At 48.3% G+C, this 70,170-nt stretch overlaps 5 protein-coding genes and 1 long non-coding RNA gene across 7 annotated transcripts; 2 read left to right on the forward strand and 4 right to left on the reverse strand.

Moving 5' to 3' along the window:
• Positions 1 to 1,413: 1,413 nt before the first annotated feature.
• LOC120673036 (E3 ubiquitin-protein ligase MARCHF1-like) lies at positions 1,414 to 4,074 on the reverse strand. The gene is made up of 6 exons (XM_039953721.1): positions 3,723 to 4,074; positions 3,366 to 3,451; positions 2,873 to 3,019; positions 2,571 to 2,694; positions 1,880 to 2,163; positions 1,414 to 1,786 (listed from the first exon to the last, which is right to left on the reverse strand). Exons 1-6 carry the CDS (start codon positions 3,901 to 3,903, stop codon positions 1,694 to 1,696), a joined length of 915 nt encoding a protein of 304 aa, XP_039809655.1. The 5' UTR covers positions 3,904 to 4,074; the 3' UTR covers positions 1,414 to 1,693.
• A 3,548-nt stretch (positions 4,075 to 7,622) lies between these two features.
• LOC120673041 (thrombospondin type-1 domain-containing protein 4-like) lies at positions 7,623 to 12,340 on the reverse strand. The gene is made up of 6 exons (XM_039953726.1): positions 12,179 to 12,340; positions 11,021 to 11,176; positions 10,634 to 10,801; positions 9,854 to 10,008; positions 9,092 to 9,261; positions 7,623 to 8,282 (listed from the first exon to the last, which is right to left on the reverse strand). The coding sequence occupies exons 1-6, from the start codon at positions 12,270 to 12,272 to the stop codon at positions 8,228 to 8,230; spliced, it is 798 nt and encodes a 265-aa protein (XP_039809660.1). The 5' UTR covers positions 12,273 to 12,340; the 3' UTR covers positions 7,623 to 8,227.
• A 17,780-nt stretch (positions 12,341 to 30,120) lies between these two features.
• On the forward strand, positions 30,121 to 34,612 carry LOC120673044. The gene is made up of 2 exons (XM_039953729.1): positions 30,121 to 30,311; positions 33,247 to 34,612. Exons 1-2 carry the CDS (start codon positions 30,245 to 30,247, stop codon positions 34,296 to 34,298), a joined length of 1,119 nt encoding a protein of 372 aa, XP_039809663.1. The 5' UTR covers positions 30,121 to 30,244; the 3' UTR covers positions 34,299 to 34,612.
• LOC120674853 (GTP-binding nuclear protein Ran-1-like) lies at positions 34,478 to 42,042 on the forward strand. The gene is made up of 8 exons (XM_039955959.1): positions 34,478 to 34,547; positions 34,956 to 35,219; positions 35,434 to 35,490; positions 35,592 to 35,709; positions 35,875 to 35,964; positions 41,540 to 41,719; positions 41,809 to 41,886; positions 41,973 to 42,042. Exons 1-8 carry the CDS (start codon positions 34,478 to 34,480, stop codon positions 42,040 to 42,042), a joined length of 927 nt encoding a protein of 308 aa, XP_039811893.1.
• On the reverse strand, positions 40,129 to 41,304 carry LOC120673060. Of its 2 annotated transcripts, none has more exons than XR_005674489.1 (2): positions 40,789 to 41,304; positions 40,129 to 40,442 (listed from the first exon to the last, which is right to left on the reverse strand). It is a non-coding gene; the product is annotated as an uncharacterized LOC120673060 (long non-coding RNA). The 2 variants fall into 2 exon arrangements; XR_005674488.1 differs by having other exon boundaries at positions 40,129 to 40,509.
• A 1,198-nt stretch (positions 42,043 to 43,240) lies between the features above and the next one.
• Positions 43,241 to 44,612, reverse strand: LOC120674854. Its single transcript, XM_039955960.1, has 2 exons — positions 44,205 to 44,612; positions 43,241 to 44,077 (listed from the first exon to the last, which is right to left on the reverse strand). Exons 1-2 carry the CDS (start codon positions 44,610 to 44,612, stop codon positions 43,241 to 43,243), a joined length of 1,245 nt encoding a protein of 414 aa, XP_039811894.1.
• Positions 44,613 to 70,170: the final 25,558 nt, after the last annotated feature.

Genomic DNA, 70,170 nt, shown 5'->3' on the forward strand with positions numbered 1-70,170 from the left:
TGCTTGGGCTCTAGCGGGGGTAAAAGATTTAGAGTTCTTATTACTGCGAGATTAACTTTTTTCTTTTCCTTCCGGCTAGCTCTCTTTCTTTATCAATGAAATAGGCACAATTTCGTGCCCATTCATTCAAAAAAAAAAACGTAGGTAAGTCGGGAACGAAAAAGAAAATGAAATGAGCGGCAATCATCAGAAAAAGGAGACCGTACGAAGCGTAGCGCACGCAGTAGGATCAGATGGCTAGGCAAAATCAAGACCTGGACACAGTTACACACAAACGTATAACAGAGGTGAGGACGTGAGGTACTGACCGCGGGCGCAGTCCGGCTGAAGGCATATGCGGCAGCACGCGGCGGGCGAGGCCTCGACGTCGTCCTTCCCCGTCGCCTCCGGCAAGGCCCCATCCGCAGCCGCCGCCGGCATTCCTCGATCGATCGGGGCGGGGGCGGGAGGAGGCGGCGGGTGCATGCCTAGCTAGGAGGATCGGCTCGTCGAGCGTGCGGGCCGGCGGTCGGATCGAGGGGATTTTGGGGGACGAAACCGTACCGGAGGAGGGGACGAGGCACGGGGATGGGGATCGGAGTAGCTTAGCTAGCTAGTGAAGTGAACCGGAGGAGGAGTAGGAGATGAATGCAAGGAGTGGCTGCTGGGCGGTGCGTCCTCTTGCTCAAAAGAGGACGTTGCTTCTCGGCGCCGGCCCGGGACTCACTCTCCAAACCCTCAACCGCACACACCGAAATGGCAATGCCGCGGCACATGCAACTGTCCACACGCACACCGGAATGGCAACTGCTGCGCTGGCCTGGCCTTCCACACGCACACGGCACGCTCCGCAGTTGTCCACAGTCCACACCACTAGCTAGACGGATCGAGCTGCTAGCCACTTCACTGTACGTGTACGTGTCGCGCCTCCGCCGCAGCACCGCAAACTGGAACGGCAGCGAGGCACATTATGTTGTAACTTGTTTCAATTTTGAGAAGAATGCAAGGAAAGAAAACAGGGGCAACAACTTCACGGCGAAGTACCGCAGGCAACCTGCTCTGCTGGGATGAGAGGGCTGCTAGCCGGGAAAAGTACGTACGTAGGGCTGAGGCACTCGGGCAGGGGTAAAAAAAGCCAAGAAGATGTATACTTTATTTGCTCCAAAAATTTTCGGCCACCAAAAATCAAGATGGATTACTGGATTGGAGGGCGGCATGCAGTGCAGTGCCACGCTGGCGCCGCGACAACAGTTTACGCCTTGGAGAGGCGTTGGCGTACAGAATCTTTTCCCGTGTCCGACCTTCGAGTGCGGGCTTTTCGAACAGGGGCGTCCTCCGACACGCATGTACATGAAAGAAAACAGTACCTAAATTGATTTGCACTTGTTTGTACACAAATCACGTAGCATTCTCTAAAAAGAATGATGCAGTATCTCGCAGAAAAACGTAGCATTCTCGCATGGAGAAAAAAAAAATGGTGCAGTATTGTCGCAGACAATTACCAGGTTGTATGTACCTATTCCCCCATTTCACTAGAGATCCATGAGATTCCCCTTTTTCAACCGTGGTTCTATTTATACCTCAGTAGTCATTACATGGACTTGCACATCACTGAATATGCTTAGATTTTATCCAGCTACATATACATTATGCTAGTGTAATTGATGCGCCAAAAAGAAGTGATACTTCTGTCCGTCATTTGCACAAGTGGAAGCTACATGAGCTGCAACATCTTCAGACGCTGCTCATGCTCCGGATCCATCTTTGGCGGTGTGTAACCACCTGGAAGGTCCTCCACAACATATTCCTGTGCATCATCAAACAGAGAAATACTTGAGCGGCTAATGAGTAATGATATTCAACTCCCTTTCTCTCTCAGAGTCACTTTAAGCAAACTTGCCTTTGTCAGCTCCTTCTTGGTAAGTATGTGATAGTGCCGCTGCCAAATCCTCTGGATGGCCAGAGTTGCAGCAAGGAAACTATATGCGACTCCAAGGATGACGAATATAATAACAAAGATGACAGCAAAAGCAAAACAGGCTTCAATTGAAGCTGGTAACTCCACTATACCCCACCCATAGCAGCCATTATGGCATCCAGCCAAGCATGGATCGTTGTTGTTGAAAGATGATAGGTGCACTATTAGCCCAAAAAATCCAACCAGTACAAAGAACACCACCACACCTGAACCAAATTTATGGTCATATCAGTAACCTAACTAACTCGTCACAAGGAGATACTAACATCTCTTACATGAACAGATCAGTTAAGAATTGCAATCTGGAAAGTTATCATTGTTTAAATTATGGAGAACAGCAGAATGCAACACCATTATGGTGTGACATATTTTAATTGGACTAAAAAATTCTATTTTCAATGCATAAGGATCTAAGAGAAGAAACTTAAGGCCTTGAGGGATAATGCTCATGAAGCATGATTGCAAAACATAGGCACTGAAGCAAGACTACAAACTGACGCGTGCATACAGTCCATATGATATTTATTAGTATTTATTATTTAGCATTCAAACACCAGTAACCATCTGAATCTTTGTAACAATTGTAAGTGCAGTTCCAGAAGAAAACACATACCAACACTGTAGTAAAAAGGAACCGGATGCTTTGACAGAAACCGTTCCCAATCGTCAGAAAATCTGTTTCTGAAGTTCCCATTTTTATCCAACAAATATGCCATACCACCTATCGCCGCGATGGCCTGAAAAAGTGCAAATGAGATGCACACATCAAATACATGCCCGCTGTAGTAATCGAGGTTCACTAAGCTTTCACCCAACAAAATAATAAATGCAAGCAGTTTGCAGTTAAACTGATGCCAATATGACTATGAATAATAAAGAGCAATTTAGAGTAATCAGAGGGAAAGGTGATCTCACGGCTTGCATAACAAGGAATACAAGTATGACATCTCTGGCAACAAACAACCGGAACTTCATTCTATGACATATGTCATCCTCCAGACATTCCACCCGTAGATGGAATCGCGCCTTGCACGTTGTGCAGTGTGAAAAGGCAGTTCCTTCCTGAGGAGATATGTCAAGATAGCATCATTTAGTGCTACCATGCTTGATCAAACAATTGACAACAGTAACTAGTAACTATCTTGCAGGTTGACTTAGTATAGGCAGTTTACAAAGAATTTTTTTTAAAAAAAAAGCAAAAATAAGCAACCAACAATGTATGTTAGTATATTCAAACTGCTGCCAGTGAGGATTTATTAAGACTTGTCGTTGACCAAAAGAATTTGCTGATAATAAGCTTACTAATAATAATAGTTTGCTCCATGACCTCCTTGCTTAGGAACCTATTTTGCAACAGGCGAATTTGTCAGAAGAAATGCCACGCCAGTACCAAATAAATAGGTGCTACCTTAACAGATCTCCAATGGTCAAGGCAGGAGCGGTGCACAAATTGCTGCGTCCCCTTGCACATACATGGAGATATTAGCTCATCACCTGCATCAAAGCCAAGACAAGCAACATCGATCAGCCACAGAGCCACGGAAGAGCAGGATCACCTTGAACCCTAGGAATACTCCCCTACATTAACACCAAAGTAAACAATCCAAACATCCAATCCAACGCAGGCAGCAGCACCCATTACCCAATGACACGGCAAAGCTACCAACTGAACCAAATGCTGCAGTTGCACGGACCAACGATCCCTTTGCGCACGCCAATAAGAAAGGGTAAGGAACGCCATCAGCCAACTGCGGCGGGGGCTCACCAGGCTCGGACTCGGACTCCAGGCAGATGCGGCAGCAGGCCGCGGTGGCGGCGTCGATCTCCTCGTCCGTTATCTCCGGTGAGCCAACGGTCGCAGGCGAGGGCTCGGACTGAAACGGCGGGTGCGCAAGAAGGGGGGCGGAGGTGGTGGCGGGGAAGCCGCCGCCGGCGTCGCGGAGCATGCTCTGCGGCTCTGGAACCAGGAAACCTCAACCTCGCAGTCGCAGCGGAATTGGGGTCTCGGCGAGGACTGGGGGAGACGGGGAATTGGAGAATCCGGCGTGCCAAGGGTCGGCGATATTTCTTTTCTTTTCTTCTCGAATCTTCGAAATTTCTCGTTTGCTTTGTTGTTTCTTTCTCCTCCTCTTCCCCCAACTCCGAGGTATTTTACCCTTTGCCTTTCCCGCAACCAAATTTTAAAATCTTACGTCTGGATCAAAACGGTATTTTGGTTCAAAACCTTGTCTAGAAAAAGTTCATGATGGATCGTCCTACGAATTTTTCTTTTTGGAACCGAATCTCCATTTTATTAAGCTAGCTATATGCTTGCGAGGGTCACACATTCATTAGTCGAAGCAAACAGAAAATGTAAAGATTAAAAATGTGATTGACCATTATATATTTATATCTTCAAACCAGCACCTCATATATGTTCCAGCATCTTTTCTTTTCTTCTTTTATATGATTTCTCTTGCTCTAATTACGCTCTATTATCTCATCACCATGTTAATCTATACTATAAAGATTGAAAATAATTAAAAAAATTCACCTAAATTGAGTCCATCGTACCTCTCACGCTGGACCCGTATGTCAGAGTCGAGAGGGGTTGAAGGGGGTGGAGACCCATAAAAACTAAATATTAGATGATGTTTCTGTCAAAAAAATATTGTTTTTGTCACCGTGGGTGGTTGTACCCGTCGGCCATACCCACGCTATCCACTCTGTTTTGTGAGCGCACCGGCGGGGCAAGCGGGAGCCGCGAGCGCTAGACGAGTTCGGCGGCAGAAACTGGTGTCCATGTGTTGAGGAGCAATGGCGTTTCTTCCTCGTTTGTTCTACAGGCCCAGCGCCTCCCATGGCAGGGAGCTCGACGCCGCTATCACCATTGCTGCTCGTAGGCAGTGGCGGAGACAGGGGCCGAGCAGGGGCCTGGCCTCTTATGGTTCTCAAATTTACATTGAACATTTAAATTTTGATTAAATTTTTATATAAATTAGCATGATTAACTCTTTTTAATAATAAAAAATAAATTTCTGCCTCCGCGCCCCTGGGCGGACAGCCAGACACCCACGTCGCCGCCGCAACCCGCCGCTAGCCGCCACGCCCTGTACGCCTTGTCCTTGCTTAGGTCGTCGTTGGACTTGCGCCACCCGTGGTCCTTCTGGCGCACCCGTGGTCTTCGATGCCTTCCCCTCCATCTGTTGGGTGGCCGAGTGCCGACCGCGTTCATGATGGAGGCGATGAAGAGGGAGGTCGGAAGGTGATACGGAGGGTGGTCCTCGCTCAACACCACCATCAATGACGGCGAAACCACCTAACAGGAGCTTCAAAGAAGCGCCCTCCACCTGTGACTCGCAATCGCAAGTGATGGTACAGGAAGCCATTGACTTCTATGGACAGCGGAAGCAACTCTGACTCCGACGGTGCCGCTGAAGAGTTTACCGGCCTCCAGTAGCAGGCACGTCCAGCTCTCCGCGATCGAGAAATTGATCCCATGCAAGAACAGATCATGGTCGAAAGCTTTCCAATTTGGGCCACATTGAGGAGGTGATGAACTCATGTGTCGAGAAAAAAACTTCAATTAAAGAGGGGTACACGGGTGATGAATTGCACCCTGCTTATCCTAAGGAGATCGAATCGTCGGAGGATTATGATGATGAATTCTATGATGTAGAGAAGGTTGATCCTAGCCAATAAGTACATGCAGCTGACATTGCTAATGCTGACTCAGATTACAAATAAAAGTGCAGACCATCACTATTATCCTTGGAAGGAAGAATTAGAATTTTAGTCCTTTATGGGCTTGCAATTGCTCTGACGAGAGAGGTACAATTTGCATTTTTTTCTAGGATATAAAATGGATCTATTGTTTTCTATTGGAATAAAAAACCTTGTTTATTTGTGGAGACAGGTATGACAAGCTTTTATTGGAATTGGAGCTTGTCAGGTGAATTGAAAGAGAAGAAAGAAATTGTTATGACAATGAAATGTGGTTATTGAAAACCAACCATTTTCTTCTAAAAAAAATCGAAAGACCAGATAGAGACAGAAGGTATGTAGATTACTATGAATTTTTAAATTCCTCAAGGCAATTGAAGCTGATCATTTTGCTCTATCTATATTAACAGGAAAAACATTCAAAATGAGACTGCAATCATTGAGCATGAGTCCAGAGAGAAATATATGTGAAACTGGGAACCACAGATAATCGCAAAACATCCATCACCTCACCTTTTAATGTTGTTGCATCGGTGATGAAATCGAAATGGAAAGGCTGGCAATAGTAATTAGTCGGTTAATATAATCTCCTAGACCATTTGGAGTATGTTAAACATAATCTATCCGTTGGTTACTGCTAGGTACATCTCTCTACCTTAATGGATGCTTATCATATTGCCTCTCATGCGAATTAATGTCATTAGCTTGTTGGGGGAGCCCTTAAGTTTTCAAGTGCAATCCCATTTGGAATATTGGTATTTTAAGTATAAAAACATGGCCCACCACATAGACAGACCCTTTATAGTTTCCATGTAAAAGCTTGTGGCTGATATTTATGTTCACTTGCATTTACTAGATTTTTGTCGATCAACCACAAGCTTGAAACCCGCAAAAAAAACCACAAGCTTGAAGAAAGTCCAGATGACCTTGCCCACATGCTGATCCAGAACAACAGGTATCACTGTTAGCAAGAAACAAAAATGGCTACTTTTTTATTTTTGAATAAATATAAATATATGTTTAATATTTTTAAACTACGTGCGGCACGCATGTACACTTTGCTAGTCCATTGAAACAATCTCTATCCTGTTAACAGCCAAAATTGGCAAGTATTGAGGTCGACCGGTCGGACCGACCTCAGACTAGAGCAAATTTAGATTTGTATTATGAATCTTAGATTTGTATTATGAATCTTTAGGTAAACTGATTTGGAAAGGATACGTCTTCCTTGACCAATATATATAATAAAGGTTTAGGCCGGTTGGGGGTATTTCCAAACGAATAAGCAAGTACTGCATTATTTTTTTATCCTCAAACTCTAGCCCCTTCCAAACTCTATATTTGTTGTTCTTCCTGCGTCTCGACGGTGTTTGAAGATGTTCTAAGTGGTTTGACCGATCTTAGAGCAACTCTAATTCTGCGAGCTCCGACGGAGTCCCTCCCGAGCTCATTATTCTAGGTCTACACGAAACTCTGCTTGCACCAATATGACCGGTCGGCACCACCAGTCTGACCGATCTGCTTAGGATTTCATCGCTGCTGATCGTTTTGACGATCGTTCGCGCGTTCTAGCGTATTCATGTATGTTAGAGTCGATCCTAAATCACCCTCATTACCCTGTTATTTCGATCAAGATTAGTCGATCACCCTTTGGAAAATGGTACTTTTGCAGTTAACCCCCTTTCACCCACTACCGGACTCTTTGACAGGCTTTCTCGAACGATGCATTAATGGATTTTAAATCAGTGGGATCTTGCTAATTGGGCTGGGCTGGGCCCACAGCCCACCATCACCCTAAACTAAGACACTGTTAATGACTAGAATCACTGGGGCGTCGTTGATTCACTTTCTAATCAAAGAACTTTAGCTGTAACTAGTGAGAAAAGACGTATTTCGTACTGAGAATTCGTTCCCCATCGGCTAGGTTTTGGCATGGGTATGTGACAACTGACAAGATGCTATATGAACACATGGCACATTGGCACACGCCACAGTTTATAACAGCCAATTAGACATCCTTCCTGACAGATCCCCAGCTCCTGGATTCACACCCTTGGCAACTACAGACGTGTGCAAAACTCCCCAGCTGCACCCAGCAGTCTACTTGGCTGAACATGAATCAGCTAGAAGGGATTGACAAACCATTCCTGACGACAAAAACCGCACACCAGGCCGTGTTTAGATCCATAAATTTTACCCCCAAAACTATCACACCGAATATTTGAATATATACATGGAGTACTAAATGAAGTCTATTTCCAATTTTTTTTTTGCACGGATAGGTTGTAAATCGCGAGACGAATCTAATGAGTCTACTTAATTCATGATTTGCAATAGTGATGCTATAGTAATCATTCGCCAATTATGAATTAATCATGAATTAATTAGGCTCATTAGATTCGTCTCGTGATTTACAATCCATCCGTGCAAAAAGTTTTGTAAATAAACTTTATTTAGTACTCAGAAATAGCAAGATTGCGTTCCAAAATTCCGGTTGTCTTGTCTCCCATTCTCGTTATTTTCTACAGTCTGACTGCTCGCAGGCTTACAGGCAGTCTGACTCAACCCTCAAGAATAAGCTTCCATCATGACATATACGAAACCACTGGGCCCAGAGGATCTCCTGTAAACAGCAAAAAAGATGAAGGGAAAGAGTTGTACATGAGTTGAAAACAAGTAGAGCAATTTCTCAACATCCCTAAACTACAAGACACCTACAAATCCAGGAGCATAAGCTCTCACAAGGTTTCATAGTAACTGAAGTAATACCAATCGATGACTCCATATATTAGCAAGTACATAAGTATGTTCTTTGAAATAATTTAATAGTAAATTTTCTTTCAGGAAGTGCGGTCCAGATTATATCAACAATTAATATTCACTTCCCAAAATAACAAAAACATTAGCCATTTGTTAGGGATGTGACCTCCAGTCTTGCCATTTGGCCCTTACAAAAGGCTTTTTTATCTATGTACATCGGAATGCGCTGGCAAGTTCATGAGCTTGAAACGTGCTGCTAAATCTACAGCAGATGAGGGAAGGACTGCGAATCAGAACCTAACCGTGCTCCAGGGAATCTGAATCATAAGCTCTCCGTAGGTCGATTAACCTCCCTATGTGATCAATAGTAAAGATATATTTTCCTCTAATGTTCTATATCAACCTCTTTGTTTTTTCTCTACCCTGATCGGGACAAATAAAAACCCAACAATAGTTCATTTAAGAGTGGCCATTTCAACATTTAATTCCTTGTTGAAACTGAAAATTCATGCAACTGCTATCTTAAATTTGTGCACTATCTAAGATTTATTTATAGGAAATAATCCCTGGGAAGTGATAATTGTAGCAAGATGACCATAAAAAAATAAAAAAATGAAAAGCACAGAGGGAAAAAGGTAAACATTGTAATCCTGTGGAAAGATTTATGCATACCTCCTATAATAAGTGTAGCTGATAAATGCAATGCCACCAATTGCACCAAGACCTAGGACAACAACCAATGCTACCAACCAACCGGACATTCCACTTCTCTTGGGATTCATCGACTGTGTCATCTCAGGATCGCTACAGCTATGCTGATTACATGCTTCCTGTCTTGCAGGCTGTCAAATGAATAAATCAGCATTCAAATGTGAGAAAAAAAATACTAACGCAGCAGAGAACGAAATACGATATCTCTTCAGATTCATGTTCCTCATACAGTCATACTTAATATGCGTAGCACAGCATATAACAAGAGATAATTCTGCACAACATATTCTGCTTGAAGCTCAGGTCAATCCAATGTCAAGATAGTGAAGGTTTCAGATAGCTGCACTTATTCCAAAATATATTTTGTATTAATGCTGAGCAAGCATTTGAAAGTCAATTCGCAAACAATTTAAGCATATACGCCCGACAATGAAAAAAAAAGTCTGTTCTTGCAGATTGCTATGACTAACGCTTACCACAATTTGTACAAATCTAACTAATCTGACATAATCATCCTTGCAATACTATTTTCAGCACCTGTTCTGACATGTGTGATTTTTTTAGATAACTAGACATGATCTTATTATAAAAGTTGGTTTTCAATATCAGTAGACACAGGGTATGCCTTTGTTAATAAATAAACTAAGTAACAAATATGTCTTATTGTTGCAACAAACAATTCCCATTAAGATGCAAACATATAAATTGAATAATTTGAAGTACCATTTCATCTGCAGAACAGCTTGCATCATCCACAGGGTAGTGTTTGATCGTGCTATCATCTAGACTTCCATAACAAGCAACATCACGATATCGAACGCCACCATCGCATGGAGAGGAGCATATCATCCAGGGGCCAGCAACCCAGTGAAAAGTTTCTGCATATATTGAGGGCAAGGAATATTGGAATAGAAAGAGAGAAAGAAAAGAAGGGAATATGGCCTTGGTTAGCAGTTTGAACATGAAACTACTGCAAAGAAAAAGCACAGACTGAATGCAAAAGTGATGAATTGTGCTAACAATTGAACCTTTGAAAACAAATATAAGCATTACATCAGCTAAGACTGTTGAAGTATAGGTGAATTGCCCACCTTTCCCTATCAACTTAAGCTTTTGGGTTGAATTGGTTTGTGCATGTAACTCCATAGAGACAAATTGCAGAATAAATACTTAGAAAGATTATTCCATGCACATGTGCTGTTTAACAAGGTTGCAAACACTTCCTCTGCTTAAGAGCCATGCTGCATTGTACCAGTCCAATAGCACCCAATGTATTTTCAAAATCATGCAGTACAAGATGTAAATATAGTATTTCTTGTTAGATAATAAAGGTACCGGACAGTATAGGCAATTTACACCCCCCCCTCCATCTTAATTAGTAAGAGTTATCTTAATACCAGATATCTTTTAAGTTAGCAAAATGATTCAAGATACATGAGCATGCAGTAAAAGCTGCCAAACTACAATTGAGCCTTGTCCTATGATCTAGCCGTGAAAACATACCTTGTGGTTTTAATTGCATTGTTAAGTTGGCACCACTTTTGCAGTAACCCAGTTTGGTATTCTTGTCCATAATGGTTGGATCAGAGCAATCAGAGCAGCATATAAACTCTTTGCCAAAATCCAGCTTGCTCTTGCAATGTCCACATTTGTTTGTTACCTTTGGGATTCCTGTCCTTCAGAACACACAATTGACAATTGTATCAAAATGCTAGAGTATTTCATTCAAATGGTACAGTAACAATTTAAAAGAATTTGGACTCTGAAACTGTTTATGCTATGAAGTAGGTATTAAAGTCCATATCCCTACATGATTTAAACAACTAGTACAAGATGCAGCAGACTGCTCTAGCCATTCTCAACTGAATGAAGTAAAATCATGGTATGGACCTGGTTTGCAGCAATAGAAATGTGTGTGGAGTGGAAGGCATGGAGGGCTTTTCGACACCATGCAGAGACCATCACAATCGTCTGATTCAGAATCCAAGAAGTGGCGAGCAGCGCATACTCCAAACCATTTGCTTTGGCACCCAGTCCAATAGCACCCTGCAATTTGAATGTGATGCTTTGATGAAATGAGAATATAATTTACTGTGAACTTCACCATGAGCCAAAAGGTAGTATGTTTCCATAACAGGACGAGACCCGAATTTCATTACTAAAGTAACGAAATTACAGAGAGTTCCAACCAGTTTCGGACCGGAAGTTTGAAGCACCGAAAAAAGTACAGCCTGGGGCCAGCACACAGGGCTGGGATCCCGTCCGTAAGCATGAGAAACTAGACTAACAGCCACTGGCTAGTAGCAGAGCATAGCAGAAGCCAAAAGGTCTGTGTTTGTGCGTGGTAATCCATGCCATAAAAATTAATATGAATATAAACTGAGAATATGCACATATGAGAGAATGAGACATGCATGTGACAAGCTTGCTGCAGCATTGGAGTTTCGAAATCTCTTCAAGAAATATTGTTAACATTCTGGATGGCTGATTTCCATTTAGTTTAGACCAATATAGTGCCTTCAGACAGAACTCGCAACAATGCCTTTGCCAATCCGCGATCCAGCATACAGCAGTAATCACTCAAAGTCCTTAAGCATTCAGCATTCAGTTCGAACAATTTTATCAGGCTGGTCTTTAGCATGCATAAATTGAACCAAATCAGAAATCACCACATTTTGTCCTGTCTGAACCTTACTCCAAAAAATTACCACCGGTTGTGTCACTCTAGTGCATCAGAGCCGCATATTAATGCAGATCGAGGAAGTAACCGCTCCCCACAGGGATCGGCTACTCTAAACACCAGATAATTTAAGCAGTTCAGCTACTCTAAATAGGCAAAGCCGGAGGACTCCATCTCGAGCGAAATGCTCTCAGTAGTCACAACTCACAAGGCAAGTCAGCAGTCACAGTTGAACGCGCCAGAGCAGAGGCCGGCGCCAGCCAAATCAAAGAACTACTAATAGCAACCCTAGCTAAGAACGGGCCGGGCCGTCGTTTGCTTTGCTTCTGACAAGCGCGTCGTGACTGGGTTGTTAGTAGGTGCATTACCATGGGAAGGGACGTCGAGGCAGGCCGCGACGGCGAGGAAGGGGAGCAGCAGCGCGCCCAGCCGCGGCAGCGCCGCCGCCGCCGCCGCTGCCATCTCCAGGGGTGGCGCGAGGGGAGGGGGCGTTAAGTGGCGCCGTGCGCGTGCGCGGCGCGGGCCGAGCGGTCGCGTGACGCCGTGACGGGCGTCGGTGCCGCTGCCTGTCGGGCTGTCGGGTCTCGGGAGCACGGGGAAGGTGGCGCCACAGCGCCAGGGCCCACGGCCGTGACGCGCTGACGTTTACGGTCGTTGGATCTAGGACGGACGGCTCGCATTCGCAGTTGAACTGTGGGAGGGTGCGCTGGGTGCTTTCGGATGGGGCGCGCCGTGGGTTTAGCCAAGTGTCCTGTGACAAGTTTCAACAAATCGCACGATCACCTGTATAATCCACGAACGAGCATCCCAAGTTTAAGGTTTTTAAAACCTTCTCTTGTGGCTCTAATCTGGATGAGCATATTTCACCTCGGGACGGTAATAGATCATGACTCTAATACTCTTATTTTTTTAGCTTAAAATTAAATAAGATTAGAGTCCAATTTTTTTAGAGCCGGTCCTTAAATTATGTAAGCTAAAAATTAAAGCACTTTACCACCCCTAATTTCACCATAGCGAGTGAAGCGTCCCCTCATAAGAGAAGACTTAAAAGTGATACAATATCAGTCCCAGGAGGCTGATAACACTTTTATTACATCAGATGGTACATCACCGTACAACTCTAAACGGAAGTGGGCAGTGAAGCACCACTATCGTGAGAATAACAACTAACACCCGCACCACGATATTAACTACGAAGAGGGGGTCATCAGAGTCTTGCATCATTCGGAACTCCCTGCGGGTGACCCTATCCACAGGCAAGGTTGGGTGCAGGACGGAACTTCTACTCAACGTCTTCGGAAACGAAGTCTGGATCTTCCTCTGTAAAAATTAAGAATGGGGTGAATACAAACGTACTCAGCAAGTCCAACCACACCCACGGAGAGGGTATAAACAGAATATAATGCACATGGTAAATTTTTAACTTGCGGAAAATGAATTTTTATGCAGGGGTTCATTTGAAAGAAAGGATTTTCAAAGCAAATTTTCTGGTACCGAGTAACACGTAGTGTTGATCCACACAAAATCCCAGTTTTAAGTTGCTACCGGATTCCTCATCCGCCGTAGCACACGGCACGACTGCTGGACACTTTTCCAAAACAACTCACGCCAACACATCCAATCCCAGAAGAAGCACTAGTTATGTGACCACACCGTAACTCGTCCAGTACCGTGGGCACGGCTATTCGAATAGATTTTAACTCTGCAGAGGTGTGCAACTTTACCCACAAGCGGGGTACCACAGCTCGATCACCGTAGTGTCGGTGCAGATCCCAACAAAGCCATTACCCACCTTAGCTAGACCTGACTAGCCATCACGGGTTCCAACAAGGGCTCATTGACCTATCACAGAGGTTGTAACCGGGGCATAAGTCACACAGAGCTAATCCATTCTCCTTGTTCACCCGTTGCTCTCAGCTCTCCTGATGGCTGTCAGACTAACTAGTGGGGTTTATGCTAAGTCGTTGCCCATACAACGGTCGAGTGGTTTGCACGACTGTGGAGTTAAGTGAGATGACACACCAACTCGGTCCTTAATTGTGACAAGATGGATATCTCCATTCCTTGCTCTGCCACACAGGCACGAGCACACCGTTGGGCAAATCACACAGAAGTGCCATCCATCCAGTCTAAACTTATCTTTCAAAAATTCCACATTTTTCCATTCTCACACACTCATTCATTTTCCTTTTATAAAACAAGTTGTATCGTGTTTAAGGTCCTAAGCACTATAGCAGCGATTAACGTCCAAACAAATCACATTCAGACATTAATCTAGGTGGTCAAGGAATGGTTATAACAAATCAAGGGGTGGCTATCCAACCATGTTTTCAGCAGCCAAAACATATACAATTTTATAAAATAGACCAATAGGTTGTGTTTATAAAAACTAGGACAAAGTATGCATCAAAGGGCGGGATTGAACTTGCCGTCTTCGAAGCCTCCCGGGAAGTCCTGATCAAGGTACTGTCCTTCGGGTTCGGGGTCGCGGAACTGGTCCTCGTTTGCTTGCTTGCAGTACTGCTCGTCGACAGGTTCTCCCTCGTTCACACCGTGATCTACGACGCATACAAACACACAATCAAGAAAATGAAAGTTTCATCGCTGAGCTCGATTCGGAAACAATTAAGATATGGATATAGAAGTAATGTTTTTGGGCGATTTCCTAATGGCATGGCCAAAACTATGCTAGGAATGGCGTGGTAAAGTTTCGGGTCGATCGGAGATCGTTTGGCTCATGAAATGATAGGTTGGAGAGGGATTTAGGGTTAAATAAGGATCCAGGGGCTCCTTTGTAAATTGTCTAGAATAGAAAAGGACTTAGTTGTAATTTCTAGAAATATTTGGGGCATACTAAAAGGTGTGGGATTTATTTAGAATTAAGTTTATATGGTGGAAGGGTTTATTTTGAAAAATAATAAGAGAGAGGGTTTATTTTGCAAAAAGCTAAAGAGTGGGAGGGTTCTTAATTGAATAGAAACATAGGCAGGGGGGTATGGGTAAAATGGCCTGCCCTCTTCCTCCCCCTCGCTGAGAAACAAGGGAGGGGGCGGCGCAACGCCGGCGTCGGCCCTCGTCGGCGGCCTAGGGCACGGCGGCGGCCAGGGTCAGGGGGAAAAGAGAGAGGGGACCACGGGAGATCGAATCCCCCCCTAATTTGGGCGGAGGTGGCCTGTGGAGGTGGCGCCACGGCGGCGGCTAGTGGCGGTTCTGGTGGCGGCGTTGCGGGCGCGGGGAAGGGACCGGCGGCGGCGAGCGTGAGGGAGGGGAGGGGGTCCTACCTTGGCCCTTAGCCCGGGTGGAGAGGAAGCGAGGCGCTTCGGCCACGGGAGCGGGCGGCGGCGGGCAGCAGTGTGCGTGGCGGCGGCGCTGCGAGCTATGGGAGGGGGCACGCTGTGGTGGAGGCGGTTGTGGAGCGGAGCAGCGGCGCGGGGGGTCCCTTTATAGGGCGAGTAAGGCGGTAGAGGGAAGGATCGCGGCGGTGGACGGCGGCGGGCTCGGCGGAGTGCCATTAATGGTGTGGGGGTGACTGCTATGCTTGCTGGGGTCACGGAGCGACGTGAGCACCGAGGGCGCCGGCGTGCACGTGGAGGAGGGGGGCTGTTGCTTCTGGGCTTGTCACCGCGCAGCTCGAGCGACGAGGCGGAGGCGCTGTGCGCGAGCAGTGCGCGTACGGCGGCGCGAGCGGCGAGACGGCCAAGCGACGTGACAAGTCCGGCAGCGGCGAGCGGAACGGCCGCGTGGAGCGCATGCGCGTGTGCGTGGACGGGAGGGTGGCGGTGAGCGGTTTGGCAGCGTGCGACGCGCGGCAGAGTGGCGCGGCGGGCGGCGGGCGGCGCGGCCGCGTGGTGCACGCATGGGCAGCGGACGCGCGCGTGCCGCGCGTGGAGACGGCCGGGAGCGGGGTGCGCGCGTGCGCGTGGGCGGCGCCGTGGCAGGTGCGCGCGCGGGCGTGGCCGGGGCGGCGCAGCGAGCGGGCTGCCCTGCAGCGCGCGGGGGAGGAGAGAGGGAAGGAAGGGAGGAGGAGAAAAGAAAAGAAGGAAAATAGAAAAAGAAAAAAAAGAGAAGGAGAGAGAGAAAGAGAGAAAGGGAGAGAGAGTGAGCGCACGACGGCGGGATTCGCGGTCGGCAACAGCGGCCCGGTCGGTCACGCGTGCCGCGACGTCCGGTCGGACGACGCAATCGGAGCGAAGAGAAAAAGGAGGACGGGACAGCGGTCGGATTCGGGTGTCGGGTCAGGAAAGAGTTCCGGGGAATTAAGGGCTTGGATAGGAAGGATCGAACTTAACGACGAAAAGAATTTTGAAAATTATTTTTAGCATGCGATTTATTTGATAAATTTTTCGGGATGTCACACCGAGCCTACCAACCGAGTTGGGATCAGTTCGTTGCTTATGCTGTGTTTAGTTCGTGAAAATTTTTGGGTTTGGGTACTGTAGCACTTTCGTTGTTATTTTACAATTAATGTCCAATTATAGACTAATTAGATTTAAAAGATTCATCTCGTCATTTACAGTTGAACTATGTAATTAGTTATTTCTTTTAACTGCATTTAATGCTTCATGTATGTGTCCGAAGATTCGATGGGACGAGTACTGCAGAAAAAATTTTGAGAACTAAACAAGACCTTATTTGTATGCACTTTGAAAGTACTTGAGTAAATTGGTTGTCACTGTTCTTGGTATATACTACTATATGCATATGTATGCACGTACGATGTGCCATCTGAAATTTGGAAGGTACCATGGAACCTCGCAATAGCAACGTGGGTACATTCAGATTCAGTGTTGAGCTGACCGCTGACGTCTTTGGCAAGCAGATGTCTTCAGTTCCAGTGTTCTTTTGGAGCACCTGCACTGCGATCCCGGCCTTATTTGGTTGATGCTTGAAAATTAACACTTTGATTGCTAATTACGGTGTCAAATTAAGTCATTTTATAAAATAACTCCAGAACTCCTGCACTAGGAACCCTAAAAATTTAATGAGACATTTGACCACGTAATTATAAAATGGATACTGTAGTATCATTGTAGCCAATCATCAATTAATTACCGTTATTATATTCGTCGCGAAAAGTTACACTCATCCCTGAAAAGGTTTTGAAGATAAACTTCATTCTGAACTCCATGCATGCGAGATTCTTTTTTCGCCTTGCGTGCGTTAGGATTCTAGGATGCAAATCAAACAAGGCCCCGTCTTTTTCTACAGAAGTGGGCTCCATTTCCGCAGCCTTGGTGCGGAACCAAGAAGCTCGACACCTCTATTTAGGGTCTCTTTGGCATAGCTTCAGCTTCACCTCAAATAGCTTCTGAAGCAGTTTTTTTGGTGAAGCAACTTCTCTGATGAACCAAAAGCTCTTCTGGAAAAACGTTTGGCAAACTAGTTTATTCCTATTCTTCATGAATGGATTGAAGATGGCATGACTTATGTGCCCCTGGCTATCTGACTTGTTTGTTCATATGAATCGTATCGTTGCGCTCATTATATACTTGTAGTTCATGTAAATTAAAATAAATAAATAAAAATATTGGTTAACTAATAATCATTGCCATAATATATTATTGTAGTGATTTTTACAAATTCAGTCATAAACCATACAGCGAAACCCCCGGCGCTGCTCAACCAATCCGGCAAAACCCCGCCGGGCCACGCAGCTGCGGACGCCAGGCCGCCGGGCCACATTGGGGTGGGCACGGGCCTGCCGGCCGTCGCACAGCAGTGGGCGTGGTGGAGCCGGCTGCCGCACCGACGGGCCACGCAGCAGCGGGCGCGGTGGAACCTTATTAGGATCGGACCGGACCGACCGGTTGAACTAGAAACTGGAGGCTCCGCCGGTTCGGTCCACGTAAAAGACCGACGGGCCACGCAGCAGCGGGCGCGGTGGAACCGGCCGTCTGGCCGCTCGGCCCAGTTACTAGGACCGGACCGACCGGTTGAACTAGAAACCGAAGGCTCCGCCGGTTCGGTCCACGTAAAAGACCGGCCTGCAAGCGAACCGGGGAATATCCGGTTGAACCGGCGGTTTTTACATAAAACCGGACTGTTTTTTAATTGAACCGAAGAAAAACCGGCCGTGAACCGACCTAGCGATAGAAATGCGAGCGAGAGGGGGCGCCTGCGGGGTGATAAATGCACAAAAGGGGGCGCAGAGGGGATTCGAACCCTGCCTGCATCCTTTCTACCCAAGAAAGTTACCACTGCACAACTTTGTGCCTTGTGTTGTATGCTTAAACTTAATCTATTTGAACCGTTGATTCAACCGGTCAGACCAGTGAACCGAGCACGCTAGCGGTTCGATTGCCGGTCCGGTCCTAATAACTATGCGCTCGGCGGGCGGACGCTGTCCAGCACCGATTCGGAGCCTCCGCCGCCCCCCATCCCTGGATCCATGGTGGATCCACCAGTTTTCCCTACCGGACTAGCCTCTCTGCGCACGGATGCCGTCGACCGCCGGAGCGGATTCATCACCGCCGCCGCTTGTTTCTGCACGAGAGAAAAGAGGTCACGAGCCCCTGTGGTGCGAAGGGAAGGGACGGGAAGGGATAAGACTGTGGCAATTTGGCCATAAATATTGGGAACTTGGAGGGCAAATGGAATATCACTCACGTGGGCTGCGGGAGAAGCTCGTCCAAGCCACGATTTCCTAGCTTCTCCACCGCAATGTATTTTGAAAGGGGCTTCAGGGTGTGCTCCATGGTAGAAGCCGTTCGGATTTTACCCCTTCGGCATAGCTTCACGTGAAGCTGTACACGAAGCTCCACAGAAAGCTATGCCAAAGGGGGCCATATAACCATGAGAGCACACCGCGCAGCCAAGCCAAAGCGAGTCCAACCCGCCGCCCAGGCAACAAATGCGCTCACTTGCCCCCGCTACCGCGCTCCCACGGTGGTGCTGCGTGGGGCAGCGTGAGACGCGATGCAACGAGCGGGCGGCAGGTGGGCTAGGGCCACGTCGCGCAGAGCGCACCGTCACTGAGACGGACACAACAACTATCAGTCAGAAATTCACGCTACGTCTGCTCCCATCTGTAGAATCCCACTCGAGTACCCCTGGTTCTGACGAAGAGATGACAGCACCTGACAGAGGCCCTGGTGCGAAACAGGCCTGCGGAAGAGCGCCTCTGATCGGCTCAGAAGCATCACGACAGCGGAACAAGCACGCCAATTGGGCATTTGATGGGACGAGACGTCCGGATTCAAAGCATCGAGCTTTGCGACGCCCATAAGACTTTACCCTTCCAGCGAGTCTTTGACTCGCCTAGAGGCTCGGGGGCTACACTCAGTGGATGCGCTCGCGCGCACCCACCAGAGTTCAATAAGGACACGGTCGTTTCCAACCGTTCCCGATCGACGATGAAAAGCTAGCCCGTGATGAGGTAACCCTCTGCGCGAATTCTTGATTCACCCACTAGGTGCGCTCGCGCGCACCCAGCGCAGACAGTGCCTTTGGCAAAAGGCACGTATATCCGGCAGGCAGACCCCTTGCGAGATCCAACGTAGGATCCCAACAAGGGCTCGGGGGCTACTGTCAGGTTAACTGATAGTCGCTGCGGTACTGACCGGTCCGACCTACGTGGGTGGGTTCCGTCTCGCCCGACCAAAGAAGGGAACTCCCCGAACTCCCCCACGCCCGACCTACGGGAAGGGACCCCACCTCATCAAGCAACCGGCCGGACGAGGGGACGCACCCGACCTAGGGGAAGGACCTACGTGCGGCGGCAGGAAGGGACCGGCGGCGACGGCGGAGAGCTCGAGCGGCTGGGAGGAACCGGCGTGGCGATGAATAGGACAAGCGGCGGTTAGGAACTGGAGGTGGTGGGGTTCGGTGTATCTAAAAATGTGTGTTTAATAAATTTTAAATTTATATTAATACATGCGCGCTGCACGTGCACTGACTAATAAACTCAAATAGGGATAGTTTTGATAGAAAAACATGCAACTATATGTTAAGCCAAGTCCACGATAAATGTAAGTTCAGCATTCAACAACAAAATAACAGCACATAACAACATTTTCTGTTCCACCCTAAATTATTGAGCGTGTTTGGATCCAAAGGCTAGAGCTATTTTTAGTCTAAAATTGCTCAAAATAGTCCAAAATCCCCAAACATAAAAGTTAGTTTTTAATTATTTGTAAATAGTCTACCTCAAATAGCTCTAGTCCTTGAATCCAAACACGGCCATCGAAAAAAAACATTAGTTGTTGCCCGAAGCCAGAGCGGCGTGCCTGGCCTCCCGGCGGCGACGCCGCTCGTCGACTTCGAGGAGGTGGGTTCGAGCGCAGAGGCCGGAGCAGTATGTCCCGAGATCGCAATGAAGGCGGAGGCCGCAGCGCTTGCACGTGCCGGGTTTAAACCTCAGCAGCGGGAGCAGCTCGTAGTACTGGCCTTGCTCGTCGACGCCAACGTGGACCGGGTCACCGAGAGCCACGTCCATGTGCGGAGTCCACCACTCGGTGCCCGGGCACCGCACACAGTGCTGGCCGTCGTGCCCCTCGACGCGGACGACGGCTTCAGGCAGGCCCTGCCTTCGATGGTCGTGGTGCGAGCAGACGGAGCAGAAGTTGGAATTACTGACCTCGGTTAAAATTTAATTGAGCCAAAAAGTCCAATTTTAATCTAATTATTAACTCCTGTTAGTTGTTTTTGATCGGGAGACCAACTCAATTCATTTAAGGGTCCAGCCCCAAGCCTACAGCACTATATAACCAAGGGAAAACCTCTGATTTTTCCTAAGCGTGATTACTGGCCGTCAAGGTTAGCCTATCTCTAACCTAAACGATCTTCAAGGTGCTGGAAGACTTGGAAGCACGGTGCCCTCGATCTGCATCGACGTCAGATCTACTTATATAACTACGGAGGCAATAATGGAATCGAAAGACTCTGGTCAGTTTAATCTAATTAATTCCGCATTTAAGTAATTAGTAATCATAATTAGACTAAAATAAGATCATGTTTATAGTTAATTAGTTCTATCACAGAAGGCCTTGCCGCAGTAGAGGCAGAAGGCGTCCCTGGCAAGCCGCGACGTGTAGTTCGCCGCGGACATCGCCTCCACCATACACTGCATGATCTTGTGCCCCTGATCGGTGTGCGTGGGGCGGACGGGCTGGCCAGCGGCGTCTAGGCCGATCTTGACGACCATGTTGGTGCCCAAGCACGTGTGGACGTGGTGGTAGAAGCAGCAGTGAGAACAGAAGGCGTGGTTGCATGAGAGGCAGAAATAGTTCCTTCGGCAAGTCTCGGAGAATAGATCCTCGTCTGTTTGTAGGTTCAGCCGTGCGAGGTGCACCATCCCCAAAGGCAGCGCCGGAGCCGGGGACGACATCATTCGCTCGATTGATTAGATTGGTATTTGAATTGACAAGGTGGATTGATGTCTAACCCTATATATATATATAGATGGGGATAGGGGTGAAACGATTAGAAGAAGAGCCGCCTCCGATTCGAACTCCGTTGAAGATGCTCTGGGCCTCCACATCTAGGCCCATTCAAAGCCCAACAAAATACTCCCCAGTCAGCTCCCAGCCTCTAAAAGCCCAGCCCAAGCAAACTTGCGGAGAAGTTTCCAGCAGTTCGGCAACAGCGCTTTTTTCTTTTTTATATTAAAAAAAATCAAAATTTCAAAAATATATGTCTGTTTTGAAAAATATCAAAAATACCCCCAGTCGCCCCCCATAGGGCGACTGGCCCTAAGTGTAATTTTTTTTTCAAATTCGCAACGAGGTCCCTGTGCAAAAAAAAATGCAAGGGGGCCTGTCGCCCCCACCAACGGGCGACAGGGGGCCTGTCGCCCCCCCTCGGGCGACCGCTGGGCCCCGCCCACAGGTGCGGCAGGGAGGGCCTGTCGCCCCCCCCCCCCCCCGCGTGCGACAGGGGGGGCCTGTCGCCCCCCTCGGGCGACCACTGGGCCCCGCCCACAGGTGCGGCAGGGAGGGCCTGTCGCCCCCCCCCCCCCCGCGTGCGACAGGGGGGCCTGTCGCCCCCCCTCGGGTGACCGGGGTACCCACCCCTATATATGCCTCCGACTTCCATTCTCTCCTCATTTGAGCCCGAAAATTTCACCAAAAATCCAGAAAAAAAGAGAGGGGTGAGGAGAAGGGAAGCGGCGAAGCCCTGCCGAATTCAGCACTTGTGATCTGCATGTTAGTACAGCGAAGGTCTGTGGCGTGTAGCGGGGAAGGCGGCATCTAGGTGCGATCGACCGAGCGGCAGCAATGCAGCGCTGTGAGTCTGCATGCACAGAGATGCATCGAGTAGTCATTTCGAGAATCGAATCTAGCCTTTTCAGTGTTAGGTCAGCTAGCCTCTTCACTGTGTTATCATGTAGGCTTTTTAGGTGCATTTACACTCCACACTCCGGGTATCAGACCTTTGTGCGCCTATAAATACTCCGAAGTTTATGAACTCCCAGTAGCACTTAAACACCAAAGCTCATTGTATACCCAATGTCTGGAGGTGTGTCTGGCGGGAAGAATTACTACGGTTTTGGGAAAGGAAAAGGGGGAAGAAAGGGAGACCCCATAATATGGTAGGGGCCTCTTGGACCTGATTCCTTTTCGGAACCAGTGTTTGAGTTTCCGCCACAGCACAAGAGTGAATTTACCAATGAAACTCCTCTTTGACAATACGATAACCGCAGAGAACCGTGGCCAAAATGCAGACATGGTGAGGACTGCTTAGTGCAGATGTGCACCGACGGGATGGATGGCGGTCGGCGTTTCTTTAAATGTCCACACGCATGGGTAATACTCGGTTATTTTATTTCTTTATCTTCAATGAGACACCTTACATGAAATTTGTTTTGTAGTCTTCCGATGCTCTAGAAAACTGTGGTTTTATTAGGTGGGTCGATACTGCACCAATTGATTCTGTTCAGGAGTTCATCGAGTACCTCCAGATAAAGATCTTTGATCTGGAATGCAAGATGAACTATTATGAGGAAGTGAGCGAGGGTAACAAAGACGACGAAGTTGATGATACCAGCAATGCTGCCGGTTCACAGGATGAACCATGCACTATTCCTTACTGCAACTACCCTTGTCACAAGAAGAAGGGCCCTGCGCCTCCGGCACCACCGCCTGCACCACCTGAAATGGGTGGATACTATGGAGAAGGCTCAACGCAGTTTGCTACGTGACATGCTGCATCGTTGTGTTTGTTCTATTTTTTTTTAAATTACCTAAGGCATGTTAGGTTAGTCCGGATTCTGTTTACCGTAGTTTGCAACGTATTCTGCCATGCCACTGCATGTGTGATGTGTGTTTCATTATTGTTGTATTATGATGTAAAATTTGATGGTTCACATTATGTAATGCATTTCTTAGTTCCTATTTCTTATCGTTATATTAATTAAATGTGTGCTTTTTAGTATTCTAGTGACATGAAAAGCTTCGAGGGCCATGTCCGTGCCCAGCAGAGGGCTAAGAGGGTTTGATGCCCTAGGGGTGGTTAGATATATCTGATATTTGTATCTCTGATGTTTATTTGTAATGAGATAGCTGTGGACCGCTTATTTATACACTTCAACGTTCGCCTCTGATCACTCTCGTATTTTCCATTACATACAATATATGGTATGTTTATACTTCGATGCTCCATTACGACTAAGTATGATTCAAACTCGACATTATATACATATCTAGTGAATGAAAGTTATGTACAAGACATACATACAAGCATAATACAACATTAACAATACTAAATGTGAATACATCTTAAACTGATGAACATCATATGTTATAGATCATGTCATGAAATCATCTAGGTCGTCATCCCAGTTGACAGATGGTGGTGCTGCAGGTGGTGTAGTATGGCTCGACGAATCTCTTGCCTTTCCCTTTCTCTCTTTTCTGGATCTACGTTCATGTATAGGGGGAGGAACATCATGTGTTGGAGGCCATGGTTTGGGGGGCATGAAGTCATCCATGTCGTCATCCCAGTTAACACAAGTTTGTGCTGCAGGTGGTGCAACATGACTTGACGAACCTCTTGCCTTTCTCTTTGTCTCTTTTCTGATTCTAGGTTCATGTAAAGGGGGAGGAACATCATGTGTTGAAGGCCATGGTTTGGGGGGCATGAAATCATCCATGTCGTCATCCCAGTTAACACAAGTTGGTGGTTGAGGTGCTGAAGCATGACTCGACGAACCTCCGGGCATCTATTCTTGCGCAGGCCAAGTACTATCACCCGAAGATATTATCCATATCCTTTGTCTAGTTTGCGGCATTAGTCCACCGAAGATACATACCAATTTACGGAAATTTGGTATTGTTTTGTTAATCAACTCCATGTCCTCGAGGTAATCCTAGCATATAATTAAAAAACAATGTTACTGTTTCATAAATATAGATTCGAAATGACGGACGGGATTACAACTGAATGAGAGTTACCTTAATGTGAATCTCATACACCTCTAGCCGCATCCATATCTTACAAAAACTTTGTAAGAATCCAATGATATTAGGATGATTCGCTAGTTCACATACTCTCATGTATATCTTCCGACGTTCTAGCAGGTGTCCCTTTACATCTTGCGTCGTAATACCTCGAAATAATGTGAAATCTTTAAACTTTACTACTTTGGATAACACCATCTCTATCGTACCATCCGCTAACGGATCCAACTTCTTACTGATAACAAGATGGGTCATGATATCAAGTATTATACTAGATTTTTTTTCGGTCCATGAAAATCCTCCACAATTGGAGGTAGTCATTGCCTTATGCTACAATATCAATAAGGTACTTTCATAATTATATTCTAATTCATAATTAATTTAAAAATAAGTCTGTAATAGTACTGAAATTGTAATACTAAACGAGTGTTCTAAAGCACCAAATCTAATTCAGCCAATCCGCTAATTAAATTAAATTGTTATACAATATCAATGGATTCATACGGAAGTTATCGGTGGATCACAAGTACGCAATTCGGCAGAGCTTCGCCGCTTTTCTTCTCCTCACCCCTATCTTTTTTCCTGAATTTTTAGGCTCAAATGACAAAGGAAATGGCGGCGAATGGCGGCCGGGGCTTATATAGGGGGAAGGGACCCTGTCGCCCCCCCAACGGGCGACAGGCCCCTGTCGCCCCTGGGGTGGGCGACAGGCCCTTGTCGCCCGGGGGGGCACAGGCCCCCTTGCAATTTTTTTTCCTAGGAACCTCGTTGCGAATTTGAAAAAAAAATTACACTTAGGTCCTGTCGCCCTATGGGGGCGACAGGGGGGTATTTTTGAAAATTTTCAAAACGGACATATATTTTTGAAATTTTGATTTTTTAAAAATATAAAAAAGAAAAAAGCGCTCGGCAACAAGCCAACAAACAACAACATTCGTTCATCAGCAAGCCCAGTCCTGCGAATTGGCTTGTAGTCACCAGGATTTAAATTCTGGTGCTCGCATCTTTTTCTGATTTTTTTCTAGAATTGCGTTATACTTTAAGTGATAAGGATTTACCGGCGATATGCTTTAAATGGTAAGCGATGTTCCCGTGAACAACAAGGCCGGCGTTAAGCTTTAAGTGGATGGTAAGCGACATATGCTTTAAATGGTAAGCGATGTTCCCGTGGACAACGAGGCCGGCGTTAAGCTTTAAGTGGATGGTAAGCGACGTTCCTGTGGACAACGAGACCGGTGTTATGCTTTAAGTAGTAAACTCGACAATGAGGCGCCAGTGGTATAAACTTTAAGTGGTAAGTGATGTTTCCGTCGACAACGAGACGCCAGTGGTGACTTCGGGAATCTGAAGATTTGTACTGTGTAATTATAAAAAAAATCAGCAAGCCCAGTCCTGCAACATCGAAACCGAAGCACTGCCGCGCTGGCGGCATGTCAGTAATAATCGGTTACATTGGCTTTGTCTGGTTTCCGTGCTAGGAAGTGCTAGAAAACTTTGACCGCTAATTACGGTGTCAAATAAAGTCAGTTTACAAAACCAACTCCAGAACACTGCGCTAGGAACCCTGAAGAACTAATGAGACCCTTGACCGCGTGATTAGAGGATGATTACTGTAGCATTACTGTAGCCAATCGTCGATTAATTATCGACATTAGATTCGTTGCGAAAAGTTATACCTATTCTCGAAAAGATTTTGCAAATAGACTTCGTTTAACACTTCATGCATGCGAGATTCTTTTTTTTAAAAGCGTGCATTCTAGGATTTCTAGAAAACCAAACAAATCCATTGATGTACACGTTACTCCACGGCCGATGAGCGGACGGCTCGTCCGCTGCATCCCGCCACGGTCCCGGCCGCGGCCATATATTCCTTCCGGCGAGCGGTCCTGGCCGGCGAGGCGACTGGTCCTCGCGGCCTCGGCGTTCGAAACCATTAATCGCGAGCGCTTCGCGCGCGCGGTCCAGGCGGGCAGAGACGAGGACGGCCAGGTCCCCCTACAAGGCTCCCCTCCAGCGACGGCAGCGCTCGTACACACGAAACCGCACACGTACGAGCGTCGAGCGGGCGGGTCGGCGTCCACCCGTTCGGCCGTTCTGCGCAAGCAGCTGGGACAGCATCATGAGCGGCGGCGATCATCCCCGCGGACCACCGCCCGCCGCGCCGGATGCCGCGGCAAGTCGGCAACTCGCGGCGCGCGACCGACCGCGCGCAAGGCGACGGGGCGGAGATCCGCGCCCGCGGGCCGTATACCGTCGTCGGCGCGTTCCGATCGTTATCCCCGGAGCGGGAGCGGGAGCGGGCCATGCGTCGAAGGGCCGGGGAAATAATCGGCGGCGAGTGGATGGGGGATGGAAGCCGGCCGACCGCGGCAGGCTGGCCGGGCGGGGCCCGCGTGAGAGGCCGGGCCCCGGGGAGATCGTGCACATGGCGGGCGGGCGCGCACGCGGCTGCACCCTGCACCGCGACGGCGACGGCAGATCGATCGATCTGTCGGTCGGCCCGCCGCGCCAGCCCGGTGCCCGCCCGCGGGCGCTCGTGTCGGTCGCGGCGCGTCGCGCTCAGCCGCTCACCGCCGCCCCGCTCTCGACTTGTGCTGGGTAAGGGGCTCACATGGCCGTGTCGCTCGCCGGCGCAGGCAGGGCCGGGGCCCCGTCTGGCAGCGGAACCGACGACGGGGAGGTGGGGAGGAAGGCCCGGCCAGCGGCGGGACAGCTTTGCCATGCAATGCATCCTCGCGGGGCCCCGCCGGGCACCCGAGCTCTGGGCACAGTCGATGGATAGTTTCGCTTATCCTTTTCCTTGAGCTGTTCGTCTGCTCGTCTTCACCGTGGAAACGGAGCCTGTAGTTTTAGGCAGGCAAAATTACTGGACAGTGGATGGTTATCGACCTTCTGAGATTCAGAAGAATTCAGCAAAGCAGGCGTCACTTGAAAAAATAAATAAAAAAAAAACAGACGTGGCAACTAGCACACGACAGTGGTTTTGCTATCCATTTTCGTTTCATTTTTTATATTTGATTCGAGGATGTGCTAGTTTCTTTTGATAATCATAGAGTGCAGTATGTTTCCCGTCCAAGAGCAGCCGCCCGGTACGGTGCGTGCATGTAGGGGAACAGAACAAGGACGGACCATGCTCAGCCTAAGCTTTGCCCTCTGGACCGACCGTGATCGTATCGCAGTCGCAGCTCTACGCGGCTGCTATCGGTCGAGGTCACATGCCATGTAGCACGAACCTGCAGAGCACAGGGTCCAGCCTATCCGAAAGACAGCAACGACAGTACTCGTGACGACGTCTCGTTTTCACGCTGGACCTCAATGTAAAACCACCAACCTGAACCTATAGTAGAATAGCTGCTCGATGAATGCAAGATTGGTCTACTACGTAGTCTAATTATTGACGTTGAGACTTGAGACAAAAGTTGGCTTGGCGTCCAAATGCATGCCTTGCTACATTTCTACTCTACTAACAAGCACAAATCACGGAGCCGACGACGCTCGAGTCCATCCAAACGGAAGATTTGATTTGAGCCGGATGTACAGCCAGAGCAGACGCACTGCAGGTGATGGGCGTGGATGGCCAGGGTGCATGGGGCGACCTGCGCTCTCTGATGAAACCGTGACCCTGTCCGCGCAGGTCTCGGGAGTTATCCGGAACGAAATTGAACGCCTCTGTTTCACGCGTGCTTGTGCTTCGCCGCTTGTCGTCGTCGACGAAACAAAGGAGGGTACTACGTGCACGCGACCCGCCGCTCCGTCCGCCCCAAGCACGACGCGCGCCGCCGGCGACGAACATGCGCGATGCATGGCAGGGGCTTGCCGTGCAGAGGCGATAAGGCGGCGCATCAACTCCGATGCTGTTTTGACGCCGGAAGCAGAGGAACGGCACCGATTTTAAATTTGACGCCGGCGGGGAGCTCGGTCGGTGAAGCAAGCAAAAGCAGCTGGTGCCTGTTTTTGGGATGAGCCCAACGGTGGCTCTTCACTGCGGTCACTTTAAGCCCAAGCAATGCATAGCACATCAGCTATAAGCTAAGCTTAGAGCTAGCTAGCCGTGCGTGCCGAGAGACGGTATCAGCAATAATTCACCAACATCTGTATGTATCCGGTGCTAGCTCCAGATACCCCATCCGTAACCTGGAAATCGAGTTCTGTCGCTGAGAGTTCCAGGTGACAGGATTAATCCGACAAAACATCAACAAAACAAAAGGAAGCCATGGCGGTGCTCTAAAAAAAAAGTTGTCGCAAGTAGCCAAGTGAACCATCAGCTACATGGCTCCTGCCTGCAGTTTCCTGCTTCGTTCCAAGCTCCGAATCGGTGCCTGGGAACACAGTGGCGTCCACGGCCATCGATCCCAGTCACGGCTCACATGGGTGGCTGTCTAGCTCCGAAGCTCTGTCCTCCAGAGATAAGGCCCTCCCTTCCTCCCATTAACCAATGGCGGCCGGGGGCGCTGCACGCACTGCAGCGGCGCGGCAGCACGCGCTGACTGACCATGCACCCGAACCCGAGCGATGAGGCTCCATCCGATCCCCCCCCCCGCCCGGCGAGTAAAGACGGCGGCGCGCGGTGACCCGTGTCGTCGTCGTCGATCGACCTGGGCGGACCCGTATGTATCGTGCAGGCAGACGATACGATGGCGTGATGATTAGTTTCCTTTTTTCTTTTGCGAAGGAAAAGGGGTCGTGATTAGCTCGTCGTCGTTAAGCATCCGTCTCGTTCCCTCGCCGCAGCGGCCGGGCCGGCACGGTCGATGGGCTTTAATTTCGGGAGCGAAAGGGAAGGGTGGAAAAACAAAAATATCCCCGGGATCGGTAATGATGGCACGTGGAGCCAGCTCCGCCAAGCGATGCCCGTGCGGCGCGAGCCCTGCCTGCGGGCTGCGGATGGAGATGCACGCGCGCGTCCGTCCCAGGCGAGCCGAGACCCCGCGCCACAGATCCGCCGATCACGCGGGTCCGACCGCCCGCTGTTGAGTGCAAGCCAGCTCCGATCCTTCCTGTCGAGATCTTCGGCTTCGTGCTTTGTCGTCTGGATTGGCGAGCGAGGACGGGCGTGGTTTGCTCAGGCGGCAAGCAAGGGCTCGCGTGACTCACGGCGGCGCACGTACACATGGCGCCATGTGCCAGGGCCGGCGGTATCTCCGCCGGTGTCGTCCCAGATGGAGGATCCACGAGGCCGGCCCGATCTTGTCGTGCGTTGGCCGCCGTCTTGGTAGTTGCTGCTGCGAACATGCCTGGAGAATCCCCTGGATGCACACGTATCCTGGTAGTGCGAACGGCCGACTGATCTGAGACCGGCGTCAAAGATCGTCCGCTAATGGAACAGTAGTCACGTCTGGCGTAAACACGTACGAGCCGGAGTAGATCGCGATCCAGATCGGTCATGGCCATGGCCATGCACCCATGCCAGCGTTGTTAACCAATGCAAGCCCCCAGGCCTATAGCCAGGAGCTCTAGCGAGCTCCACGGCGCGCCGACCGCCGAAATCAGGAATTCAGGAGGCAATCAGCAACCGACGCGGCCGGACCCCACCCCAGAACGACGAGGCTGGCCCCGATGACCGCCGCCGCGCCGCGCTCTCTGCCCTCCCGGCCGGCCGAGCACGAGCGGCGCCGCGCGCTCGTGTCCGACCCAGCGAGTGGCCACGCGCCGCCCGCGGCGAGCTGAGAGGCGCCGCGGCGGGGCCACGGGCGATGTGACCAGTGACCACACGGGCGGGGCACACTTCGAAACCGGGAGGGCGCCGCCGGGCCGGCGCGCCCGTCCGATCCGGCCCCCACGCCGGACACGCGTACGGCGCGGGGCTGACCGCCTTGGGCCTGGACCCAGCCCGCCGCAGTGGCATTCCCGCTATTCCGCGGCAGCCTCGTGGGCGTTTCGGCCCGAGGCCGCTCTATAAGAGGCGCCCGCGGCCGCTGCTCTGCTCGTCGTCCCGTGTCCTTCGCCTCGCAACCGCAAAGCAGGCACGCACGCAGGGGAGAAGAGCTAGTCGTTGCGAAAGAGGAAGAGAAGCACCGGCAGAGGAGGAGGGAGAGCACGATGCGCCGCGTCGCGCTGTTGCTGCTCGTCTGCGCGGCGGCGCGCGCCGCCGCGGTCGTCACTGACGGTAAGACCTCGGGAGCTGATCTTGTCATGTGCTAGTAGAGCGTATGGTGTACGTAGGATGTATTATCTCTCGTTGCGTTGTGTTGAGCCGCTGCACAGTTCCTTAGTAGTAGAAGGTGCCGAACACATGGTAGAAGAACGACTCAGCAGCGAGTGGCCGAGTTCAGTCTCAGTCAGAGGTTGTCTTGTCCCTAACAAGCTGGCCTCTGTACTGTTCGGAGCTTCCAAGCCCAGTTTCTTACATTTGTACCGTAATAATAATTGTAATCCAAAAAAGACATTTCTACCGTAATAACCAAACCTTGTTTCCCTGCACTACGCAGATGCTTGGCTAACAGACGCATACCGACGTACTACACGTACAGTACTCCTGTATACTGACAGCACTGTCCATGTATCATTGAACGCTAACCCTTGTAACCCCATGGCCATGGGGCCTGACACTGGGCGCCTGGCCACCGCACGGTAACGCAGCAGAGCACCCTCCTGATCATGAGCCCTGTACGTACGTGTCGGATCGATGACCGACGATCCAGCTTCCGAAAGCACAGCGCGCGGTGTGCGTGCACGCACGCCCACCATCACGCAGAATGATTCCCGGATCGCGGCACATGGCCCCCGCTAAATTAATCGGGCTAACCCATCGCAAGTTGCTAATGCCACGGGATTCCGCCACCCTGGCCCTTAATCAAACTGTCCCAACGCAGCCCAAAGCATCGTTTTCAATTGTAAAGGAGACCCATCATACACTACTATCACAGCATCTTTCTTTTTTGTTAGCACCACTAGTAACCTAGTTCATATTATACTAGCATAATAGGATACATGTATTAGGCAGGAGTAGGAGGCTGGTGTTTGCTCTGGTCTAGGGATGGCAACGGGGACCCGATCCCCGATCCCCGATGGGGATTTCATCTATTAGGGGATGTAATTGGGGTGTATTTAATCCCCGCGGGGAGCTTAACAGGACAAATATTGTCCCCGTCGGGTGAAGCGGGGGCAGGGACGTTCCCTGTCTCCCCGTCCCCGTTCCCCGTCGGGGATCAGTACCGTGCACGGCAGCATGGGCCAAAAAAAAGCCCAGGTAATATAGTAGCCCAAGGATACTAAATAAAAGTCACCAAACTCCTAGCCCTAGCATCCAACTGGCCCCTCCGTCTCCCGCAGCCTTTGACAGTTCGAGTCCCCGTTCTTCCAATAAAAAGAGAGAGTCCCCATTCTTCTCCGCCCGAAATCCCGTCGTCCTTGCGGCGCAGGCGCGGCATAGGGCCAAGCGCCTAAGCCCCCGCCCCACGACCGCTCGAGGCCCGCCGCCGCCACGTAGCTCTACCATTCTTGGCTGGCGGGGTTGCGGATCCAGCGTGGCGTGGAGGGGCAAGTGGATCCGCGGCGACGGTAGGGCAAGCGGCCGAGCAGGGTGGCGGCGCGATCCGCGGCGAGGTGGTGAGCGGGCGAGCAGGCGGCATGGGCCGCGGTGAGCTGTCGAGCGGGCGAGTAGGCGGCGCGGGCCGCGGCGAGCTGGCGTGCGGGCAAGCAGGCGGCGCGCAGGTGAGGGCACAACGAGCGGGCAACCAGCCTGCTGTTCCTTTTGTTTCGGGGACGGATCCCCGTCGGGTGCCAGATCCCCGCTCGGGGACGGGGACGGGGAAGAATCCTCCCCCGCGTGCGGGGACGGGGATGGGGACGGGCTGTTTTTCCACGTTCGGGGAGCAGAACGTCTGCTCGTTACCCGGCGGGGATAGCCCCGTTGCCATCCATACTCTGGTCTTGTTCGGTTGGATCGCAGCCCATGTGTCCGTGTGGTGATCTCTGCGCATGTGGTGGATGGGGCAGCCGTGAATGCGTATGGTGAGCCCCCCACCGACTGACCGACACAGCAGTCAGCAGCGGCAGAGATATAACAGACTTTTGGTCACAGGCGCATGCTAACGTGCACCCTGTCAGCTCAAAAAAGGCCTGTCTGTTACAGTCACCACACCATCAATACTCACCGTTGGCCGTGTTTAGTTGGCCCTCTTTGCCTACTAATTGGAGGTATTAAATAAAATCTAATTACAAAATCATCTCCACAATCACAATATTGTAGCACTTACGGTAGGCAATGAGACATTTGACCGTACAATTAGGGGATGATTAGACGTGGTTACTGTAGCATCACTGTAGCCAATCATGGTGGAACTTGGCTCATTAGATTTGTCTCGAAAAATTACACTCATCTATGAAAAGATTTCGCAAATAAAATTTGTTTAGTAGTCCAGGCATGAATTTGTCATTTTTTGAAAAAAAATTCACCCACTCATCCAAACGCGGCCATTAGGAACATGAGGGGGCAGCAGCCTGCTGCTGGCCGTGTGAGACTGGTGCTGCAAGTAGCAGCTCCCGTTTCAGCTCCATATGCAATCACCAGCCTGCAGGCTCTGTTAGCATGCAGTGGCCAAGCAATTGATTTGCTGCTCATGATCCATCGGTCTCGTACACACAGGCTAGGAGGAGGGATTATTGTCTGAATATGAATGAGGTCTTGTTTAGATCCGAAACTTCAAATTTTTGTAAATCGTTTATATGGTGTACTAAATGTAGTCAAAAAATAAATTGTATTACACAAATGGACTGTAAATCGCGTGACGAATCTAATGAACCTAATTATGACGTGATTAGACACTAAATTGCTACCGTAATGCTACAGTATCATGTTCTAATGATGGATTAATTAGGCTCATGAGATTCGTCTCGTAATTTACAGACGAAAACTGTAATTAGTTTTGTGATTAGTCTACATTTAATACTTCAAATATTAAAGATTCTCTTCCAAAAATGTAAAAATGCAAAATACAAAGTGATCTAAACACACCCTGAATTACACTAACTTGATTAACTGGATATTAGTCTAGCTATAGTTAGTTTGATGAATAATGATGATGGTGATGATGTTGCAGGGTTGCTCCCGAACGGCAACTTCGAGGAGGGCCCGCCCAGGTCGGCGCTGGTGAACGGCACGGTGGTGAGGGGCGCCAACGCCATCCCTCGCTGGGAGACGTCGGGCTTCGTCGAGTACATCGAGTCGGGGCACAAGCAGGGCGACATGCTCCTGGTCGTCCCGCAGGGCGCCCACGCCGTGCGCCTGGGCAACGAGGCCTCCATCCGCCAGCGCCTCGCCGTCGCCCGCGGCGCCTACTACGCCATCACCTTCAGCGCGGCGCGCACCTGCGCGCAAGCGGAGCGCCTCAACGTGTCGGTGAGCCCCGAGTGGGGCGTGCTCCCGATGCAGACCATCTACGGCAGCAACGGCTGGGACTCGTACGCCTGGGCCTTCAAGGCCAAGCTCGACGCCGTCACGCTCGTCATCCACAACCCCGGCGTCGAGGAGGACCCCGCCTGCGGCCCGCTCATCGACGGCGTCGCCATCCGCGCGCTCTACCCGCCCAGGCTCGCCCGCGGCAACATGCTCAAGAACGGCGGCTTCGAGGAGGGGCCCTACTTCCTGCCCGGCGCGTCCTGGGGCGTGCTCGTGCCGCCCAACATCGAGGACGACCACTCGCCGCTCCCCGCCTGGATGATCGCCTCCTCCAAGGCCGTCAAGTACGTGGACGCCGCGCACTTCAAGGTGCCCCAGGGCGCGCGCGCCGTGGAGCTGGTGGGCGGCCGGGAGAGCGCGCTCGTGCAGGAGGTGCGCACCGTGCCAGGGTGGAGCTACCGCCTCGCCTTCGCCGTGGGCGACGCCGGCGACGGCTGCGCGGGGCCCATGGTCGCCGAGGCCTTCGCGGCGCGCGCCACCGTCAAGGTGCCCTACGAGTCCAAGGGGGCCGGGGGGTACAAGCGCGCCGTGCTGGACTTCACGGCCATCGCCAACCGCACCCGCGTCGTGTTCCAGAGCACCTTCTACCACATGAGGGCCGACGGCACGCTGTGCGGGCCCCTCGTCGACGACGCGTCGCTCGTCGGGCTGCGCAAGAAGCCCGCCGCCGCCGGCCGCCGCCTGCTGCTCTGAGGCCGGCCGCCTTCGATTTTCACCGCCGCCGGCGAGTATCGTTCGTGCGTCGCTGATGTAATATGGTGGGCGTGTGGCTAGTGCTGCTGGCAGGCGTTTTGGTTTGGTGTGCGCTTGGTATATGCGTGGCGTGGCGTGCCGTGTGCGTGCCGTGTGGTTGCAGCTGCAGAGGCGCGCGCATGGGCGGTGTTTTTCTTGTGAAGAAGAAAGGGGGTGGTGACCTGGCTCCAGGGTCCAACACTTTTGAGTGTAACTTAACCTGAGAAGCCAGGCTGAAGTCGACAAGGGATTAATGGCTACTAATGTTACTACTAGTTTTCTTGTTTGTTCTAGACTTTTGACAATCTGACCAGCGATCGTCGAGAACCATCACCTTGCTCGTAGATCTAAGAGGGAATGAAACTGGGGTCGATCGAGAGAGGAAGATGCGATCGTCGCATCTGTTACTACCTGCAGTACGTCTGCAGATCAGGACGACGGCATGCAAGTGCCTCAAACGGATATCACGCATGGCCTCTTCACATAATTTCAGGCAGGGCCTGAAGATCTCATACCGCGTTCTTTCCTTTTTTATTTTCCGCGTCCAAATAAAGCAATTTCCGCGTGCAAACAAAGTTATTTCCGCGTGCAAATAAAGCAATCTAGTAGTACTAATAGGTTTACCGCCGGCGCCCATAAAACCCAGCATTACAAATCGACCTCGGCCTCATCGATCTCCTCCTCCTCCTCCAGTACCACGCAAGGAAGCCGTCGCCCGCCAATGGCGATCGCCGCTCTTTTGGAGCGATTTCGTCCATCCTCGTCCCGTTCCTCACGTTCTCGACCGTTGTCTTTGTTTCCTCCTCCTGCAGGCGCTCCCCAACCAGCAGACGGTGGACTGCCCCAGCTTCAAGATCGTCCTCGTCGGCGACGGCGGCACCGGTGAGTAAGAGGCATCCCGTCCAAACGTGCTCCAGCGCCGGCCTTGAGAACTAGACTTGTGGTTCACCAATACGTTTTTGCTAGTTTAGATTAGATTTGTAGTGGGCATGAGAATTTAGGATGACAACTTTCTTGCTTCAATTCCTATGACTGTTCCTTTTGTTTCTCTTTTCTGCATTCCATTACCGAAAGCACTCATCTTTGCGTCTTGCAGGCAAGACCACCTTCGTGAAGAGGCATCTGACTGGCGAGTTTGAGAAGAAGTATGAACGTGAGTACCTATATTCTTTCCTAGCGAATTATTGCATATATAGTTATGTAGTCCTATCCTGTCTCTTCTGTAACGAGTTTTGTTTGTTGTGCCTGCTGCAGCTACCATTGGTGTCGAGGTTCATCCCTTGGACTTCCACACCAACCGCGGGAAGATCCTCTTCTACTGCTGGGACACAGCAGGGCAGGAGAAGTTTGGTGGGCTTAGGGATGGATACTAGTAAGTATTTACTACATATAGGGATTTGTTTTTGCGAGCCATATCTTGTTACTCGTCAGCTGCAATCTGAATTGTATGTTGCGCTTCAGCACGTTACAGTATTATGTTGCATAAGACAACTCGGAAGTTCATTCTAGTTGTAATGACTGTAATTTTTTTTTGCAGCATTCACGGACAGTGTGGTATCATTATGTTTGATGTAACTTCACGGCTGAGTTACAAGAACGTTCCAATTTGGCACTGTGATTTATGCAGGTATATAAATTAAAGAACCTGACTTATTAACTAAGAAGGGAGCGTATCCGTATCCTGTGCAAATTAATACCCTGTGCAACCATGCAAACTATGCATCTGGACCATAGATCCTCCATCCGATGGCTGCAGCTCGAGAGGCGCGATTTTTGCAAATGAACGTCCGCCAGCCCCTTCGAATGTTTGCAGTAACCCCCCCCCCCCCCCCCCCCCCCCCCCCCCCCCGCCCTTGAGCCGGCTCCGTTCGTCTCCACCGAGCCGTCCGAGACAGGCTCGCAGGCCTCACGCCTCTGCCCTAGCCGTCTACAACGCCGGTGGGGGCTGCAGCTGCCGGTGACCGGGCGCCACCGTTATCATCCTCGCCTCCCGCACTCTCGGACTGGTGCGTGCAGTGCCTCCTAGCCTTTTTGATTTTCCTTTTTCTTGATCTCTTTCCATTCGCCCTTCCCAGGGACGTTTGATGCTGTTTGGCTGGGAATTGTTCGCTGAGTTATGCGCCATGGATAGCAGCAGGATGGAGACGTCGCCGGAGGACTACAGCGCGCCGCCGCATTCAGACTGCTGCGCGCCAACCCCACCCACCCCATGTATCGCTTTCCCCATCCCACCTAGGGCCGGCCCTGGAGGCGGGCAAACGGGGCTGCCGCCCCGGGCCCCCAATTTGGTAGGGCCCCACCCTAGGTACTCCAACACAAGGTATATTAAACTATTAGTTGGCCCAGTAGAGAAATATTTGGCTGGCCCAGTGCTCCGTTGCTGGCCGTGACAAAGTCTAGCGTCCGCAAGAGCCGAGAAGCCAAACGGCGTACTGGACACCAAACTAGCGTCCTCCACAAGCCAAACGCACACGCGACTCAACCCTTCGATTCGCTTGTCCGCGGCGGCGAGCCAGCGACGCGGAGTTGCGGTCGGCAGACCGGCGAGCAGACATGAAGCGCTCGTGCCTGCGACCTCCGCGACAGCGACACAGCGTGACTCCACCCGACAAGTGGCGACGAATTGACGATCGGCGGTGAGCAACTACGCAAGTGTATGAACTAGGGTTACTCGTTATGCACTCCAATTTAATTAGATTAAATTTATACGTTCCTTTGTAGCTTCTGAAATTTCTGAGTTGAGTGTTCTGCAATTCACTTTGCCAGATACACCAATGACAGCTATGTAGATTTTTGAGTTTGTTACAAAAGCTGATTGTTATCCTAATGCTTCCATTGCTTATCGCATTTTGTTTACTATGCCTGTGACGCTGGCATCCGCTGAAAAAAGCTTCTCAAAATTAAAATTGTTGAAGAACTATTTCAGATCTACAATGTCTCCGAAGATGTTAAATGGTTTGGCAACACTATGCATTGAGAAGCGAATGTTAGATAAGATATATATTAATACCATCATCAATGACTTCGCATCAAGGAATGTTGCAAGGAATTTTAAAGGTAATTTCATATGTATGAATTATTTCATATCGATATTGCTTTGCATACACAATTAAGTATTTATTAGTACCATTATATATATATATATATATATATATATATATATACGTTTAGTATTGTCAACGTCATGTATGTATAAGGGTCCCGGATTTTAGTTTCGCCCCGGGCCTCAAAAACCTCAGGACCGGCCCTGATCCCACCTCCCGCTACAGCGCCGGTGGGGGGGCCTGCGGCTGCCACCGACCGGGCGGACTGCAGTGCACCGCTGCATCCAGGTACGTGTAAATTTAGTTGCTTTGTCTCGCTTTGTTTTGTGCTGATGTCAGTTGCCAATGGTTTCATGCAGGAGGAGAGCTGCCTTCAATTGCTGCGCCGGTCTTGGACTGCCAAGCGCCGCCGCCTCCAGGTGCAGCACCACCCTTTGGACTACCGCGCGCCATCTCCAGAACGGCCATAGAATGCAGTTCCGGCGTGGAAGTCGCGGACGTCACCGTCTCTCAGGTCGCTGCCATCATGACTGCCGGAGATGGAGCCTAGACTGACCATCCAAGCACACCACGTCGGAGTTGCAAAGAACATTTGAAACAACCTAGGATTGGAATGATCTTTGATACAATCACAGATGTGGAGGATTTTTACAAATCATATGCACATGATGCTGGTTTCTCTGTTCGTATTGGTCAGCAAAAGAAGCAAAATGAGGAAATATTAATCAAGCGGTATCTCTATTCAAGGGAAGGGTACAAGAAGGAAGACGAAAAAAATGTCACTGATGCATCCGGAAACAAAAGGACCCATAATGTGATGGAAAAGAGATGTGGTTGTTAGGCACATATTGTTGTCAACCTCGGCAGTGACAAGAAGTATCGGATAGTTTCAATGGTTGAGGAGCACAACCATGATTTTGTGTCCCCAGATAAGAGACAGTTTCTCAGATCCAACCGTACGGTTAGTAAGAGGGCAAAGAGTACATTATTCAATTGTCATAAGGCTAGTATTGGCACGTCACAGGCGTATCGACTTCTCCATGTTAGTGAGGGTGGGTTTCAGAATGTTGGCTGCACACTGAGGGATTTGCAGAACTATTACCGTGACTTTAGGACCAAAATCAAGGATGCAGATGCACAAATGTTTGTGGGGCAACTTGAGCGAAAGAAGGAAGTAAATTCTGCCTTCTTTTTTGACTTTATGGTGAATGAACAAGGACGACATATGTTGAATCTACCGAAACAACATCACCAAAAACACTATAGGTACCTGAGAGGGTCGGGCCTTTTGTACGAGAGGATGAGGATTTCTGGAAGTTATTAAACAAGTGTGTTTGGGGCTCTGAAAATTCAGATGAATTTGAGTCTCAATGGAATTTTATCATGACAAAATATACACTCATGAAAAATGAGTGGTTTTCCACAAAGTTTGCTATTCGCCAATCATGGATTCCGGCATACTTTATGGACATACCTCTAGCAGGAATTCTTAGGACTACTCAATGATCCGAGAGTGCAAATTCTTTTTTTAACCGTTTCATTCAGTGAAAATTGTCTTTTGTTGAGTTTTGGCTAAGGTTCGACACAGCTTTGGAGTGCCAGCGCCAAGAGGAGTTGAAAGCCGACAATGCAAGTCTTCACAGCACTCCTAAATTAATGACACCATGGGCCATGGAGAAGCAATGTAGTGTGATATATACACATGAAGTTTTCAGTAAATTTCAGGAACAACTCATAGTTGCAAGAGACTATTGCATTATTAAAGGGTTTTCTGAGTGTGAAGATATGAAAATTGTCACCATCAGCAGCCAATCTGGGAAAGATCGAGTGGTTGAGATGAACAAGTCAAACATGTTTTGTAGGTGCTCCTGTAAATTTTATGAGTCCTATGGCATCCCGTGCTATCATATCATACAAGTGCTTAGAACCGAGAAGCAAAATGAGATACCATTGGTTTATATTATGAAGAGATGGGAGAAAAGATGTAAAAGGTGTGTACTGTACGAGTTTTTATGCCTATTTTGTTAAATACTCTTCAATTTGCTATGTTTGTTTTGTTACATGGAAGTATTATTTGATGACGAAGGTAACCTGCTAGATGAGAAGCCTAAAGATCCTATGGAGGTGGCAATGCAGAAAAAAATTTCAGATTCATGCAACAAGTTTGAAGATCTTATCCAAATGGCCAAGAATTCAGAACAAGGGATGGACTTTTTATATTCTAGTTTATCCAACCTAGTAGAACCTCTCCAAAAGATCACGCCTACTGCTATAGATAATAAACAGGATGAGTATGAATCTTTCCTTGGTAGGAGAATTCCAAATGAAGTCAATATACATCCACCAAATGATATCAAGTCGAAAGGGAGATGCAAAAGAATTAGGAGGAGCAAGGATGTGAAGGCTCCAAGTAAACAGAAAGGTGGAAAATGTAAGCAAGTAGGGAATCATGATGCACGCAATTGCCCAAACAAAGTTGTTGGCTGATATTTTAAGTTCTTGTAATCTTGTGAGACATTTTGGAATGCTTCTTGTAAACACTTTTCTATTTCAGAGTGTTAGTGAATTATAGTATTATACAATATGGATCATCAGTGCATTCAATAATGGTGTTTGAAATGTTACTGTGTTGAGACAATTTATGCTCAACAATTGATTTTCAGCATGCATAAATTTATTATGAATCATTTTGTTCAGGCACAAATGCACATTTACATCACAGCATTCTGCTCAATTTCAGGTAGAACTGCACAAGATAAACTTCACTGAGAAACATATTTTATTCATTTTCATTCTCGATTCACAAGTTCATTACACAGAAGGCACAATTGCCATGGACACTACATCCTTTTGTTCAGGCATTACACATAATACACCAGGCCTAACTACTGAATTCTCCATCAGCTTTTCATCTGATTTATCATTACACAGAAGCTTTGCAATCCCGTGCTAGTCACCATGGTAAAGTCAAATAGGCATGCTGAACTGCAAGTCATGATCTTCATATGGCCTCCTTGGAGATTCACTGCTTTGATCCACTGTGAGACAACAGGAACATAGCCTGAACAATAAAAACCAGCAACAGGAAAACAAAGAGTGCACTTACTGCTTCTTCTTTTTGTCAATATCTACAAACAAAATGAAACGATTAAATTTAGTTCCATCTGCAATTTTATTTTCAGAAGTGCGATTCGGTCTATATTGTGAAAGATTATATGATCCCCTTTATACATCTAAAGAACCTGCTTGCCAGGGATTAATGACATAATATAAAAGACAGAAAGTAGGTTATTGAACTATGTTTTTGACAGTAAAAATGAATCTGTTATAGTAAATGGATGACCACACTGAAGGTTTGATAAAAGCTCGATCCATGACTCATCCAGAAGAAAATGGAAATGGATTACCTCCAAGACTAATCGAGAAGATTTTTAGTGAATTTGATTTGGATTGTTGGAATCCAACAGGCTCCCAAGTGTAAAAATCATTCGATGCAGAGGTACCTTTCCCTTGGCGCTTATGTTCCTGAAACAAGTATTCACCAATATCATTAGGCTACAGATAGAACGAAGAATGGCTCAGCGAACCTTGGCGGCAGCATCGATCTAAGGCCAGCGAGCGGCGGAGGGAGAGGGCGCGAGCTGGAACCGCTCTGCTCGCGAGGGAAGGGTGGGAGGCGGGACTCGCTGTACAAGCCCGGTGTGACCTAGAACGCCACGCGGAGCCCGGAGGCTGTGGTGGCGGCGCGCTCTCCGGCGGCGCGGGTGCGGGTGAGCAGGCGCGGTGCAGCTAGCCCGGCCTTGCGGCGGCGTCGCAGAGGACCAGGGACGCCGCGGATCGGAGGAGCCAGGCCGGCGGCGGCGGAAGAGGAAGGGCTAGGGGAGGACCAGAATCGCGTGAGGCCTGCGAGCCTGTCTGGGACGGCTCGGTGGAGACGAACGGAGCCGGCTCGGGGGGGGGGGGGGGGGGGGGGTGTTACTGCAAACATTCGAAGGGGCTGGCGGGGGTTCATTTGCAAAAATCGCGCCTCTCGAGCTGCAGCCATCGGATGGGGGATCTATGGTCCAGATGCATAGTTTGCATGGTTGCACAGGGTATTGGTTTGCACGAGATACGCTCCCTAACCTCATGCTAACATACTAAAATTTCTTTGTACAGGGTCTGTGAAAACATCCCAATTGTGCTTTGTGGGAACAAGGTCGATGCGAAGAATAGACAGGTCAAGGCAAAGCAGGTGACTTTCCACAGGAAGAAGAGCCTGCAGTACTACGAGGTCTCAGCTAAGAGCAACTACAACTTCGAGAAGCCTTTCTTGTACCTTGCCAAGAAGCTTGTTGGGTGAGCCTCAGTTTCTACCTTGTTGTTCTTCAGCAATCTATTTATTCGACGTGCGTAAACCGACCTATTTTTTTTTTTTGTTGTGTCAGTGATGACAATCTCCACTTTGTTGAAAGCCCTGCTCTCGTTCCTCCAGATGTCACAATTGACTTGGTCGCCCAGCAGCGGTAAGTGTCCTGCAGAGTACCATGGAAACCTTAACTTCTCGCCACCTTCCTTGCTTCTCAATTTTGTCACCGCTTGGTTTTTGCAGGCATGAAGCCGAGCTTGATTATGTTATTACCCAACCACTGCCAGATGATGACGACGACCTGATCGAGTAGATGTTGCTCTACATCATTGCCCGATTATAGTCTTATTATCTCGTGTCATTACTTTAAAAAAAATCTCGTGTCATCAGCAAACTTATTATGTACTTTAGGATGAAATTTTTGCAGCGAGCAAGGTGTTTTGGTGGATGTTTTAGATTCCAGTAGATGTGATGAACTCGCCTAATTTAGCCATGGAAATGATTTGGTTTTGTTGAATAAAGCGTCTGTTTTTCCTGTAAATCTAAAGTTATGTCCACCCGCGCCCCTGATATGCTCATTATTCTTTCTTGTCAAGTTGATTTGGTGTTCCATAAGCTGTGCAAATTGGTTTGGTTGACCCATCCAAAGTCAATGCAGTGACTACTGTAGCTAAGTTTAAGTTCACTCTGAATGAGATATGGTGCGGTCAATTGTTGCAAATGAACCCTATATCCTGGAATCACATTCTTTGCAGGTGCAAAGGTAATCCACTTGAGCAACGTGTCAACTCATAGCCTTACAAGTAAACACGAAAGGTTTATTGGCCGGGGTTAGGTTTATTATGGTGAAAAACATTGTCACTTAGGCTCAAGTCTGACTGGTGCTAGTAGTTTTGTTTTTTGTGAAATCTTTTCACTTGGGTTCAAGTCTAACTTTTGCTTGTGTGTTTATACCTAATTATTTCTTCAGGTGGACCTTCTGACGTAGGTTCAAGTCTGACTGAGCAAACGCACGCCTAGATAACTAGCTAACTGGGCGTTCCCTTTTCATAAAGATGGTTTTGGATCAAAATCAGTAAGAAGCGTTATGTTCAGTGATTGAAAAATGTTGTCAATCTTATTTCTTAACCTTAACCAAATTTGCTAAGAAATTGTAATAACATTTCTAGCAGTCAGATGTGATGTACGTACATACACCAAATTAAGTGTAGCACTACTATGCTTTTTCTTTGCAGAAATTTCTCAGCTCATATTAGAAATTTGCTTTTTAGAAAAGATCCTGCAAACTACTAGTATCATCCATGATCAAGCACATGCACCAAAATATCTCCAAAATCCAAAACAGAAACAAATTGTCAATATGCACTGACAACTCGTGCCAGAAAATCACTCGTTTCAGTACAACGATCGAATTAATCTATTCTTTTATTTTGTCAAGCGGGTAGAAACATGTAACCACTGAAACAGACATACAAGATGGGATTGGAGATGCATAGTGATCCTACAAGTATTCAGAATTGAGATCCTGCAAATCTCCTCCTCTTGCGGTTCAAGATCACATTTAGCACCTGCAGGTGTTCATCGTTTGTGATATGGAGATGCGTACGGAGGTCACTGAGCAGTTCCACCTTCTCCCAGCTCAGCGCGTTGCCGCATGCATGGAACGCCTTCATCAGATTGCTGTAGGCCTCCAGCTCCAGATGGTGGATGTGTTCCTGCACCGTCGCCTTCTGATCGTTCAGGGTCGTCTCGCTCTCGCGTTTGATAATCCCACGTGATTCAGCTATGTTGCTGTCACAATATTCTTTCTCGCTGGGTTGCAGCTGACTGGCCTTCTGATCGTTACAAGGCCTGCTTGCATGAGCTGCCTTGCAATCCTCACCTGCTTCTTCCATGCTCCTGGTTCTGCTGTCGCTGTTACTGCTGCTACTGCTGCTGTCATCTGAGGATGAATCAGATTCACTATCGCTTTCAGCTTCGGAGTCCACCTTGTCCTCGTGGTGGTGGTGCTGCTGCTGCTTGTCGTCAACGGAATTACTGCCTGCTCTAAGCACATCACAATCTTCACTGCTCATATCAACCTGCTTGTTCAGGCACACGTTTGGGACAATCACTTCTGCTTCATATCTGGGCTCTTCCTTGGCACAAAGCCTCTTGGTGGTGCCCTCAAATCTCTTGCCATTGGCTATTGTCTTAGAACCCAACAGGCCGAAGGTCCTCTTCTGCAACAGCGGTGTGGAGCCTGGCAGCATGGGCTTGTAGCAGCCTTTGCCTCTGCCGGTGCCCATGCCAACGCTTCCACCATTGGCGTGAAACGGCATCGTGCTCGGGACGGCGATCTGGTTATCCTGAAGCAAGGAAGCACGGCGAGGTGTCAGGAAAGTAGCTTTGCAGATGTAATACAAGCGAATACAATCTATTGCGCGCGCGTGGAGGAGGAACCGGCGATGGCGATAGCGATGGCGATGGCCTTACCTTGTGGAGCGCGACCCAGACGTCGTCGTCCCTGAGAACCTGCCGCATGCGGAGCCTTTGCGGAGGGACCGTCAGGACCTTGGCCGCGCCGACGATCTTGACGTCGAACCGGCGGTCGCCGCCGACGGCGGGCCCCCGGACCTCTGCGCACTTCCACAGGCAGTCGTCGTCGTCGAACACCTCGACCATGTCCCCGGCGTCCAGGTCCCGCGGCACCGGGGCGGGCGGAGGGCGCGGCCGGACCGACTTCCTCGAGATGCGGCCGGACACCTCGCCGCCGCCGTCGTGCCACCGCAGGGTGTACGAGTGGCCGTTGCCCCAGGTGACCTCCCCGACGCGCCACGCGCCCACCGGCGACCCCGCCTCTTGCGTCCACACCTCCACCTGGCTCCCTTTCCTGATCCTCATCGCTCCTCGCCGCCGCCGCCGCCGCCGCCTACCCTCTCTCCCCCTCCTTCAATTCGCTCCCCACTCCTTTGGACTCGTCCTCCCACCAACGCGTGAGGAATCAATCCCTAAGCAGCCGAAGTGCCGAACCGCCTCGATCGGTGGAGATTTATAGCTCGCCGAGTCGGCGGGACCCAACTCCGTCCCGGATCGGGTGCCGAGTTCTAGGGCGACTTCGATCCCTAGTCGCATCTTGTGTATGGAAAGAACATCGACTCGAAACGGATCCGAACACGAGGCGATCAGAAAAAAGGAGAAGCGGAATCGACAAGAGGAGATACACCAAGCGTCCGGAAGATGTACCCGCAGGTCGGTTCTGGCGATACCGGCGAATCGCGGCGGCGGCGGAGCAGCGGAGGATTCCAGTTCGAGAGGCGGCGGGGGCGGAGTCGGTTCCGCTCCCCGCAACCCGCCCCAAAACCCGAGGGCTCGTGCTACGGTGCTAGTCGTAACCGGCAACCCTAAAAACTGATGACCCATATTTGATGAGAACATTGGTCTAAACAGTATGAGAATCTGGAATGAATAACACAAAAACACAATGGGTCCAATAATCTCCTCTATATAGCCGAATTTTTCTGAATCTAAAACAGAACTTGTCTGGCTGGCGAAAATTTTGCTTCTCGCAAACCAATTCAAGAGCGCTATTTAATTCCCCCCTAAATTTGGAGCTTTAAACAAAATTCGGGAATAAACTAAACATACTTAGGTGAAAATGAAAAAAAAAGTTTGGAGTAATATATCTACTGTTTACGCTCCCAAAAACCCGATTGCCTGCTATCCCGAGCTTACAAAGGTTTCGGAGACCTTGCCAACACTGTACGCGTAGTGCTAGCGGGAATGCAGAGAGCAACTGATGGAGAAGGGAGAGGTCTCCTAAGTAGGAGTACCTGAGAGTGCTTGAGTGTTGTGTAAGAATGAGAGGGGCCGGTCTCCTTTTATAGTTGATTCTAGAGGAAGGGGGATGAACCTGGACACCTAGGTGCAACAATGATCATCAATTAGCACAACTAACCAGTCATCAATCCTCTATTTTAATCACCATTTACAACCCAACCATCACTCTCCTCGATTACCAATATGGTCTTAATCTCCTCATGACACTACTACAAAAACTATTTGTAGCAACATATCATTTTTTTCCAAGGGTGGGTCAAAAATTAACCGGTTCCTAAAAATGGAGCGAGGTTATTATAGCATTGGACTCACCCCTAAAAATGCATTTTTCAAGGCTGATAATGGCATCATACGCCTCTACAAATAACAAATATCGGCGGGTAATGACTCCTTAGCATTAGTAGTGGGATTTAATTCTTTTCTATTAAATTATTGAATAAAATGGGCCAAGCCTATAAATTCCAATATATAGGAACTTGTACACTAGAGCTAGACTCACAGCCTGTGGAGAATGTAGAGTGTGGATGAAATGGCAAGCTTCATCAAACTTTGGGACTTGGTGCAGAATGTGCAGCTAACAAATGATCCAGACATAATTAGGTGGAAATGGACGACATAAGGAGATAGAATACTCAGCCAAATCTGCGTATAACATTCAGTTTGCATGTTCTCACACCCAGTTTGATGGGCCATCTACCTAAAAGGCTGAAGCGAAAGGGAAACGAATATTCTTTGCGTGGTTGCTGGTGCAATCCAAGTTACTGACTTCCAACAGCTGTGTTCGCTTGGCTGTGGCTGGTGGCTGGTGGCTGGTGCTGATTTGTTATGAGAGAACAGTATTGCTGACTGGCTGATAGCTGGTGGCTGATGCTGATTTAGTATGAGAGAACAATACTGCTGGTTGGTTGGCTGACAAGCCAAACGAATAGAGCGAAAAACGACTGAGCATTTGATTCTGCAATGTTGCTGTGTGACCCTAGCTGTTCGCTATGCAGCCAAGAGACTGTCGTTGTGTGACCCTAGCTGTTCGCTATGCAGCCAAGAGCAAGAAACGACTGAGCATTTGATTCTGCAATGTTGCTTTGGGAATGAAGTATGGCACCTAGTGTCGCACTTGACGCATGATCTTGTCAGATGCCAAACCCGGGCTCCTCCATTGTTGCGTAGTGACAACCAAAGAAGCTACAGAGGACAAAAGCGCGATCACAATGTACACTGCTTGGAACATATGAAAGGAGAGGAACCGACGCATTTTCGAGCACACTTGCGCAGATGATGTTCCGATACTGCAGGAAATACAATTGGAGGCTTCCAGTTTGGAAGCTCGCCTGTGGTAGGCTGGTGATTCCTTTTTTACCATGTTAAGTGTAGCCTTAGTTCTTCTTCTAGGGTTTTTGAATTCTGAATTCTTTTTGTTTTATGTAATATCACCATTGTACTAAACTTGCTTCTCCTTAAATGATATAGTAGTTCTCCTGCTTTCCCTTCAAACAAAAAAAAGGCACACAAAGCATGTTGGCATGGCATATATAGAAGATGCAATATTAATTGGGCAACAAAACACACGTCTGAAGCCAGCGTTGCTTGTTCACCAGCATTAGCTAGATAGCAACCAGAGCGAGGCCACGGACCGATGATTACCTTAATTTTGAGATGGACACATTATTCCTTGCAACCGGATGTCCAATTCACACGACTGATGGACCAACAACATTTGGATTTAGAGTACGGCCGAATAGATGCTAATGAAAGAGAGGCTTACAATGGTTATCTCATTACGGTGATGATGATGTGTATATATTTTGAATTCCTAAGTCTTGGAAACCATTTATACAATGACAATCATATTTGGGATATAACAAAGCCTAAATATTTGCACTTGCTTACAAGCCTCGTGTTCTTATTGATTACATCATTGTAGGTATAACTTAGGTTTCAAAACTGCAAACAGTAATGGTAGTAGAAAGCGGCGCCAATCGATCTGATCAAACGAATACATGGTTTGTTTGGTTCAGCTATGTAAACACTTCGATTCTAGTAGCAAAGAAAGGCTGCATCGGCCAACGGACCGCACATAGCATCCTGCCTAGCTCCTCGCGGAGGTTGCATCTGCAACATCTTGCTAAATGAGACCATGACTCACACTGTAACAACCCGTGGCCGCCGGCGATCGCCGTGGCGTGAGAAGATCACAGATAGCACGCGAGATAGGCGAGAGGGGCGGGCGATGGACCCTGAACCCCGAGCTCAACTTGTTTCTCAAGAAGATCAAAAACATCCCTTCGTTACAGAGCAGCTCCGGCTATATGCGCGGGCTTGAGACACTGACCGCTTGGGTCCACCAGTACATTACCAAATGAAATAAACACAACGCTAACTAGTGACATGTCGACGACGCCTTGCCAATTCCCGCCTCCACCGTAGTGTGCGTGACACCTCCCCCGGCCGAAGAAGTTGCTTGTCCCCAAGCAACAGCATCCGGAAATCGCCCCTTGACGACGTTGAAATCTTCCCAGGTTGCCGACGCTGCGGGTAGATTGCTCCACTGCACAAGAACTTGAGGTACTGCATGATTACCTTTCTTCACAAGACGGCGGTCCAACACCCGTTCAGGTTCCAGATCCTGGGAACTGAGATCTACCAGCTTGGGCAACTCAGAGTACACAGGTGAGTAGTTAGGAGTAAAGGGTTTAAGCTGCGAAACATGGAATACCGGATGGATGAGGCTGTGGTCAGGCAAAGCCAAACGATATGCTGTTGCCCCAATGCGCTCAGTAACTGCAAAAGGGCCAAAAAACTTGAATGCAAGCTTGGGATATGGTCGGCTTGCCACGGACTGTTGCACATATGGTTGCAGTTTCAGTAACACTTGCTCACCCACTTGAAACTGACGGTCAAAACGCTGTCTGTCAGCTTGCAACTTCATCCTGTTCTGAGCTGCAGCCAAGTGTTCTTTGAGAGCGGTTAACTGAGTCTCACGAGTCAACAAGAAGTCTGAAGCTGAGGAAGACTGATCAGCAGAGACTGGGAGCATTGTGCCAAGCTCAGCATCATAACCATATAAGGCCTTAAAAGGGGAACAACCCAGGGAAGTGTGATAGTTGGAATTGTACCATAGTTCAGCGAGTGGTAACCAGGACTTCCATTGCTTGGGTGTGTCATTGACTGCACATCTCAAATACATCTCTAAACATTGATTGACCCGCTCTGTCTGGCCATCCGTCTGTGGGTGGTAAGCCGAGCTCATCAACAACTTGGTGTCCACGAGAGAAAACAAAGCACACCAAAAAGCACTAGTAAAAATCTTGTCTCTATCAGATACTATTGATTTTGGAAAGCCATGTAGCTTGACTACATTATCCAAGACCAGTTTACCTACGGACTGTGCTGTGAAAGGATGTTTAAGTGGAAGAAAGTGTCCATATTTGGTAAACCTGTCAATCACCACCAAAATAGTGTTGCTGCCATCAGAAAGAGGAAGTCCCTCAACAAAATCCATGGACCAATCTCTCCAAGCTCCTTGAGGTATTGGCAGTGGTTGCAGGAGTCCAGCAGGATGAGTCAGCTCATGTTTGGCCTGTTGACAAATTTGGCATTGTTTTACATATTGTTCCACATCCCTTTTTATCCCTTTCTAGTGAAAAAGTTGCTTCAGTCTGTGGTATGTGGCCTTGCCCCCTGAATGACCCCCAATGGTAGAAGAATGCATAGCTGCTATCAGTTTAGTTTGCAAGGCTGAATTGCTGGCAATCCATACTTTGGATTTGTACTTGATCAACCCTTGCTCCAGTGTGTAACCTTCCTCATTTGGGCTATGCACCGCAAGTCTAGTCAGAATAGATTGAGCTTTAGGATCAGTAACATAAGAATTTAGAACCTCCTGGATCCAAATGGGTTGCACCTCAGATATAGCCTGTAGGGACAACAAGTGCCCAACCCTGGATAAAGCATCAGCTGCCAGATTTTCTTTCCCTTTTTTATAAACCACTTTAAATTGTAAGCCCATCAATCTGGTCATTGCCTTCCTTTGCATATCAGAGTGAAGGTTTTGCTCACACAGATAAGAAAGGCTCTTGTGGTCTGTTCTGATTAGAAATTCTTGTCTTTGCAAGTAGGGTCTCCATTTTTCTACAGCCATGATTAACGCCAAGAATTCCTTCTCATAAATAAACAGCTTCTGATGGGCAGGCCCCAATGCCTTACTCAGGAAAGCTACAGGCTGATCTTTTTGCATCAAAACAGCTCCCACCCCTACCTCAGAAGCATCAGTCTCCACCACAAAAGGAATACTGAAGTCAGGCAATAACAACACTGGGTGGTGGACATGGCAGTTTTGAGACTGTCAAAAGCATGTTGAGCTTCAGTTGTCCAACAGAACTGCTTTTTCTTAAGCAACTGTGTCAATGGTTTGGCAATTAATCCATAGTGCTTGACAAACTTTCTATAATATCCTGTCAGCCCTAGGAAGCCCCTTAATTCAGTGACCGTAGTTGGGGTGGGCCACTGCAGCATAGCTGCTATTTTGGAGGGGTCTGTGGCTACCCCTTTATCAGAAATAATGTGACCAAGATACTCTAGTTGATGCTGGGCAAAAGAACATTTTATTCTTTTCATATACAATTTGTGCTCCCTGAGTTTGGACAGTACTTGAGTTAGATGAGTTACATGAGCTTCCAAGGTGGGGCTGTACACCAATATGTCATCCAGAAAAACCAAGACAAACTTTCTCAAGAATGGGCCCAAAATGTCATTCATGATGCATTGAAATGTTGCTGGTGCATTGGTGAGGCCAAAAGGCATGACTCTGAACTCAAAATGGCCATGGTGTGTTTTAAAAGCTGTTTTGTGCTCCTCTCCTCATTTCATCCTCACCTGGTGATAGCCAGACCTCATGTCTAACTTAGAAAAATAACTGGTGCCAGCTAATTCATCCAATATCTCATCCACTAGTGGCATAGGAAACCTATTCTTAATAGTGATGTCATTGAGTCTTCTATAATCTACACAAAACCTCCAACTTCCATCTTTCTTTTGGACTAACAACACTGGAGATGCATAGGGACTAGTACTAGGTGTGATAAGGCCAGCAGCAAGAAGTTCTCGAACTTGTCTCTCAATGTCATCTTTGTGTAAAGGAGAATACTTATATGGCCTTGAATTGACTGGGACAGCTTGAGGAAGAATAGGAATGGCATGGTCATATGGTCTCTCTGGAGGAAGACCTGTTGGCTCTGCAAACACATCTTGATATTCTGCCAATAGGTTCTGCACTGGTTCAGGAATATGTTCAGGAGAACCATCAGATGGCAATATATCCACAGAAGCAAGAGCCCAAACATCATTGCCCACCAGCCATTTGTGCAGTCTATCCACTGGTAACTCCTGTAGGGACATATCCATCGGTTTGACCCCTTGCAAAGTAATAGACAAGCCTTTATGTGTAAAAGATATAGTCTTAGTGTCCCAATGATGAGTAATAGGGCTATTTGCACTCAGCCAATCAAAACCCAAAATAGCATCATAAGCAGGCATATCTAATACCCTCATGGGAGTGACAAAAGAATACCCCTGGATCCACCATTCTAGTCCTGGAACAAACTTATCAGAAATCAGAATGTCCCCATTAGCCACTCTAACCTGTTTGGGTGGTGCTGAGACAGGTACTATGCCCACTTTCTGAAGAAATGTAGAGCTGACAAAAGAGTGGGAACTACCACTATCCACCAATAGTAAGAATACCTTGTTCTTCACTAGGGATCTCAACTTCATAGCATCACCATGTTCTGTACCAGCCAAAGCATTCAGGAATAAAGTACAAAATTCTTCTGCTAGAGCATCCTCTATCTCTAATTGTTTCAAGACTTCATCAGTTAAAGTGACATCCAAGTCATTAAGAACCAGAGCATTGACCTGAGGCTTTGGTCTTTTTGTACACTTAGCAGCATGAGAAGGGTCATAAGGCTCTCGACAGTAGAAGCACAGATTGTTTGCTCTGCAGTAATCTCTCAACTGTCTCTCTCTGGTCAGGTGAGGTGTGGATACAGGTGCTTTTTTATCATACTTGGGAGGAGTGAGAATTGGTTTGCCGAAAAGAATGAGATGATTTGTGCCCGTGGTTTCTGGTCTTGTCCTGTATAGTTTGCTGTATCTTTGCCAACATCACTGCCTTTTCCATGGTGCCTGGGACTTGCCCTTGAACTGGATAATGAATTTCTGGCTTTAAGCCTTTGATGAACTGAGAAACAAAATAGGTATCACCCATACCCAAATCATGCATAGCCACTTGATATTGTAGAGCTTCAAATTCAGAGACATATTCTTCCACTGTACCAGTCTGTTGGAGCTCCAGCAACTCATCTATGGCGTGTTGATAATCGTAAGCACCAAACTTCAGTTCTACTGCTTTCATGAGTTCCTTCCATGTGCCTAGACCATGCTTCAACTTGTACACCTGCAGCCATTTTTCTGCATTCTCATCCATGTGCAGAGAAGCTGCAGTAGCCCACATGGATTCTGGAATATTCATCAGTCTGAAGTAATCCTGACACTTGTCCTTCCAAATTCGTGGGTTCTTTCCATTAAAACGAGGGAAATTCATCTTCGGTGCAAACCCTTTTGTTGAGGAACGATCAGGTGGAGGGTCGCGGTGGGAAGCAAAAGGATTACGTCCATGAGACGCAACCCGAGAGGGGCCAGAATTGCGTGGCCGGAATGGTGGAACAGTGGAAGTTTTTGAAGAAGTGGTGCTCCCCTGAATCTCTTCTTCAGTGCGCATCTGCCTGATGGTTAATTGCGCAACCGCGTGCCCTGTGGTCTCCATTTGCTTGGCTAATGTCTGCTGATCCTTGATCATCTGGTCCAACACCGTCGCTGAGATGTCAACCTTGGCCTCCAATTTGTGTTGCATACGGTCCACCTCTTCTACCTTGGCAAACAACAGATCAAAATTCTCGGCAATACTATCCCAGCGTTCCTTATCTAGTGTTGCCTGTTCCTCCATAGCAGTCAACAGAATCTGGGTCTGAGCGGAAGGCTTAGGGGGAGCCGTGGCATCTGCACCTTAAGCAAGCGGACACGATTCGGGTTGACGAAACCTCTGGAACCACACGAGGTCCAAATCGAGTCGCACAAGCCGAAGGAATTCAGCAAACACTCACCGGAATCCCCGAGCGTGCGCCGAGATGTTCGATGTCGCGCCTGCCCGTGAAACCCAAGCGATCTCCACCACCGGAATGGGAGTGAGATCTGCCGCAAATCCCCCAACTCGACCCGGTCGCGAACTCCAACCAAGGACAAGTGCGGTCCCCCACTACAACCTAAGCGGCGCGATAGAACGGCGGTGGTCGACGGCGCCCGAAAGGGCTAACCGGCGATTTGCGGTGGCCGACGCCGACTGGGAGTCGGTGGTCGGGGTGGGGACGCCGGATTCGGAGTGAATCGCGGCGGAGCAGGTCGAGGTCACCGGAATGGCTTCTCAGACCGAGGAAAGGGGATCGGTGGAGACGAACGGGGCGGAAGCGGCCGAGGAACTCTGAATCTGATACCAACTGTAACAACCCGTGGCCGCCGGCAATCGCCGTGGCGTGAGAAGATCACAGATAGCACACGAGATAGGCGAGAGGGGCGGGCGATGGACCCTGAACCCCGAGCTCAACTTGTTTCTCAAGAAGATAAAAAACATCCCTTCGTTACAGAGCAGTTCCGGCTATATGCGCGGGCTTGAGACACTGACCGCTTGGGTCCATCAGTACATTACCAAATGAAATAAACACAACGCTAACTAGTGACATGTCGACGACGCCTTGCCAATTCCCGCCTCCACCGTAGTGTGCATGACACACAGGCCCCATGTGGGTGCCGAAGCTAGCACTGCCGCTCCGCGTGCAATCACACCTTGCTGCATGAACCTGCAGGTTCACCACCGGCCGCATGTTTGCAGCTCGTCTTTCGTCACTTGCGATGGCTAGGCGACGATGTGAGGGAGATATAAGAAGACTAGCGATGAGGAAGGATTGGAAGCAGAGCCAAATGATTGCCTTCATTTAGAATTGAATCCAACCTCTTCTTCCTTCCTCCAAGCAAAATCTGATTTCTCCCATCGAACCCGCGAAGTGGCAGTGATAGCGAGGAGCCCAGAAGTCTAAAGAGCAGCAAAGGTGAAGTAGGAGGCGTGGTTGTGATGGTGTGAGCGATAGGCACTGGCTGCTGCTGGTGCAGGGACGTCATCCTCAGAGTCGATGAAGTCGACTGGTTTGAGCGAAGGTAGCCTACACGTCGTGTTGATATCCGATTACAGAGTTACGAGAAGTAATGAATTTGTATATGGCCAGATCTGATTACATGGTATTCGGGTGGAACCAAATGCGATCTAACATAACTGGTTAGCACCTTAATCAGATTACGTTACAAGATTACGAACCGAACAACACGTTAGTGCTTAAGGTTATTGGTTGTATGGGAGACAATTATGCAACACGCTTGGATATAGAACGGATGTCACTAATTAATCAACACTTTCCTTATTTCTAGTCACATGCGTCAGCATGCAAACTTTATTATCAAACTACAACTCAAGTTTAACCTAATAGCAAGAACCGCCAACCAAAGTTTGTTGCCAGAATGTAGCGGGGCTCCTCGCAGCTAGTTAGTTGAATGACATGAAGTTTGTAGGATTTGCAACACTGACTGGTTGTGTAGGTATGGTAGTTGTGAGATGGCAAGTTGATTGTACAGATATAGCAACTGTGAGATGGCTAGTTGGTTGTAGAAGTATGGTAGCTGCGAGATGGCCGGTTGGTTGTACAGGTATGGCAACTGCGAGGTAGCAGTTGGTTGTAGAAGTATGGTAGCTGCGAGATGGCCGGTTGGTTATACAGGTATGGCAACTGCGAGATATATAGCTAGTTGGTTGTATAGGTATGGTGACTGTGGGATGGCAAATTGGTTGTATAGGTATGGTAGCTGCGGAATGGCAAACGGCTGTTGGAACATCATGGCCGATAGGGGTGGAGTGCCTACTGCAAATGCTTGTTGTTGCCTGTAGGACTGTACAATTGAGTGCTCTGATCAGAATCCTGCAACTGATGGGAAGAACTGTGGAATACTAGCTACGATGGTAGCACACAATGGAGAAGAGTACTTTGGACTGTAGCAACACTAACTGAAAGAGCAAGTAGAGCAAGAACGGCAAATATATTTGCTGCCATGGTTCTTGGGAATAGTGTGCTCCACTTATGTTATATTGGGTCTGATATTGTGGGTGATTGAATATCTATTCACTTGGCTCCTATTTATAGACATATGTGAGGAATGTTGAGTACTCTATCCTGCTTGTGATGAGTGAATTGTCAACCGTGCGGTGAGATCGTGCGTTTGGTCTTTGGTTACAGGTACACGGGCGTCGAGTGTTGACGGAGAGTTGCCATGGAGGAGCTCAGGCCGGGCAGCAGCTGTGGCGTCCACTCTTGGATCGAGGGCGCAACCGGCGACGGATGGCGGGTTTCTTGGTTTGCGCCACAAAACCAAGGAGGCGGACGGCGGTTGAAGACGCCAAGTTGTGGAGGCACGGGCGTCGGTCTCGGGACTGACGGAGGCGACGGGCGTCGACGGTGTCTAGGGCCTCGCTGCGGGCGAGGAGGTGACGGGCGTCGGGCGGCGTCTAGGGCCGTCAGAAGGCCGAGGCAGGAATGGCGTGGAGGCGGGAATCTTCCCGAGCGTGGAGTTTTGGCGGTTTTCTCAAAACCGCCCACCTACCCGGGTTTCGCGGACACTCCAAAACCGCGGACCGGATCTTCATCCACACGGCGGCATCGCAGAGAAGACTTCGACTCGAAGAAAGAATCTCGACCGTCGGATGAGCCCTTGTATCTTTTTCTGGTTTTGCCCCTACGGGCTTTCTAGTGTCTAATTGAGTCTAGGGGTATTTTAGTCTTTAGTCTAGAGAGTTAGTGGGCTTAAATATCTACCCCCTCACCCCCTCTCTCTTTCTCTCTTCTGGTTGCCTGGCACAAGAACAGAGCCGCCCCTCTCGTAGGCGTCCTCCTCTCCTCCTTCCTGGTTCCTCCCTTCTCCTCTCTAGGATAGATTTTTCGCCATGGATTTTTGAGTCCTTGTACTGAGATTGAATGGGAAAGGAGGCCCTTCCCTCCTTGTGCCCTCCGGGGATTTGATTTCGTTTCAATCTCGTACTCCCGGTGCTTTGTATGTGACGAATTTTGGTTTTCATTTGTGTGATCATGAAGCACGAGATCGTAGTACTTCTCTGAGCCCTTTGTAGTGAATCCATCGCTCTATACTTAGCACAAATCGACTAGGATTCACGAGCTCTTTCGAAATGAAGTTTTTGTGTTCTTGAGAAAACCCCGTTCTTGCACGGGATTTCTTCGATTCCTCCCAAATCATGGAGTGACTCGTTGATTCCTTCTGTGGACATGTTCACAAGTCTTCTGTGATCATCCCTACAAGATTTGGTGAGATTTGAACATGATTTGACCCTTCAATCGTCGAGTTTTTCCCAGGACGCGGGCTGAAAAGCTCGTTTCTGGGCTCGGGCTGAAAAGTTGTAAGCACCGGTTAAACCGATGACTGAGCATCGGTTTAACCGGTGATCAGGGCTTTTGTTCAGATTCGGTGTTTAGGGTTTTCGTCTAGTTGCACTGGTGCATTCTCCCTTAGTGCATCGTTTCAACCGGTGAATGCTTCTCTGCTGGCTGTTCTAACGATTTGACTGGCGCATAGAATTTCTTTTACGTCGGTTCAACCGGTGCTCAGTGTTAGTTGCTTTGCAGTCCCTCTGGACAACTGCACCGGGGATTGGATTTGATTTTGCTGGATCAACCGGTGTGTCCTGACACCGGTTGAACCGACGCCGTGTCAAACTCCACGTCGGATCAACCGGTGATTGCTTCTCTCTGCTGCCGGCTTTGCTCATTGGTTGAACCGACGCTGTTCAAATCAATGCGTCGGATCAACCGGTGAGTTATACCGTGCGGTGTCTTGCTGTTTCTCGCGCTGCCTTTCGGTGTTTGCTTCCGCGTTGAATCTTGTTTGTTCCTAGGGCTTTCTTGTGTTGATGTAGCTTCTCCATAGCTACTTCACACTATGCCTAGGAGTCTAGGGTTGGGCGTGTACTTCGGGACTAAGCCAAACCTTCCGATTGCGAGAATTTTTAATCGGCTCCCATTCACCCCCCTCTGGTCTCTCTTTCGGTCCCTCAATTGGTATCAGAGCTTGGTTGAGGTTTTCAGTATCTTAACCGGTTCGAAAACCACTTGGCGACCATGGCGAGTCTTGGTAAGATCCCAGTGTTTTCCGGCGAGGACTATGCTTATTGGAAGGTTTGCATGCGTGCCTTCTTGCAAAGCATGGGAGCCGAGGTCAGGGATATCACCAAGAATCAGACGTACGAGGTGCTTGCCATTCGGACCTCTACTCTTCAGGTGTCCGAGCACGAGGCTAACACCAAGGCTGTCAATGCCTTGTTTGCTGTCATTTCTCGTGCGGAGTTCTCACGCGTCCAGGGTTTTCAGGAAGCTCACAAAGTTTGGACGTGCCTTGAGAACTACCACGAGGGCACACCTCAGGTGAAGGCTAGACTGTTCGAGACTCACCGGCTTTAATATGAGAACTTCACATAGGGGCCGGGTGAGAGCATTGGCGACATGTTTAGTCAGTTTCAATCGATTGTGAACAAAGTCAATACGAACAGATCTGCTGATGTACTTGAGTACACAGAGCATGAGAAGGCCCTTAAGTTGCTCTACGCACTTGATCGCTCTGTGTGGGATCTCAAGGTAAACACGATCATCGAGTCTGCAGGCTATGAGACTCTGACTGTGAATGAGCTTTTCAGCAAGCTCAAGGCCACCGAGGTGGATAACCAGACACGAGCCAAGCTCAATGGTGCCCCTCCTTCCAAGAGCATCGCTCTTGTGACTGGCCCAGGTGGATCGAGCTCTAACGCTAACTCTGCTCTTGGCTTTTCTCTTGCCTCTTTGCCTTCTGTTACAGATGAGCAGCTAGAGACGCTGGGCGACGACGATTTGTGCCTCCTCATCAACAAGTTCCAGCGTGTCTATCACAACAGGCAGAGGAAGAAGAACCCCGGGTGCTACCACTACGGCGATCTGAACCACTTCATCGCCGACTGTCCGAAGAAGTCCGGCGGTGGCTAGAACAACAACTTCGACTACTACCGCCACCGCGACCGCGACGAGGGAGGCTCCAACAAGGAGCGTCGGCGCCACAAGCACCACAGTCGTGACTGGGGAGGACGCTTCAACAAGGAGTCGCTCAAGAAGTGTTTCCAGTACAAGGCCAAGAAGCGGGAGAAGGCTTTCCTGGCGCAGCTCAGCGACCTCGACAAGAGCTCCGACACCGACCGCTCTTCTTCACCGACCTCTGACGACGATGACAAGAAGAAGAAGAAGCGGGACAAGGATGCCACCAGCTTCATCGGTCTTTGCTTGGCGGCCGGTCAGCGCAAGGGTTTCTGCACCATGGCGGGTGAGGCCAATGGTGCTCGTGCGTCTCCAGGTGGACATGCTACATCGACGCACGACGACTCTTCTCCTGGATCCGAGAGTGATTCAGAGGTAAACTCCACTATTGACCTGCTTGATACTGAGGTTAGGGAGTTGTACGCCGCTCTCGACAACCAGAAGAGGCTGCTTAAGGAAGCAGCTAGAGAGTGTAAAAAGCTTAGGGCTGAGCTGGCTTGTGTTAGAGAGAAATCTGGTGAGGATGAGTACGCTGGCTGCATATCTCACATGAATGATCTTGTTGCTCTCCGTGCGAAGCATGATGAGAACATCGCGAACTTAGATGTTGCTAAGACTTCATTTGCCGACGTGTCTCACGAGCTAGCCAAGGTCAAGCATGAGCTTGAACTGGTCAAGGACGCTCCAATAGTTAGTGATGTGCTTGAATGCGATGAGTGTCCCATTTTTAAGTCTGATCTAGCTTCTTTGCAGTCTAAGTTTGCCACTGTTGTTTGTGAACTTGAGGAGCTTAGATCTAGGCCAGTTCTGCTTGATGCCTGTAAGCTTTGTCCCACGCTTAGGTCGGAGCTAGATGAGAAGAACGCCTTGATTAAGTCTTTAGGAAAGACTAAGGTCGGGGAGTCTAGCCCACCTATTGATTGTCATGTTTGCCCTGGTTTGATTTTTGATTTGGATAATGTTACGGTAGAGAAAGCCAACTTGGAGAATGAGAATACCTATCTTAGGGTGATTTTGAGTTGGGTTTCTAGCAGTGAGCCACAGTTGGGCATGATGATCAAGCAGTTTAAGCGTGGTGATGGTTTTGGGGTCGGTTACACATACACGAAGTCAGATTTTGACAAACTGTATGGTAAGATCGGCAAGGCTGCTGGAGCTCCAAGTGCTCTAAACACTGCTAGCACGAGCACGCAGCCTTCGCTTGTTGACCCCGTGGATGGTGTGCTGAAAGAACCACAAATAGCACCTCCACAGAAGCAGGTTTGGGTTCCAAAGCCCAATGAGCTGAGGAATCCCCTCGATACGCTCCCTGCTGCCACAGCCTAGGTTGCCTAGAAGAAGGGGGCTGTTCCTCCCCGTCCGCAGGCGAGGCCTCCACCTCCAAAGAGAGAGGTGAGGTACCACTGCGAGTTCTGTGACAGAGATGGTCACTTGGAGGAGTTTTGCTTCAAGAGGAAGCGGGTTGTGAGGCGTGAGCAGGAGAGACGTAACTCGGACATGTACTCTGCTCGGGTGCATGGTCCTCCTCGGCGTGGTGGTAGGCAAGATGCTAGGGCACGCCGTGTAGGTGGAGGACATGGAGACAGTGGGGGTTACCGTGCTCCAGCGGGTGGTCGCTTTGCCGGTCGTGCTCCTGGTCGTCCTCAGTACGGCTATGGACAACGGGACCGAGGCTTTGGAGGAGGTTACGATGCACCACGTTTTCCTCGCAGTGGTAGTCGTCAGCCTCGCGGTAGACGGGACGAGGGATATGCTTTTACTGATTTTGCTAACCCTTCTGTAGAGCAAATGGCTCGACACTGGTTTGCTTCACACTTTGCTAACCCCAGTGTTGAGACATTTGCTCACCCTTTGTCTCACTACTGATGTGCAGGTTGGAGGCTTGGAGAACAGGTGGATCATGAACTCCGATTGTTCGCGCCATATGACCGGGAATGACAAATGGTTCTCCAGCCTCACCCCAACGCGCCACAAAGAATACATCATATTTGGGGATAATGGTAAGGGCAAGGTATGTGGTGTTGGCGCTGTTAGAGTTTCTGATCGCTTCACCCTGAGAGAGGTTGCTTTGGTTTCGAATCTTGGCTTTAATTTGCTCTCTGTTTCGCAACTTCTTGATGAGGGGTTTGAAGTTCGCTTCAAGGAGGGTTGTTCTCGAGTTTTGGATTCCAGAGGAGACCTGGTTTGCCGGATCATTCCTCGTGACCGAGTTTTCTTGGTCGATTTCTCTGGAACTCCTTTTGGCCCTTCTCGTTGCTTGTTGGCTGGTCCTTCTTCTGATCTGTGGAAGTGCCATAGGAGATTTGGACATTTGAGCTTCGACTTGTTGTCTAGTCTTAGCTCACTTGGCCTAATCCGAGGATTGCGCAAATTGAAGTTTGAAAAGGACCTTGTTTGCCATCCATGTCGCCACGGGAAGATAATTGCTACTTCTCATCCGTCTGTTAATCAGGTGATGACCACTCACCCTGGAGAGGTGCTACACATGGACACAGTTGCTCCTTCTAGGGTGATGTCAGCTGGTGGGAAGTGGTACGTTCTTGTGATCGTGGACGATTTTTCTCGCTATTCTTGGGTCTTTTTCATGAGAACCAAGGATGATACTTTCGAGTTTGTTCGAGACTTGATCTTGAGGTTGAAAAACGAGCTACCCCAGGCCATGAGAGCAATTCGCAGTGATAATGGCACATAATTTAAAAACGCTCATTTTGACACCTTTTGCAGTGATCAAGGTCTTGAACACCAGTACTCTTCTCCCTACACTCCACAGTACAATGGAGTTGTAGAACGGAAGAATCGGACACTGGTTGAGATGGCGAGGATGATGCTCGATGAGCATAGGACTCCTCGAAAGTACTGGGCTTAGGCGGTTAATACTGCTTGTTATGTGTCCAACCGCATTTTCTTGCGTGCTTTCATGCACAAGACTTCTTATGAGTTGCGATTTGGACGCCAGCCCCGTGTTGACCATCTCAGAGTTTCCGGTTGCCGGTGTTTTGTGCTGAAAGAAGGAAATCTTGATAAGTTTGAGTCTTGCTCGTCTGATGGCATTTTTCTCGGTTATGCATCTCATTCCAGAGCATACCGTGTGTTGCTTATTGATTCTAACATCGTCAGAGAGACTTGTGAAGTCACTTTCGACGAGACTGCACCGTGCAATGCTTCTGTCTTTAAAGTTGCAGGAGAGGATGAGCTCGGCACCTCCATCTTTGAAGATGAGGAGGAAGAAGCTGCGGAGGGTGATGTTGAGGCTACCACGCGTGCTGTGGACCCAGTCGCCTCCGCCACGAGCTCGGACGATGATGACGTCCCCGATCCTACTACGTCTACCTCCCGAGGGCCAGTCGAGCAGGTGACTCAGCCTTCACCAGCTGCACCTGAGGAAGCACCAGCTTTGGTTGAGGAGGAGGCGACTTCGACAAGGGAAGCACCGTGACACATTCAGCGTCGTCATCCACCTCAACAGATGCTAGGTGACCTCAATGAGCGAGTCACACGGTCCAAGGTAACAAGTATCGCTGGCTTTGCTCATTCAGTGTTTGTTGCCTCTTTTGAGCCCAAAGATATTGGACACACTCTTTTTGATTCTAATTGGGTCAATGCCATGCATGAGGAACTCGAAAAATTTGAAAGAAACCAAGTTTGGGTTTTAGTCGAGCCTCCACCTGCTTGTAATCCCATCGGAATGAAGTGGGTTTTCAAAAACAAGCAGGGTGAGGATGGGTTGGTTGTTCGAAACAAGGCTTGTCTAGTTGCCCAGGGGTTTTGGCAAAAAGAAGGGATTGATTTTGAGGAAACTTTTGCCCCTGTTGCTCGTTTGGAAGCGATTCGGATTTTTCTAGCATTTGCTGCTTCTAAGGGTTTTAAAGTTTTTTAAATGGACGTTAAATCTGCCTTCTTAAATGGTTTTATCGAAGAAGAGGTTTATGTGAAACAACCATCTGGTTTTGAAAATCCCAAGTTTCCAAATTGTGTTTATAAACTTTAGAAAGAACTTTATGGTTTGAAACAGGCACCTAGAGCTTGGTATGATAGACTGAAAACATTCTTGCTGGCTCAGGGCTTTAAAATGAGATGTGTGGATAAAACTTTGTTCCTCATGCGGTCTGGCACTGATTTTTTATTAGTTCAGATATACGTGGATGATATTATCTTTGGTGGTTCTTCTCACGCTCTTGTCTCCAAGTTTTCTAAACAGATGTCCAGGGAGTTCAAGATGATTATGATGGGCGAGCTGCAGTTCTTCCTCGGGCTGCAGATCAAGCAAACTCCATCAAGCCAAGTACACTAGGGACTTGCTGCGGAAGTTCGACATGAGTGACTTGTCACCTCAGTCGACTCCAATCAGCTCTTTGACGGCGCTTGATGGGGACTTGGACGGTGAGGCGGTAGACCAGAAGGAGTACAGGAGCATGATCGGCTCTCTCCTGTACCTGACGGCGACGCGGCCGGACATTCAGCTCGGCGTCGGCCTCTGTGCGCGGTATCAGGCTTCGCCGCGCACCTCCCACAGGCAGGTGGTGAAACGCATCTTCTGGTATCTGAAATTCACCCTTGAGTTTGGTCTCTGGTACTCTGCGGATTATTCTCTGGTTTTGGTGTGCTTTTCTGATGCCGATTTAGGTGGGTGTCGGTTGGATCGCAAGTCGACATCCGGCACTTGTCAATTTCTCGGTACAACTTTAGTGTCTTGGTCCTCTCGCAAGCAGGCTAGCATAGCGCTTTCTTCCACAGAAGCTGAGTATGTTGCCGCTGCTAGCTGTTGCTCCCAGATACTTTGGATGAAACAAACCTTGCAGGATTATGGACTGAGTTTTGATAGGGTTCCCATCTTTGTAGACAACATGTCCGCTATTAGCATTGCAAAGAACCCTGTACTACACTCCAGGACCAAACACATAGATATCCGGTTCCACTTCCTGCGAGACAATCATGAGAGAGGCCACAAAGACTTGATCCATGTCCCTTCAGAGAGGCAAACCGCAGATATCCTAACCAAACCTCTTAAGCAGGACACCTTTGCTCGCTTGCAAGGGGAGCTTGGGGTTTGTTACCCCTTTTGATCGCTGACTTTTCTTTGGTTAGCTTTGTAGGTCTTGTTTGTTTTTTCTCTTCGTTTTCTAGGTTTGGTAGTTGCATTGTGCATATGCATTGTACATTTATGCATTTTGTATTGTTTCACTTGCACTAGCATTCTTGTATACATTGCTATGATCTCCTAGTGCTTGCTAGTGTGAGTTTATAAATGTGATCATGTATAGCTTGCTCCACTGTGTATATGACTTCATCTGAGTTAAGCTATTTTGATTTGAAAATTTGAAAACATGGTCACCCTGTCTTGGCTACTAGCATGTTAGGGCGTGTTGATATGCTTTGTTATCTCATTCATGCTAGTGTAGCCTTTCGTTCAGCAATTCATACTTGACATGATCAAAATTTGATAAAATTGCTTGAATTGTGCTTGAAATGGAATGGAAAGATCCAGATGGGATTGCTTGTCGCACTGATCGAGCTTTCGGGACGGCTCACTTTGCACTTGTGAGAACCCGGGCAAGACTGTGCATGACTGAAATGAGAGTCTTAAGCTTCTGATTGCCTTTGGCATAGGCTTGGCCTCGTTGCAAAGTAAAGCATGACAAGTTTTCAACCCCTGGCATTCATAATTGCTTGATTTGATTTGATTGAAAAATGAATGTTTACAACATGTTTTGGCTGAGATTGGCTCACCTGTATGAGTTTGATTAGCACTGTTTTCCATTCCCAATTTGCTAGTGCTAGATCAAGGGTGATGCTTTTATTTCTCCTAAACTGAACTTGCCTAGCTCTAGAGTGATTTGATATACTCTGTTGAGCTAGATGCATGTCTTGTTTATGGATGCACACGTGCTTGTGACTAGTTGTTACTCATATCCTTGTATCCCTGAATGCTTTCACTTACACCTCCTGCATTGCATTCATTGCATAGCATATGTTCAGGGGGAGTCTCAGTTTCAGGGGGAGCTTTAGGTCTAAGCCTTGATGTGTGCATGTGCCAACAAGGGGGGAGAAGTTTAGTGATCGAACAAGGGGGATAATTGTTTGATTTTTGAGAGAACCAAAAACTTGTTGTGCACAGGGCTTTGAGAGTGCATACATGTGGTGAGAGTTGCACTGGTAAGGGGGAAATGCATTTCAGTGGGAGTTTCTGCTTTGTTTAGCTCCTGGTTTTCCCTTCGCTTCTGGCATGACTGTGTGGAGCCCTGCCTCTGTCTTTAAGGAGTCATGCTTGTGTTTGATCAATTGCGTCGAGCCGTTGCCCTTGTTTGAGGGAATAAATCTTTGCTTGGTCAAGTGACTTGTTCTTGCTTCTTTCGAACTTTTGTCACTTGTTCAAGTTCTCTCTTGCTTCTTTGTTCTTCACTGTTTTTGTTGCAATCTTGGTTCGTTTGTGGTGTGTTGACAATCCACTCATCAAGGGGGAGATTGAGGAATGTTGAGTACTCTATCCTGCTTGTGATGAGTGAATTGTCAACCGTGTGGTGTGATCGTGCGCTTGGTCTTTTGTTACAGGTACACGGGCGTCGAGTGTTGACAGAGAGTTGCCGTGGAGGAGCTCAGGCCGGGCGGCGGCTGTGGCGTCCACTCCTGGATCGAGGGCGCAAGCTGCGACGGAAGGCGGGTTTCTTGGTTTGCGCCGCAAAACCAAGGAGGCGGACGGCGGTTGAAGACGCCAAGTCATGGAGGCACGGGCGTCTGTCTCGGGACTGACGGAGGCGACGGGCGTCGACGGCGTCTAGGGCCTCGTTGCGGGCGAGGAGGTGACGGGCATCGGGCGGCGTCTAGGGCCGTCAGAAGGCTGAGGCAGGAATGGCGTCTAGGGCCACGGCGTGGAGGCGGGAATCTTCCCGCGCGTGGAGTTTTGGCGGTTTTCTCAAAACCGCCCACCTACCTGGGTTTCGCGGACCCTCCAAAACCGCGGACCGGATCTTCATCCACACAGTGGCATCGTAGAGAAGACTTCGACTCGAAGAAAGAACCTCGACCGTCGGATGAGCCCTTGTATCTTTTTCCGGTTTTGCCCCTACGGGCTTTCTAGTGTCTAATTGAGTCTAGGGGTATTTTAGTCTTTAGTCTAGAGAGTTAGTGGGCTTAAATATCTACCCCCTCACCCCCTCTCTCTTTCTCTCTTCTGGTTGCCTGGCACAAGAACAGAGCCGCCCCTCTCGTAGGCGTCCTCCTCTCCTCCTTCCTGGTTCCTCCCTTCTCCTCTCTAGGATATATTTTTCGCCATGAATTTTTGAGTCCTTGTACTGAGATTGAATGGGAAAGGAGGCCCTTCCCTCCTTGTGCCCTCCGGGGATTTGATTTCGTTTCGATCTCGTACTCCCGGTGCTTTGTTTGTGACGAATTTTGGTTTTCGTTTGTGTGATCATGAAGCATGAGATCGTAGTACTTCTCTGAGCCCTTTGTAGTGAATCCATCGCTCTATACTTAGCACAAATCGACTAGGATTCACGAGCTCTTTCGAAACGAAGTTTTTGTGTTCTTGAGAAAACCCCGTTCTTGCACGGGATTTCTTTGATTCCTCCCAAATTATGGAGTGACTCGTTGATTCCTTCCGTGGACATGTTCACAAGTCTCCTGTGATCATCCCTACAAGATTTGGTGAGATTTGAACATGATTTGACCCTTCAATCGTCGAGTTTTTCCCAAGACGCGGGCTGAAAAACTCGTTTCTGGGCTCGGGCTGAAAAGTTGTAAGCACCGGTTAAACCGGTGACTGAGCATCGGTTTAACCGGTGATCAGGGCTTTTGCTCAGATTCGGTGTTTAGGGTTTTCGTCTAGTTGCACCAGTGCATTCTCCCTTAGTGCATCGGTTCAACCGGTGAATGCTTCTCTGCTGGCTGTTCTAACGATTTGACCGGCACATAGAATTTCTTTTACGTCGGTTCAACCGGTGCTTAGTGTTAGTCATTTTGCAGTCCCTCTGGACAACTGCACCGGCGATTGGATTTGATTTTGCCGGATCATCCGGTGTGTGCTAACACCGGTTGAACCGACGCCATGCCAAACTCCACGTCGGATCAACTGGTGATTGCTTCTCTCTGCTGCCGGCTCTGCTCATCGGTTGAACCGACGCTGTTCAAATCTGTGCGTCGGATCAACCGGTGAGTTATACCGTGCTGTGTCTTGCTGTTTCTCGCGCTGCTTTTCGGTGTTTGCTTCCGCGTTGAATCTTGTTTGTTCCTAGGGCTTTCTTGTGTTGGTGTAGCTTCTCCATAGCTACTTCACACTATGCCTAGGACTCTAGGGTTGGACGTGTACTTCGGGACTAAGCCAAACTTTCCGATTGCGAGAATTTTTAATCGGCTCCCATTCACCCCCCTCTGGTCGCCCTTTCGGTCCCTCAATATGAATAGTGTACTTCATGCTAGATTGTGGCCTTTCCTTAACATTTTTTGGCTAGATAAGCAACATCTAGATGACATGTTACGTAGTCAATTTTGACATTTAGTGATTCCTTTCTTTGGATATATCAAATGTATTGGCAAGATATACTGCACAAATGCTTATAGAGTGCCTTTATCATCGTTGTTTTCATGGTACATGGGTGAGAGCAGCATGATCAGTCTACCTTTGGACATGAGAATGCTTTAACCATGTCAAATTAGCTTCTACTTTAAAATATCGAGTTTGTACTATTGTCATTTGCCAAAGTGGATAAGCATGTGTGACATGTTGGGCATATTAAACGTATTGGCATGATAATCTACAATAGATACAGAAAAATGTCCTTTTCTTGGTGTTGTTTCCAAGATACCGGAGGGAGAGTTGACCATATGAAATTGGTTTTTACTTTGTAAAAAAATAGTTCATAATGATGTGGTTTGTCATTGTGGATTTAATTTTTTTTCTAAACTAATTTGTCTGAAACTTTAGATATATTAGGTAATATATCTTAATCACATGTTAATTGTTTTTCTTTCTTGTTTTAAGTTTGAATGTTAAACAAGATAATAATCAGGACCTCTCAAATTGATTACATGTTTTTATCTTTTTTGTTAGAAATGTGCGTTGTTTGGCTACCTGGGTAGCCTCATTGGTTATTGAAAGCTGAGAGTAGTGCGGGCAAAAGGGCGGTAGACGGATTGGATGGAACAAAAAGCACCAATATGTATTTGTCTGATGATTCAATGATATGATCACTCATCAAGCTAACTAGTCAAAAGGAGAGGGCAGACGATATACGAGGCAATGATCTAACATGCAATTTGTGGTATGCATATGCTTGGGGGTGGAAACGAATGGGAATGGTTAGAATATGCCCTCTTGTTTTCACTTTTATGCATGCTTACCTCAAAAAATATAAAAAACAATATACTCAAGGTAAATGAACTTATTTGACCAGAAACCCATCTGTATCAGCCGGAACTGAGAAGGCAAACTACGAACAACACAACAACTAACCATATTACACAGTTCATGCCGACACAATGATTTTGAGAGTGGCCGGTGTCATTTCATAGCAGCCGGACATTCAACTCATATGGCCGATAGACGACGGACGAAGACGACATTTGATTTAGAATTGATGCTAATGGAGCCCAAAAGCCTAGAAAGGGTAGAGTTGTAATTACATGACCAGAAATATCATCTTCTTTTACAAGATTATTTACAAAATGTGTACATTTTGTTATACAAAACTACCCATGGAGATAATAACAAAACCAAGAAAAAAGCAATAGACAACTAAATAGTTTCAGACTGTTATTGACACCACCAGGTCAATAGCTGACACGAGGACACTACAATTACAGGCCATCCCTCAATGCAATGACATGGTCAAGTTGTGCTGCCTTGCTACATTTCACTTCTCAACACCCTCCTCTTTGTTCCATGAGCCTTGTCTATTGGATCCGAACCATCTGTTGCCGTCAGCATGCCTGATCCTTTCCAGCTCGATACAGCTGCAGCTCCTCTGTTTCGTGGCATTATCGTAACATGCGCGACCATGGTGTGCCCATCCCCTTTCTCCACCAGGACACCTAATTCCGGTCACATGTATTAGTGAGGCAAATTATAAGTAGTACATGTAAAAAAGTTGAATATATTCACAAGTTCACATCATGTGGGGCCCTTGCACGGTGGGGCCCCTGTGGGGTCGCTCGATCACCCAGCCGTACTATGTTTGTCCATGGTCTCTAGAGAAAACATTTCACAATATTTGTGTATTGAGGATATATATAGAGAAAATAGTTATTACATATTTCCAATCACTACCTCTAATAAATACTTTGAAAGAATCAGAATATTCGGAGTGATTAGGTTCTATCCAAATTAATAACCTGGAATGGCGGAATTAGGTTCTATCTAAATCTGGAATATACTAGAATTTTCATAATTTCCTTTCCAAAGGACTAAATATATATATAGCAAATTATGCAAAAGTAGTTACACATTCCTAATATATATGTATGATATGATCATTGATAAGCCCCTATTATTACAAGCTTTGGTATTAGCACGTACTCCCTCTGTTTTTGTTTAATGTATTAGATTTGTCCTAAGTTAAATTTGGCAAACTTTCACCAAATTTATAGAGAAAAAACATTTACAATACCAAAATTGGTTTGTTGAATCCAACATGAAGCATATGTTGATAGTGCATATATATGTTCTTAGTCAAAGTTAGTCAAGTTTAATTTAGGAAAACCAAATCTAACATGTAAATAAAAACGGAGGGAGTAGCTGCAGTGGCACTCCACAAGTGCTGGAATCTGGCTCAGCCTCGATGATCAATCAGAGCGATTGCACAACCTCCCTTGACTGCTCGCCTGGATATGGGAGATAATTATGTTCAATTTTGCGCATGTTCATATGTTTCACACTCTAAGATCTGCACTACTACAGAACAGGCATTTGTTACAGGTCATTTGTCCCGACTGCCTTTGGGCCCGGGACAATAGGTGGCTTTTGTTCCGGGTCCAACGGCTAGCCGGGCCAGCAGAGGGGGGTGGGGGGGGCAGGGGCCTTTTGTCCCGGTTAGTGCCTCTAACCGGGACAAAACTCCTTGGCCCCCTTATCGCCTTCCCTCTCCCCCCGCCCGAGCCATTCATCTCACTTGTTCTTACTGTTCTTGGCTCGGGAGAGAGGAGTTCTTGCTCATTTCTTCACCACATTTGTGAAGATCTTTGATTCCCCCGTCCATCCATCGGCGCTAAAGGTTTGGGGCTTGTTTTTCTCTTCTTCCATTGCTTGTGTAGCTCATTTCATGCTTTAGAAATAGAGAAAATGTGTAGCTCATTTCTTGGACATTTAGATTGCATATGTAGGTGTGATTTTCTTTTAGATTTAGATGAGTATGTGGATAGTAGAAATTTTTAGAATGAGTGTAGACACTTCATGTGATTTACTTGTATATATGACCATATTGTGGATAGTTGATTTTTGTATTAATGAATGAGTTAATGAAATAAGTATATTAGAATTTTTTGTATTATGAATGGATTATTTTGACACTCTAGTGATGTATTCGTTCATGCTCACACTGAAACCATCTAGAAGCTTAAAAAATCATTATTTCGAAACAAGTATACATCGCTAATCTCCATTCAATGGTGATGGCACTACATTTCGGGGATACACGATGCGTTACAAGGACGTCACCAATGGACTGGTCGCAACACCAGCACTTGCGGTTAATACGAACACAACATTTGGCACAGTCAGTGTGGCCGTTGTTGCACTGAGAGCATATCAACGAGCATGCTGTTTGTGCCAAGTGCTATGTTCCTATCAACCGTAAATATTGGTGTTGCGACTGGCCTATTGGTGACGTACTTGTACAGCACCGTGTCCCCTCGAAAGGCAGTGTCATCACCGCAGGGTTGAGGTTACCGACATATACATTTTTTGAAATAAAGTTTTTTTTTTCCTTCTAGAGGGTTTCTGGATATTGAAAAGAGTGTTCTCCTAGAACTGAAGGGTGTCAAAATAATTAGGAGTTATAGAGATTTCTTTCAATTAATTAGAGATTTCGTCTTTTTTATATGTTTTCATTATTATTTGCAAGAGTAATTAATTTGATCATTGTAATTGTAATAGTAAATAATATTTGCATTGTACTTGTAAGAATTTATAATTTTGTGAAAAAGTAAAAGTGTTTTCCAGTAAAATATGGTTTTAGCAGCTGGAGGGAGTGGCGCCGGTGGGGGTGATCGTTGTCCTTCTGGAGAGAAGGGCACAACTCCAGTAGGTCGTCGGTGCAAGAAACCTAGCGCTTTTCATAGGGCAGCGCTCCGTTATTTGGAAAAAGAATATAGAGAATGTGTGGCAAGGGACGAGGAACCTCCGTTTGATCTTGAGGATTTGTTGCGGCGTTACGGTTCGTCACCACCAAACTCGGAGGTTTCAGCTCCACCAT

This window comes from Panicum virgatum, chromosome 5N (assembly GCF_016808335.1).
Source record: "Panicum virgatum strain AP13 chromosome 5N, P.virgatum_v5, whole genome shotgun sequence".
NCBI lineage: Eukaryota > Viridiplantae > Streptophyta > Magnoliopsida > Poales > Poaceae > Panicum > Panicum virgatum.

Bases quoted from the DNA above. Each gene is read 5' to 3' on its own strand.
- LOC120673036 (XM_039953721.1), bottom strand. From the start codon at position 3,903: ATGCTCCGCGACGCCGGCGGCGGCTTCCCCGCCACCACCTCCGCCCCC. The intron at 2,164-2,570 runs GTATGTGTTTTC...AATTTGGTTCAG, and splicing joins TCCTTTTTACTACAGTGTTG to GTGTGGTGGTGTTCTTTGTA. The intron at 1,787-1,879 runs GCAAGTTTGCTT...GATGATGCACAG, and splicing joins CCAAGAAGGAGCTGACAAAG to GAATATGTTGTGGAGGACCT.
- LOC120673041 (XM_039953726.1), bottom strand. From the start codon at position 12,272: ATGGCAGCGGCGGCGGCGGCGGCGCTGCCGCGGCTGGGCGCGCTGCTG. The intron at 9,262-9,853 runs GTACTTCAAATT...TTCATTTGACAG, and splicing joins GCTGTTCTGCAGATGAAATG to CCTGCAAGACAGGAAGCATG. The intron at 8,283-9,091 runs GTATGCATAAAT...TGCTGTTTACAG, and splicing joins AGCTACACTTATTATAGGAG to GAGATCCTCTGGGCCCAGTG.
- LOC120673044 (XM_039953729.1), top strand. From the start codon at position 30,245: ATGCGCCGCGTCGCGCTGTTGCTGCTCGTCTGCGCGGCGGCGCGCGCC. The intron at 30,312-33,246 runs GTAAGACCTCGG...ATGATGTTGCAG, and splicing joins CGCCGCGGTCGTCACTGACG to GGTTGCTCCCGAACGGCAAC.
- LOC120674853 (XM_039955959.1), top strand. From the start codon at position 34,478: ATGGGCGGTGTTTTTCTTGTGAAGAAGAAAGGGGGTGGTGACCTGGCT. The intron at 34,548-34,955 runs GTAACTTAACCT...TAGTACTAATAG, and splicing joins AGGGTCCAACACTTTTGAGT to GTTTACCGCCGGCGCCCATA. The intron at 41,720-41,808 runs GTGAGCCTCAGT...TTGTTGTGTCAG, and splicing joins CTTGCCAAGAAGCTTGTTGG to TGATGACAATCTCCACTTTG.
- LOC120674854 (XM_039955960.1), bottom strand. From the start codon at position 44,612: ATGAGGATCAGGAAAGGGAGCCAGGTGGAGGTGTGGACGCAAGAGGCG. The intron at 44,078-44,204 runs GTAAGGCCATCG...TCCTTGCTTCAG, and splicing joins TCTGGGTCGCGCTCCACAAG to GATAACCAGATCGCCGTCCC.